This window comes from Paroedura picta, chromosome 9 (assembly GCF_049243985.1).
Source record: "Paroedura picta isolate Pp20150507F chromosome 9, Ppicta_v3.0, whole genome shotgun sequence".
Classification (NCBI taxonomy): Eukaryota; Metazoa; Chordata; class Lepidosauria; order Squamata; family Gekkonidae; genus Paroedura; species Paroedura picta.
The window spans coordinates 25918289-25982232 of NC_135377.1; the positions used below are offsets into that span (position 1 = coordinate 25918289).

Genomic DNA, 63944 nt, shown 5'->3' on the forward strand with positions numbered 1-63944 from the left:
GCTGTGAATCTCTCCTCTAAGAAAACCATCTATTTTCACAGACATCATTACCTCACTGGCTGTGTATTGCACAGTTCAATTACTTGTTGCATAAAGGAGTTCAATTACTTGTTGCATAAAGCTGCCTCAGGCCCTGCTCTGAAAGACCACTGACCACCCACAGTCCTGCCCCTAAAAGGAGGGGAAAGAGCACACCAACCCTCATCAGTCTACATTTATGATTTACAGATTTGTACCCTGCTTTTGCCCTGACCTGGATTACTCAGCCAATCTCAATCTTGTCAGATCTCAGAAGCAAAGCATGGTCACCTCTGGTTAGTATTGGATGGGAGACCACAAAGGAATAGAAGAAGAAGACGAGTTGGTTCTTATATGCCGCTTTTCTCTACGCGAAGGAGGCTCAAAGCGGCTTACAGTTCCCTTTCCTCTCCCCACGACAGACACCCTGTGAGGTGGGTGAGGCTGAGAGAGCCCTGATATCAGTGCCATGGCGAGCCCAAGGTCACCCAGCTGGCTGCATGTGGGGGAGTGCAGAATCGAACCCGGCATGCCAGATTCGAAGTCCGCACTCCTAAACACCACACCAAACTGGCTGCGTCAGGATCCAACGCAGAGGCACCTCTGAATGTCTCTTGCTATAAGTCAGTTGTCACTTGACAGCACTTTCCACCACTACCACCATCACCAATGAAGACCTTAGGAGTTCACAAGAAAGATTATGAAACAGGAATGTATTATCCTAGCAAAGCGAAACAGGTGGAGTGACCCCAAAAACCAGGTGATCTGGTTACAAGTCCACCAAGTGGCACAACTTTGAATTGATCCTCTACTGCGTTCATATTCTCCTCTGCAGCATTGCACTGAAGATGTTCCTCCCCACACTAAATAATGTATCCAGTCAGTTGTAGCTCCGCCATCTGGTTACGCTGTGTGCTGTGTTGAATTACAATAGGGAGCTGCCAAACTGTAAATTATAGGAGCTGACTTTCCACTTTTGTTAATGTTTCTTACACACAGGACAAGGAAGAGGTCAAATGAGTTCAGAGAGACCTCGAGGAAAACTCGTTTTTCCAGAAACTGACATTATGAAAAATTGGAAGAAATCAAGCGAATAGCACTGAGAAATCAGCCAAAAGAAGATTTTGGGTTCTGCTTACTGCAAAAGGAGCGGGGAGGGTGGGGGGAAGTCCCACTGCTTAGCAACTCAGAAGAACTTTGAGGAAATCCATCACGATTTGAGATAAACCAAAACACATTTTCTTGAAAAGCACGTTTTAATACGAATGAATAAGTGCTTTTTATCGTATTAGTTTAATCTTCTGGAAACCCTGGCATCAGGGTTACAAAAAGGAAAGGAAAAAAACCAACCCTGCCTCTGGGATTTCCTTTGTAAGGTTATCTGAGGCTATTTCATATTGTGAGAAAGACAAGTTCCCATTCTACCACGGGGTTGCCAACAACCTGGACAAAGAGTGCTCTGTCCCTTTAATAAAGACGTAATAGAGTGTTATTTACCAGATGATGTTACTGACCTCCATGCCATGAAAAGCTTCACCTGCTGATTTCCACAGATTAAGTCACTATTAAAGGGGCAGGACATTTTTTCTTCAGGTTGGTCACTGTGCAATTCTGTGGTGACCCATGAATGACTGGAGTGATCCAAACCAAATGCATTCCATCATCCTGCATTGCAGCCTGCCGCTTTGTCAACCAGAACACAAAATCTATCAAGAACTTGATGAACCTCTGTCCATGACCGGTAGGCTGAGTTTGACATGGTGGATCACACGCTGCAGAGGCTGCAGTAATGTTTGGGAGAGAGCTGTGCATCTCATAACCTATATCAAATATGAAGCCAGAAGCCTGCTGACTATCACATGTCTTCAGGTACATTACTTCCTGTTATTTGGTACTTTGGTTTCTATGGAGATACAGACTAGACCAATGGCAACTTCTTTCTCAAATGTGAAGCAGCCGTAATCAATATAAGCACTCCCTTGCGGTTATATAAGGGTGGTTTCTTAAACTTTTCTTTGGAAGACTGACAGCTTTGCCTTTCATCTCTGCACATCTTGGATTGTTTCGATCTATTTGGGCTGGCTGTAAGGATTCCTTAGATAAGCCACATATTTGTTGAAACAGGCTTAGAATTAGAAGGGGGTAGGATGCAATCAAAATTTAGCCTCAGAACCTGTTTCAATGTCAAGACTCTGCTGTAGGGTTTTCAACTTCCAGGTAGAGTCTGGATTAAAACTGACAAAGGGTTCTCTGGGGGTAGACTCTCTGGCATTATTGCTCATTAAGGACTCTCCCCTTAGCTAAACCTCCCCTTCTCCAGGCTCCCTCCCCAAATTCTCCAGGAATTTATCAACCTAGATCTGGCAACTTAATGTGCTGAAGGAAAATGTGAAGGAAAGTGTTTGAGAGACATCCACAGTGCATGAGCAGGCCTGACATATTTTGACCCACATCTGTGTTCTGCATATGAAGCTCCAAAAGATCTTCACTTCAGAAGTTCCAAGTCATGAAAATAGTTAGTTATTAGTACGCCAGTTGTTGTGACCTGCCTCTTTCATCTTATCAGTTTGTAAATAGTAAAATACTCTTTCTACATAACAGTCCCAGCTGAAGAGGTTGGCTGATTTATATGACCTGGTGCAGCCATTTCTGTATGAGTTGGAAATAATGTGGAAGGCAAGAAATAAGCTAGTTTGATCGCAACTTATTTCAACAGCTTTCGGGGTGTTTTAATAGCAGGAGATTCCCAACCTCCTCACCATTCTTTTTTTGTTGCCTGACAAAGGAACAAAACTGGACACAGTATTTGGTTTCCAAACCCATTGTTGAGAACCAGACCTTTCCCACACTTAGTGTTCACCGTGGCTTCATGAGCTATGGATATGGTCTGAGCCCACAGACTACAAGGCATAACAATCCTGGTTTCTCATAGTAGCAGGTTCATGTTGGTTACTGACTGTTCCTCTTGGTTAGCTGAGACAGACAGAGACAGACAGAGACAGACACAGAGACAGAGAGACTTTAAGAAGACTGAAGATTATCAGGTGATAATCAGGTGTGAAATTGCTATATGCTTGAAGAAAAGCATCCCACTTTCCATTCCGGACTGTTGTAATTATGTGCTGCAGACACGGATCTCTATTTGTGGCTTCCTGAACCATCTGTGTTGTCATGGCTGTGGAAATGACAAGAGATGTAGGAACAAAATACATGAGCTTCTGCAAATTCTGTGGCAGGTTAAATAGTCAAAACCTGAGTTCAAGGATGTCTTGAAATATAATATGCAGAATTGCCCTTGTCAGGATGATACATCAGTGGGAAATCATAACCCTGGAGTCACAGCATCCAGCTTTCAATACAAGGCACCAGTATCTATAAGGATCTCTGTTTCTTGTCCATGCAGGAGTATTTTGCATCATGGTTTCACTAGTTCCATTTGTTGTCTTGTGCTAAGGAGATGGTGAAAGTATAGAAGTCATCTTGTTTTTCTGTGTGGTAGTCTTCATCACATAGAAGTATGCATTCCCAATGGCCAATCAGAGACCCTTCTGGACTTTCTAAAAACACTTGGTGGGCAGCAGGTAAGGTGCTAGTAAGCGTTATGGTGCCATGGTGGATACTGGGGAACTCATGACACAGACATTGTAAGTTTTCAGTTTTCTTTCTACCTATAGGAACTTAATCTAGTAGTGCTAGCCTTGCAACTCTTCATTTCTTGCTATTAGTAACATTTTAAATGTTATCAACCACTTTGAAAATTTGAAGGTACAATATAAACATAATATGTAATTTTAAAATCCCTTATAGAAGGAATACGAATAAACTCTGGATCGTACAACCTTCGACTCTCCTTGTGAGTCATCCTATTCAAACACTAAGACTCCTGTATGAGTTTTTCAGTGTGTTCAGTGGTACCCCAAGGGATATCGTCTTCCCCACACCTCTGGTATCTTGCCAGAACTGCCATTTGTTTGCAATTTGCCCAGCACACAAACATTTAACATTATTACTTATTTATTGACTTCTTTTGGGCACACTTTGAAATATCGATACAGAGTTCTCGCATAGACATTAGGCATATTGCTGTTAATCTATTTTATCATCTCTCTTCAATATAAACAGATAGCCCAGTGACTTATAGTTTCATTCTAAGCTGTTTATGGAGATGAGTGACCAGGGACATGTGCTGATGCAGATGTTTGTTTTCTCCCCATCATCTCCATCCAAGTGGATTTGTTGCCAGCTGGATGTCTGTCAGAAACACATCTTGGTGTATATAATTTATTTCATGTTACTTGAATTCTTGTTTACAACTATATGGGTATGCTGTGACTCCATGAACTACCTTCCTGTACAGAGAATTTTCCCACTGTGCCTAGGACAAATTCTTAGTATCTGGAACTTAGCCTGGGATGCTAGAAGAAGTGTCACAGAGGTCAATATTACACTAGAACAAGTTTCTATTGCTTCTTCTATTTTATTAGTCATGGACTTAAGAACTCTCCCAGGACAAGATGTGTGTTTGTGTGTGTGTGTGTGGGGGGGGCTCAATTGTAATAAACTTTCCTAATGCAAGTTTTTAAAAGGTGAAAGTTTTCCATATCTTTACCCACTCTTTGGTAGCTACCTCAATCTTAATGTAGGTGGCATAACACTCTACCTAGAACAGTGGTCCACCTCACCCACATTTTTAATGGTTTTAATTTAATGTATCTAATTAATTAAGTCATGCATTTTAAATGGAACATTTTCTAGTAAAATAATTGACTGCCAACAAGTTTTCTATATGCATGCGAAAGGTTATATCCAGATTAAACTTTGTTGATCTTAAAGGTGCCCCCGGAATCAAATTTTGTTCTAATGCCAACTTAGTGACTTAGGAAGAATGACTTCTAGTTTGGCTGGATAATTCTTAACTCTAAAACCCAAAGTCTATCAGTTTTGAAATATGCACATTTTTGCTTCTTATATAATTGAATGAAAAGTGGTTGAGTCAATAGTCCCCCCCCACACACACACACACACTGACAACCCATCTCTGCACTGTAACAATCCCTTCTGTAAAGTGAGCGATTTTTCTCTACATTTAAATTTTTATGGGAAATGGTGACATTTTTATTTTGCCCGTGCCATCTGCGTAATTGTCCCAAGTGTTTGAATTAGTCAGCTTCGGCACACTGAACCACTTGCATTGCTTACATTTCAGTTTGGCATTCAAATGATAAGTAACTCCATTTGAGATGCCACGGAAAACAACTTGTAAGCCTAGCTTGGTCAGAGGTTTTCGCTAAATTAAGCATTATGTAGCTCCTAATTTATGCTGGTATTCTTCTTTTGAATAAGAGCTGGTAAACAGCACCGTGTCAGGGTTGGAGATGTGACGTTGGTACACAGATAGAATAACTGCTCAGCTAGGTGATTGGTGGATGCATTTCTCAGCCACAATGTACTCTTCATTCAACTCCATGTTGGGAAGTTCCTGGAGATTTGGTGCGGGAAGGGCACGATTTGTGGAGGGGAAGGGTCCTCAGTGGGATACAATACCAAAGGATACACCTACAAAACAGCCATTTTCTTTAGTTAAACCAATCTCTATATTCTAGAGATTAGTTGTAATTCTGGGAGGTATCCAGGCCCTACCTGGAGGTTGTCAACCCTATGCCTAGAATCATAGATTCATAGAGTTGGAAGGGATATTCAGGGTCATCTAGTCCAATCCCCCCTGCCTCAAAGAGATAACACATTAGTATGATTTCCAGTGCTCATACATTAAAGGCTGAAATCGGTGGAGTTATGAGGCTTTGCAACTAGGACTCACAAACATACCCACACATCTTTTTAAACTGGTTATGTGCTACAGCTTTATTTGAGTGAACATCTGGTAGAACTCAAAATTCATCTTTACCAGGCCTAAGACTTATAATCCTTGAGATAATAATAACAAGAAAAGTTTTTAATAACAAAGAGCCACGTGGCCTAGGCTCCCTCAAGACTAACAATCCTATTTGTGGTATAAGCTTCTGTGAGTTGGAACATACCTCATCCGATGCACGATGGTGCTATAAGACTATCCTGGAATTTATTTATAAAGCAATGGATTGCATGCATTGAGGAACAAGATTGTATGTATGTACTGAGCAAAACTCAGAAGTTGAGAACTTCAGTTCTTATACAAAAAAACCCCAAGAAATCCAAGGGAAATAAAATATCAAATTATTATTTTTGTTATTATTACTGTTGTTGTTATTATTAATTAAACGCCCTATCTCATGTAACTTACAATAGAATAAAACATAAAATTAGTATAAAAATATAAATTTGAATATATACTTTAAGTAATAGCATTACAGCAAATACAAAGAGTTGCCTGCTCTCCTATCATGGGTGAGGATGGGGGGGCTTACAAAGATGGTCCATTGCAGCATGGCCAGTGGGTTCCGACAGGGTGGCCAATAGTTCAGATGGTTTCCAACCACAACCAAGGGGTTGGTGGGAAAGTTCTGTCTTACGAACCCTGCACACTTGTCTGAGATCCTACAGGGCTCTAGTCTCAGTTGGAAGAGCAAATGCATATATCTTAATTCATTCCAGCTCCACAGTAATATGCTGAGCTGGGTCCTAATTTCAAATTTGAGATGTGTGGCATTGCAGTGTGTTTCAATGGATCCCAGTCGTCAATGGAAATTCATTGCTCCCATTATATTTAATAGGCCTTCAAAAAGCTCCTATTGTTTTCAGTGGGCCTTCTTGTCATTTCTTTACATATTTCTTAAAAATCTTAAAAATCTTTAAAAGTTGCTGGATTGCTTACTCTCAATTCAGTCATGGACACAGGCACCTATTGAAAGGGGCAGGTTCAGCATTTTCTCAGGCCATCAAGCCTCCTCTCCAAGTCAAAATCAGCAGCCAGAAGAGCTTAGCGTCTAACTGCATGACTCGGTCAGCTTTCAGTCAGGAAGCCAGGCTCATCCTTGCCTGCTAATTTGTGATCAGCCAACATTAACAAGATTTACACAAGCCAAAGGGCAGCAGTGGTAAGATCTCTTAAGAGGATGACTGTGGGCAAATTTCTTCTCCACTGAATGTCTGCAGAGCATTAAACTCCCAGAAAGAATGCTGGCTATTTCTTCTACAAAATAGATCAGCCATTAGAAGACATGGAATGTAAAGGTTCAACAAAGGATGTTCATTTACCTTTGATCTCTCAAGACAAAAGAGGTCCCAAACAAAAGAATGATTATTGATCAACTGAAATCACAGTTCATGGGACAGTCTTTCAGCAGGGCACGTCGACACAAGAGAGATCCCTATGTACGTGCTATCTCACCCAGCTCTGATGGCAACCTGAATGAGCTTGGATTTGCAGGTAGGTGGCGGCAGCTCAAGATCTCCTAGGATGAAGAAAACGGCTGCATTGGAAGGTGAACTCTATTGGCATTTTGTTAATATTTATTCTATTTTTTCTATTATATCCCACTGAAGTCCCAGTCCTTCCCCACCCCTGCCCTCTCGAGGCTCTACCCTCAAAATCTACAGGAATTTGCCAACATAGAGCAGGCAACCCTATGTGCAGGTGGCTCGTATATACATGAAGGTCTCCATCTTCCACTTCATGGTGTTATTGCAGCAATGTTGGTGCTGACTCTTGTAATTATTCTAATAAACCAAAGGCCTCTTAGGGGACTGACCATAATGGATCCCCATAAGACTAACCAGGTTGAATTTCTCTGTGGAACAGGATTGGTGTAATTGTGGTAATGACTTCTGGGACCTAGAAAGAGAGGCTGAGATAGGAGCTCATAAGGCCAGTGGTGGTGAGTGCCATTGAAAGTATGTTGTTAAAATATTAATTAGAAGCAGCTTGATTTAAATCTACTTTGCCATGTGTTAATCGGTTTGTAAGTCAGCACCGTGATGCCAATACATGGAAGGCTTTTCCAGATCACTGTTCCTAGTGTTGAAAATGTCACATTAATTGAAAAAAACTTGTTGGGGGTGGGGGAATCTGTCTGCATTTCATCCAGGAAGTGCTTTTGTCACAGAGATATTAGGTTGGAGCCAAACAAAATGTCTACATTCTTGCACAAGTGAAAATGGAAGTGCCTATCTGAGTCATTTCCCAGCACTCCATAAAACCTCTTACAACAAACCTTCTGGTTCCAATGCAGGAAGTGTTACTCTTTCATCCCACTGACATCAGTGACAATGTCTCCAGTTAATTCACTTCCCATTCATCAGCCAGTGGAGTTTCAGTTCCACTTACCTTTCTTTGGACTGGAGGGTTTGAATCCTGAAATATCCTCTTCTCTTGATGGTCCTCATTTAAACTCTTTTCTCCAATTTTCTCTCATGTAATGCATCATAATGCATGGCAGTTAAATGCCACATGACTCAGTAACTCATTTCTAACTATGGGCCAGGATATCAACAGAGCACATTTCTTCCACTGGTCATTCCTTTAAAAAACCCTGGGTTAAGCATAACCTCTGATGTCAATTTCATGCCATATGTTCAGATATGCTTAACGGGCAGCGACTCAGCATGTCATTTTGGAATGATATATTTTGCTTCATTGTTCTCTAATTTATTTTTTATCATCACAGCTTTGACTTCTGCTCTCTAGCATTCTTAGCTTTTCCAGGAGTTCTCTGGAATATATTTTACTGACCATTGCCAGAGAGAGGATACTGGGTTGACCAGTTGGGATGGTATCCTATAAGGAGGACTTTGTTTTTGTTCTCATACTTTCTCAAGGTTTTCAAAATTCCTCTTAGCTATGACATGCTTAATTCTAAAGTTTGTGCTTCCATTTAACACTATTTAAAGCCATATAAATAGACACATTGTCAATTTGATGTGGTTCTGAATAGTTCTATTAGCTGTCTTTAAGAAATGTATCAATGTGAAGGGACATTGCTCCAAGTTTTTAGAGGGCAAGTAAAACCTAAGCACTGAATTAATCATTAAAGATAACTGACCTTCGCAAAGCTTCACCAGAAATGTGTCCCCGAGAAAAGATACTGCATTTTCCTGTGGTTCTTTTTGAGTATTTTTTGCATCTGTTTTGATCCCTTTTGTTGTTTGCATGTCAGAAATTTACCTAGATATCTTTGCATGCAAGTATATGAGTAAGAAATTATGCTTAAATTTTAAGGTGACATTTTCACTCTTGATATGACTTTCAGATTAAAATAGAAGACTCCAGGGAAGCTGGAAATTAACCAGATTTAAGTGCCCTACATAATTTGGAGAGCTGGTGCTGATCTAGAAATGAACAGTTGCTCTTTCATGCATCCACATAAACACAGTGGTGAAGATTTAGAGTAGCATCTATTTTAGCTGTCTTCACTGTCTCATCATCATACATTCTTTAAAACAGTATAAATACAGTATATGTGTGTGTGTCTATATATCTATATCTCTATATCTATATCTATAATCTCTCTCTCTCTCTCTCTCTCTCTCTCTCTCTATATATATATATATATATATATATATATATATATAAAGAGAGAGAGAGAGAGAGAGAGAGAGAGAGAGAGAGAGAGAGAGACTCTTGTGGCGCAGAGTGGTAAGGCAGCAGACATGCAGTCTGAAAACTCTGCCCATGAGGCTGGGAGTTCAATCCCAGCAGCTAGCTCAAGGTTGACTGAGCCTCCCATCCTTCTGAGGTCGGTAAAATGAGTACCCAGCATGCTGGGGGGTAAACGGTAATGACTGGGGAAGGCACTGCCAAACCACCCCATATTGAGTCTGCCATGAAAATGCTAGAGGGCATCACCCCAAGGGTCAGACATGACCCAAAGCCATATTAGGTTTTGACTGGCCATGACATCAGCATTTTGGGGAGGTTTGTCAGGGCCATGACAATTTAGAAGGCCTGGTGGAACAGCTCAGCCTTGCAGACCCTGCAGAATTGATTGAGGTCCCTCAGGGCTCTGATCTCTCCTGCCAGAGCATTCCACCAGGCCACTGCCAAGGTTGAAAAGGCCCAGGCCCTGGTCAAGGCCAAATTCACCTCCTTCAGGCTGGGGAACATCAGCAAGTTTTGGTCCAATGATCATAATGACCTTTCAGAGTATCACTCCCTGCAGGACACTTCTGCTAGGAAGTGGATCTAAAGCTTGTGGTCAACCATGTTGAATGCCACTCTCAGATCTAACAGGAACAGCAATGCCAACCTTCCTAGATTCAGTTTCCTCCAGAGGTTGTCTGTCAAGGAGACTAGAGCCATCTCTTGAGTTTCCAAATGATACCTTGGCTGCTCATTTCATTAAGAGAAAACGTCTTCAAACTAAAGGCAACCTGAGCCTAATAAGCAACTTTTAGTTGCAGTTTTGAGTGATTCAGTGAATGGATATATTCAAACCGTCAACCTCTAAAACAGTGGTTCTCAACCTTGGGGTTGCCAGCTGCCTCGAGAAAAAGATGCCATGTCCCTTTCATGAAGGCTTAAGGGGATGTTATTTACCCTCATGAAAAACCAATAGTCACTAAAACTGCCTACATCAGTTTTGATTTTCTGTGTTGTTTTTATCATAAATTATGCAATGCTTCAGCCAGCATCAAACTCCCCACCCCCACCACCCAGCAGGGATACCTAAGCAAGTCTACTCAGAATCCTATCCATGTCTATTTAATGGACCTTGTTTCCATGGAAAGTATTTGTAATGTCTTGAGGGTCTCCAAACCCTTTTCTTCATTATCAAAGGGGTGAGCATGACCTAGTCCAAATAATATGCCATCTCATTACCTAAGGTGACCAGATGTTAACATTGGTAAAGCAGGAGCAACAAAAAGTTTCATAGAATGCATAGAACGCAAAAATAGTATTGTAATATATATATTTTAATTTCAACGTAAGTGCAATTTGCCAGGTACCCCCAAATGTCCCTCCAAAAGTGGGACAATCCGGCCACCTTATTATTACCCTATGTTGTGTTCCAGGCTGCAAGGAATTGATACCTGAGCTGAATTTCAATACAATCACTCAAGCCATAGTTTCCAAAATTTAATTTCAGAACAAGCTCATGCCAGAATAAAGAACTCATATTGATGTTCATGTACCTATAAATAAGAGATGGGTAATCTCCTTCACACACATTGATCACTAGTGCATATTTTACATTTAACCATATGTGAACTGGGCCTGTGTTACTGCCTTTCCCAATGTGTTGATAAACATGACCATCAAAGACCCCTAAATTGCCAAAGCAAACATTCAAAGGTTGTCAGCAAACAAATTTCCCAAGATAATGATCATTATTTTTTTTTAAAAAATGCACGCACACTTAAGGTTACCAGGTACTTAACTTTTGATGCTTTCATTGTGAATTATCAGGTTAAGAGGCAAACACAATTCCCAAAGGAAAACACTAGCCCCAGATCCTGGCTTCCCTCTATTTGACCTCCTCCTTTTAGTTATCACAAGCCAATTAAGTATAATTCTAGGGTTACTAGGTCCTCCCTGGACAACCGGGGATGGGGGGTAAGGTTACCACATCCAGGCTGGGAAACTCCTGGAGGTTTGGGGGTGGAGTCTGAGGAGGACAGGGACCTCAGTGGGGTACAGTTCCACAGAACCCATCCCCTAAACATCAATTTTCTCTAGGGCAGGGGTAGTCAAACTGCAGCCCTCCAGATGTCCATGGACTACAATTCCCAGGAGCCCCCTGCCAGCAAACGCTGGCAGGGGGCTCCTGGGAATTGTAGCCCATGGACATCTGGAGGGCCGCAGTTTGACTACCCCTGCTCTAGGGGCTCTGATCTCTGTAGTGTAGAGATGAGCTGCAATTCCGGGGATCCCCAGATCCTATCTGGAGGCTGACATCCCTCTTCAATTCTGGGAATGCTATGAGTCATGTTTATGAGAGTACACCAGCCTTTCTCAACTTTTTTTTTTACTGTTGAGAAACCCCTGAAACATTCTTCAGGATTCAAGAAATTCCAGAAGTGGTGCAATTATACAGAATATGGTTGGTTGGGAAGCAAAGGCTGATTCTGTGAAGGCTCAAGGAGATGGCAGGTTACAGTGGATGAGCGATAGGGTTGTAAGTGTCCTGCATAGTGCAGGGGGTTGGACTAGATGACCCAGGAGGTTCCTTCCAACCCTATTATTCTATGATTTTATGACATGAGGAGGCATGGTAAGGAGCTTGAGGATTTCAGGGATCAATTTCTTGAAATATGAATACAGCCAGGATTTCTCATGTAGGTTCTTTACAGGGTCCATGCTACTTAGCTTTGGAAGCGGATAGCACTATAAGCCCTCAAGTGACTTTTTAAAAATGTATATATATTTTCACATTTGCGTATTAATCTGCCTATAATGCATCCACCAACTGAAATTGAAAGGTTCTCTTGAAAACAACCACTTTGGTTAAGTTTGTCTTTCTTGGAATCAATTTACTACTCCCAATATTAAACTCAGTAAGGGGAATTTAGAGCCTTTTGTGGCCCAGAGTGGTAAGGCAGCAGACATGCAGTCTGAAAGCTCTGTCCATGAGGCTGGGAGTTCAGTCCCAGCAGCCGGCTGAAGGCTGACTGATCTTTCCATCCTTTTGAGGTTGGTAAAATGAGTACCAAGCTTGCTGGGGGGGTAAACAGTAATGACTGGGGAAGGCACTGGCAAACCACCCCACATTGAGTCTGCCATGAAAACGCTAGAGGGCGTCATCCCAAGGGTCAGACATGACTCAGTGCTTGCACAAGGAATACCTTTACCTTTACTAATGGGAATTTAGAGCAATCCAATTACTAGACACTTCTGATCATGCCGATGCAATCACTTACTCCAACGCAGAATCCCGAGAGCCATCCGCAGGGCACACCAGCATAGGTCCAGCATAGACAGGCTTCCTCATATACCTCAGTGAAGGGAACAACTCTTGACATGCATCTCTTTGCAGAGGCAAAGAAGGTAACTTCTCCTTGGCTCCGACCACAAAGTGATTGAAAATGAGTGCTGTACTGAGGCTGGTTTTGGATGGTTCAGCAGAATTCTTTTTTAATCTATTAGTTAAACTCATTTAACCCTTCCCTTCCCTTGTAGTTCAAAGTGGCTTACTCTTCTAAATTAAAAAATATAAAAACCCAATTAACTCCTCTTCTGAAGAAGAGTCCCATTATTTCAACTGCTACACGAATATGAGGGTTTTTAAAAGGCTTCCTGAAAATTCCATTAGATTATATCAGCGCAACAGGGAAGGACATCCTGAACATGGAAGGTCACCGGGGTTGTCATACATATTTAAAAAAAAAACATTTTAGAGATACATCAGACTGGAAATTTTACAACAAAATCCCTTTAGCTTTAAAGGAGAGAGATTTATTTGCATTCCCAGATACTCCCCTGGTTCCTAAGTGGCACCTTTCTCTGCAGGAAAATTCTATACACTTTGTAAATTAAAACTCTACGAAACAAGCCAAATGAACAGGTCAATACTCTGACAGTGTTGATTCTGTTGTTGAGTCAGTTAAGTTTCTGTGGAATTATTATTTACCAGTGGTAGATCTTGTCACAGATAAGTATCTGAGGCTTACTGAGTTACCATGGGAGTGTATAAACCATACAGTATTAGAGACAACCTATTGTAACATGCTAAGAGAGTGCATAACAGCATGATAGTTAAGAGAATGAGCTAAATATCATACTACTAGTTTAAATCTTGCCTCAGATGTAAATTGATTAGATGGCCTTAAGATGAACAATTATATCTCACCAAACTCAAAACACCTTAGGACAACTGGAACAAAAATATTGGCAACGCATGGGGTAAGTCAGCAGCAGATTTGGAAGTGAAAATTACCCTTCAGAATGAGTCCCATGATGCTACAAGCCTCAGAGTTTGCTCAGTTCAGTAGCATCAACTCATCCCTCGCTTCTTCCACCAAGCTTGACACCAAGTGTCATTGCTGATGAAAGGTCTGAGCCCATTGGACCCTGAGGCCTCGACAGAGGTCCTGCAACTTGACTGTGTGCTTGCTTCTGGCCACCAATGGCCCTCTAGGGCAGTGACCCATCGAGAAATTTCCCTGTAAGTGTAATGGCTAGTCTACCCAGTAAGGCAAATAGCATCTCTCATCAAGAGAATGATGTAGTGGCGGGAAGGGTTAAACCATTCTACAAATTGAGCTCAGCATGCTACTCCAACCATGGGCTTCCTGGTGGCTTGTCTGGTTTGACCATTGTTATCACTGTAGTTTCTAAAGTAGGCTGTTGCTTTTATCAGCTTGGTACCTCAGTTTCCTGCTTGACTTCACATGTACACCTAAGTAAATGTTGCCTGTGGGGAAAGGAATGTACGTTTAGAGAAAAGAGCAACACTGAACAAATCTAAGCATCGGAAGGGGTTCTTTTACTATTTATATTAGCACTGCTTTCCATGGATATAAATAGCCACTGAAGATGTGAGACAGGAAAGATTCCTCCTCGATCCATTTATTTTGGCTGACACCTGGGTCCCCTTAAGGAATTGCAACAGCATGTGAATGAAACAACATTCCCAAATAGATCTGGACAATCACAAGAATTCTAAAGGAATGTAGACCAACAAATGTGAATTTTTCCATCAGCAATTTTTCTTGGGGGCTCAGTGGTCTCTTCTCAGTAAAGACTTTCCCATTCAGATTCCTTTATTTATTTGTTTATTTGTTTATTTATTTTGCTTTCGACCCTCTCACATAGCGAACTTAGCCAATAGGCAACAGGGGCAGCTAATCTGGGCCCTGCTTTGGGATAGGTCCTGATCATCCACAGCCCCGCCCCTGAATAGGGTAGAAATAAAAGCAGATTCCTACTGCCATTCACACTCTAGATGAGGGCTCTGGGGCTCAAGCAGCTGGCTTTTCACACTGGCTCCCTGTACCAATCCTTATTTCCCTCCATTGTGAGAATTGTCCATTGACTCATACTCTTTGGTTCCTGTCATTTAACCAGTTTTTTTTATCCATGAGGGTACATATCATCTTATATTCCAGCTCTGGCCCAGCTGGGCCAGGGGGTGCATGTAGAAGATAAACAACGTGGGAGAGAGGACCACCACTTGTGGGACTCCACATGGGAGTAGGTAACTATGCAATTGCTCCTCTCCCTCTGCAACTCTTTGTGTGCAGTTCCAGAGGGAAGAGACCAGCCAGGGCAAGGCTAACCCTTGTATTCTGGCCTTGGCGAGGTGGTGAGCTAACAACTCATGGTCAATGATATCAAATGCCAGTGAATAGGTCTAGTTGCATGAAAAGCACTAACCTGCTTCTGTCCAGCTGGTGCCAGAGCTGGTGTCCAGCACTGTCTGCACTCCATGGCCAGGTTAGAAGCCTGACTGGTATGTGTCAAGCGCTGAAGTTTCCTCCAAGTATGCCAGGAGCTGATCTGTTGTGGCCTTTTCAACCACCTTCCCCAGAAATGCAAGATGAGAAATGGGGCAGTAGGTGGCTGGGTCCCATGGGTCAAGCTTTGTTTTTTTTCCACCACCATGAGGGAACTCACTATACTCTGGCCACCCCCCTTGAGCAGCCAAGAGGGAAAGGGGTCAACGGGACATGAGGTCACCCTCACCCATCCCAGCAACTTATCCACTTCAGTTAATGAGAATGTTTGTGAAGAGGACCAAATTATTGTAATAAAAGCATGCAATAGCACCTACAGTATACTAATCTGTTCTGTTTGGGGCAAGAACATGTCTATTCTTCAATAAAATCTATGGAGACATGGCCAAAGCAAGTTCACAGAATCACAGAATTATAGAGTTGGAAGGGGCCATACAGGCCATCTAGTCCAACCCCCTGCTCAACACAGGATCAGCCCAAAGCATCCTAAAGCATCCTAAAGTTAATTTCTTTGGTTAATGCATCCTATAGGCTTTGGCCAAGCTAAAGTATGTTTAAGAGTGTCTTTATCAGGCAGAGATGCAAAGAGTTTTGACAGGAATGCGTCTGCCAGCTAAACATAACAAAATCAAAATCTCTCATGTGCATGTAAGCTGCACTCCCTCCACGATCAATTCAATGTTTCAGTTCTAAATTCTTCTCATGTGCTGTGTGGAACAGATTTGCACGTGCACAATAGCCACTTCTGCTGCACAGTCAGGGCCAGGACATGTCTTGTTAAATAAACTATATTTGCTACAGCTTGGACTGTTTTTGTGCTTGCACTGTTGGGGAACTAAATCTTCTTAGTCACTGGAAGCGAAGGCACATATCCCCCAAAGTTCATGGCTGGGTCATTGACCTATTTGTCAAGCACAGAATCTTTGACACTTCACTCCTTCTTTGGACCTATACAGCCTCTTACTGTCAATCAAATGATCTGCAATGCAGGCAATTTAGGAACATAGAGACACAAAATTGTTATGTACAAGATGATCTGGCTACTTTCAGAATGTGGCTGTTGTACACCAAGAATTCAGGAATTGAAATATTGCTATTTTTTTCCTTTTAACCATGTGCCCTTTATCTCATTGCAGATACAGTGGGATGCAGGAGGCAACTGCAACAAAGCAATGTAATTGCACACGTGCAGTCACTTTTTCCAATTAAAGACGTTTGAAGTGTTTGACTACTCGTGGTATGTTGGATGTTTCACTCCAATGACAGTAACTTATGAGGAGATCATCTGCCAGGCTGGTTGCTGATTACTCCTGGCTATGTGCTGTTTTCGTGAATTATGAACAGCCTCAGAACTATGAACAAGTCATCAAGAGCGACATAATTTCATTCGCTATCCCATAATTTCATTCACTGCTATCACAGACCTGTTACCAGTCTTCTGCATCTGCTTCAGCAGTAGGCCTCTACAAAAATAAGCCATGACACATAGCGCTGGCATGGTTCCATGCCTTGGAAGAGCCGGTGCTTAAAATAACAAATTGTATATTTTGTTAGCACTCAGCACTTATGCTGACGGCCGTTTTGGAAGATGCGCTGTCAGAGGAGGATGACGGAGAGTTCTTCTCGACCAGTAAGACCTTTTGTTCTTGAACTCCTTTAAAACACCCAGTCCCACTCAGAACGTACAAATTAATTTCCTGAGGGCATATCTCCACATCTCATACAATGTGACCTTTGTCTTTAGTAGACTAATATTAATCTAAGGCAAAATGCTTTCTTCTAAAACTAGAAAACGGTGGCTGTAAAATTCTGTCTCTTCATTTTTGGCTATAAAACAAACACGAAAGAAAGAGAGGTCTTTAGTATTATGAAGACCGATAGATCATTGTGACAGAAGCCTGTTTGGACTGCTGCCCACTTCTTGATGAGAGATGCTCCTGAAGTGATGCATGAAGTGTATCCTTAGTTGGTTTAAAAATAGTGCAAAGAGTGGGATGCAAAAGGTCAGGAAATGCAAGAGGTACTGGGCCAAGCAAGAAAAGACACAAAGATTCATGATTAAGCTTCTTTAAATGCTAATTAGCTGCCCCTTACAACTGCGTTGAAGGAACAGGAAGAATGTAGGGGGGAAGGAAATCGAGGTAACTATTTTTGTCCCTTGCTTCTTGCACAAATCAGATATCCTACTGTAGCTGCATATAGCTCGGCAAGAAAGCAAAGGCATAAGCACTTCTGTGAGCCAAATTAGGATCTCAGGCTCACAGTAGCAAACTTGATGAGATGCCAGAAGATCCAGGATCAGTTCTTGCCATACATGTTTTAGTTAAATTGCATTGACCCAATGGCACCGCAAGAGGGAAGGATTTAGCCTTTCCGCTTCATGCTTTTCCCAATGAAGCCCATTCCATCAAACATGCTAGTTTACTGGCAGAGTAGTCTGGGATGTGCAGGGGGTTGGACTAGATGACCCATGAGGTCCCTTCCAACTCTATTATTCTATGATTCTAAGACTGCAGAAAGTTGATCTTATGCTGGCTGAAGCTTTATGTAGGGAATTTCTCTACAGGTGCTGCTGGTCTCCAAGTTAGGCTCTTCCCTGCAAATTGAGTCAGCTCCTCTACTCATTAGGGGTACTGAGGCCCAGATCTGGTGGTGACTTATTGGTTTCCGCCTGCTGCAGGCTTACAATCTTGTGCCTGATCCATGGGGCGCTAGCTCGTCACCTCCTCTGCTCTTGGGTGTTTCAGGAGACCATGGCAGATCTGATTATGGGCAGGTCCAAGCTGAGGCATCCGGGCCTAAGAGACTTGGGAGCTCAGAAAATTCTTAGATGCTGGCTCAGGGACCCTTTAGGCTAGGGTTGCCAGCTCCAGCATGGGCCATTCCTGGAGGATTTGAGGACGGGGTCTGGGGAGAGGTTTGGGGAGGGGAAGGAGCACACTGGTGTATAATGCCATAGAGTCCCCCTTCCATAGCAGCCATTTGCTTCAGTAGAACTGATCTCTGTCTCCTGGAGATCTAGGCAATCTCAAGCCATCACCTGGAATCTGGCAACCCTACTTTGTGAAGACCCTGAGAATCTGGCCTCAAGGAAGGGTCTGACAAGGCACGACTAAAGAACAAGTTCCCCTCCTCTTCCCCCAAAGAGGACTCATCCTCTCATGCTATGCCTGGGTAGCCCATGATGTATTTGTCATTTACAGATACTGATGAGTGCTTACAGAAACCCCTCCAGGATACATATTTCCTCTTGTTCATCTCTGAAGGAAGAGAATATTCTTGGGACACAAGTCTTTATAATGGTACTGCTTTCTTATCTGGATGTTTGTTTATCCATGTTGAAAATAAGGGAAAGATTTTCCTTTGAGATTTGTTTATTATTTACTCATCATATGGCAGAGTTACATACACAAAACATATAAGGATATCATATATGTAACCAAATAGGCACAACAGTTATGCAGACGGATTGGGCGATGCCCCTAAATACTAGTGTCTAAATTGTTAATTCACACAATCACAGCTAGGAAGAATTCAAAGAGCTCCATCACATCTCCAGGGAATTCTCAACACTTACCCTCTTGCGACAGGTGGAAAGTAGCTTGACAGGCTGCACCACAATTGCATTCAGGACCTGGGGTGCAATTCTAGAATCATGGACTCATAGATTTGGAAGGGGCTATAGAGGCCATCTAATCTAACCCCCTCCCAATGCAGGATCAGCCTAAATATCTATCCAGCCGCTGTTTAAGACTGCCAGTGAGGGTGGCTCACCACCTCCTGAGGCAGCCAATTTGACTGCTGAGCTACTATGTGTGAAAAAAAATTTTCCCTGATATCTAGCCAGTGTCATTCTACACATAATTTAAATCCATTACTGCAGTAAGAAAGTAAGTTCTTATGGAACTGCGGGCGGGGGGGGTTGTGTGTCCTCTCTGGCTATATGTGCAAATGTATTACTCATAGACCTAAGTATTTGCAGGAATGGTGCCATAAAGACCCTCGCTTCTTCTAAGTGTGCTATTCAAATTCAAAGAGACTCTTTGAGCTCATACTTACTTTGCATTTTTAAATGAGAAGAACAGCAAATACTTTATAGATACTTCATGTGTTTAATGATCTGCACATTTCATCATTTAAAAAAAAACCTCATCAAAGGAAAAGTAAAAAAAACAAAGTGTAGTTAGACTGCTTATTATCCAGTGTTCCATCCAGAAAGAAGGAATTGCTTTCTGGAGATTACGAAGACTCAGAATTAAGGGTTTATGGTGGAAATGGCCACCAAGATTAAATTTTAACAGGGCTATAGCGATACTGCTTTGTAGCTTTCATTAGGCTCTAGTTGCACTTCCATCGTGTTCTACTTTAGATGAGAAGCTGGAGAGGCTGAGTCTTTAAGCCCCGTGAGCTCAAACTCACAGACTCACATGCTTTTAATTGAGGCACACTGCAGTACAGAGTGCATCAGTGATTCTCCAAGATGGAGGCTGAGCCAGATGCAAAAGTGCCAGCCAGTGCTTGGGACCCTGGTGCTTCTGTGTGCTCAGCAACTTTGCCCATGTTTCAACTTGCCCAAGAGAAGGAATTAAGAAAAGTCAGCAAACCCCTCTACTAACTTCGTGAGATCAAGGACCCCTTGGATGTGTGTGTTGTGGACTTGTACAGTGAGTCACCGAGCTTGCAGAACAGAGTGTTGTGCTGGAAATAAAGGGTTTCTAGGCTCCAGAGTAACTCTGCTCATCAAGACCAGCCATTGCTCCCCCTGACCCACTATTTTAAAGACTTCCAGGTCAGGCTGGAACTTTTTTAGAATTTTGACTAATCCTACAGTGTTTAGTGACTCCTGGTTCATGATTCCTGGTTCTTACTTCCTGGCTGCCTATGGCCTAACACAGTACATTAGGAATGGGTTGCCAGTGAGGTTGGCTTTAAAATGACCCACTGCACGGTGCGTATGGTAGATGGTATAGATACGTGGCAGAGTTATTCTAATATTAGTAAATGGCAGCCATTTTCTCCCAGGGAACTGATCTCTGTCACCTGAAGATGAGCTGTAAAACCAAGGGAATCCCCAGATCCCATCTGGGGACTGGCACCCCTACCTCCCCCATTGGAAGGATTTCATTTTTTAAAAGACATCAGCAGAAGGTGCTTCAGAATATCTCAGTAATATTAACATTAGGCCTCCACAGAGTACCCCTTTGGAATATCTGCCTTCAGCATAGGACATCACTTGACTCGGAGTGTTGTAATTTCCCAATAGGAGCCATTTTGTGATTGGTCCCCAGCTCCCATGGCTGCCATTTTATGGTGGTACCTCTTGCGTAGTGGAGCAAATAAGGAGAGCCAGTTTGGTGTACTGGTTAGGAGTGCGGACTTCTAATCTGGCATGCCAGGTTCGATTCTGCGTTCCCCCACATGCAACCAGCTGGGTGACCTTGGGCTCACCACGGCACTGATAAAACTGTTATGACTGAGCATTGATATCAGGGCTCTCTCAGCCTCACCCACCCCACAGGGTGTCTGTTGGGGGGAGAGGAAAGGGAAGGCGACTGTAAGCCGCTTTGAGCCTCCTTCGGGTAATTCTGTTCCATTGGGCTAAAGGCGCCTTTATTAACAGTTACTGTAGGGCAGGTAACTTAGCTATCAGAATAAAGAATTACGACACTTAACTAAGCTGTTTCTAGAGTTCTGGCCCATAGCTGTCCTGGCTTGATTCTACAGGTTCTTAGTAAGCCTTAAATTCCTGCAGGCTGCTAGCAGGGAGATTGAGAAGCATTGAGTCCCACTTACTTTCCTGCTTGTTTTGGGGCCTACTGGGATAGCATCTTAAAGAGACATTACACAACAGTATCCACTAATCTTAGAATTCCAAACAAAGTTGGGTCACCCAATTTAGAAGATCATTTTTAGAATGGTAGGTGACGGATTTTGCAAGGTCCTGTGGTTAATGTGTGTACAGACTTGATACCTATTTCAAGTACACCTGTGATTAGGTTAATAAGACTGGCCTACTTGGAACTAAATATGTAATAAGGTCATGGCAACATTCTTGAAGTATTATTAAGGAGGCGTCTTTACATAGTCCTGTACATGTATTTTAAGATATCCCAGGACTGAGTCTGAGGATGGTTAAACAATGGTTTTATGTGCATTTTACCATATATCTCTACCTGAGGTATGATTTTAAAAAATCCTTACAAGATGACACAATTGACCCCGCTATTCTGAAGAGAGAAAGTTCACCCAGGAGTCATTTGGCTGTGTCCAGTGGCTCTGAATGTGACAAGGTTGTCAGCTCTGTTCCTGCAACTGCCCCTTCGCACTCACCTTCTACTATTATTACATTTGGCTCTCATCATGTTGGCAGTATCAACCTTCCTGTTGCTGGTTCCGCTGTCTTGCCCAATTAAAGCCTCAATCTGCAGCCTGGTTTCGCTAGAACTGCTGTAATTAATGTTGCAGTGAGTGAGACAGGAGATGCATCACACCATCTGATTCATCCCGGTGTAGATCTCTGGCACATGAAACGACCTGAATCCTTAATTCACCTCTAAACAAAGGCATATAGTTTGCACAGTAGGACTGGAGCCAAAGGCCTTGGTTTTGAGCAGGGGGATTATCAGGCTTTCTCCTTGCACCTTGAAAAGCCACTCCGGAGAGTTCTGATCCTCTGTTTTATTTCAACAACTGAGCAGAGTGGGTGGATTGGGAAATGAAACCAGCCCTGAAAGAAGGCCAAAGTGTAGACCAGGTGAAAGATCAATAAGTATTTTGTTACCAGAGCCCCTGGTGCTCAGGCTCAGGAGAGAGAGCTCCCCTCATGGCTTTTTGCTTGTACTTAGAAAAAAGACTTCCACTCTACGCCCTGCCTCATGATCCCAGAATGGGAGGTAAATTTCCACATGCCTCCTTGTGCCATTACCAAGCTGGAATTCAAACTGCCTTTTCCCCATTACCTACAATTTTGCAAGGAGGGTCCTGTCAAGGAACATTTCACTGGATAAAAAGGTGGGGGAGGGGAGTTATTGGTAGAAAGATGTTTGGTAGAAAGATGATTTGGTAGAAAGATGATTTTTAAAAAGGGGGAGAAATCTGAATCAATATAATAACTGTAATAAAGAATGTGAATACAAAATATGAGCACAAATGAGCTTGCTATGACTGTGTAAGTAAAATTTCTCTGTGTGTCACTTATTATTTTTTTTAAACATTCATTTATTCACCTTTCTCTTTTGTAGAACTCAAGGCAGCTTACAAATAAAACATGATATAAAGAACAAAAACAACAATTCTAAAAGCCTGTAGAATACAACATTTTAAAGACTCTAATTATGAGTGCCGATAAATTGAAACTTGTCAGTCAAATGCAGTTATAAAAAAAGAGTCTTTAGCTGTCTTTTGAAGATTGACAGTCAGGGGGCTAACCTCTTTGGGGGGATTGTTCCATAATAAATTGACCATGCAGCTGCTAACAGAGTTTTAAATGTTTATAGTGGATTGGTAGCCAGTGTAATTGTTGTAGTATCAGGATATATACTCCTGGTAACCAGCCCTGATCAACAGGCTAGCCCAGGGGCTGGCAGGGGCTCCTGGGAATTGTAGTCCACGGACATCTGGAGGGCCGCAGTTTGACTACCCCTGGGCTAGCCACAACATTCTGCACTAGTTATAGCTTCCAAATGCTCTTCAAGGGTAGCCCCAAGTAGGCAGTCCAATAGTCTGCAGTCTAGATGTAACTAAGGCCGGGATAGTCAAACTGTGGCCCTCCAGATGTCCACGGACTACAATTCCCATGAGCCCCTGCCAGCTCATGGGAATTGTAGTCCATGGACATCTGGAAGACCACAGTTTGACTACCCCTGAACTAAGGCATGGATCACTATGGCTAGATCTGACTCAACCACGAAGGTACAGCTGATAGAACAGCTAAAGCTGGGCCAACCCGCTCTTATTCACAGAAGCCATCTTGTTTTCTAGAGGACGGCTGCATCAAGCAGCATTCTCAAACTGTAAGTCTGGCTTTACATGGGGAGTATAACCACATCCAAGACAGGAGAGATCTTGAGACCCAGGTCTTCCTTTCTACTAATGCATAGAAACTGCCTTAGTCAGGATTAAGTTTCAGCTGGTTTACCCTCATCCAGCCCATTACTGACTCCAAGCACAGGTTCAGAACAACAACAGCATGTTTAGAATTAGGTGTAAAAGAAAGGAAGAGCTGGGTATCACCCGCATAGTCTCTCTCTCTTCCTCTCACTGGATCTGGTGAAGATAATAGAGCTGCTTCCTTAAGAATACACCTGCTCCTTTTTACTTGTAGATGTATGAACAAGTCAGATATTACAATTACTCACAACTTTCCACTGTTCTTGCACCTAAAGACAAAAGCTTTTTGTCAGTCAGGAAAGCACTGAGTACATAACATCATCCTAGTATTTTATCAGCTTGTATGTGATTGGCCAATAATTGCTTTGGAGCAGAATCCACTGGGAAGTTCATTTGTGTGTGACGTCCCATTCATTATCGTGAAACATGTGCAAGAGGACTTCCTGGAGGAACACCCTTTAAACTTTACTGTAGCTTGCATCATTTACATGGTAGGAAGATTGCCCTTCTTACCTAATAGGTTTTTGGATACCAGGACATTTTTAAAGTTTAATTTTACATGTCAGTCAGTATGGTGCAGTAGACTTTAATCTGGAGAACTGAGCTTGATTCCCCATTCCTCCATAGGAAGCCTCCTGGGAGACCTTGGGCCAGTCGCAGTTCTCTCAGAACTCTCTCAGCTCCACCTTCATCACAAGGTGCCTGTTGCAGGGAGGGGAAGGGAAAGGCGATTGTAATCCACTTTGAGACTCCTAATGATAGAGAAAATCCTTCTTCATATATGAGTAAGTCTAATATAAACAAAGTTCCTTAGCAGGATTCCTAGATTTGAGGTTGACAGCTGTCACAACCACACAGCAAGCTGATATGTTTAAAACACAAATCTCTAGTGAAACATTATTTATGCATTTCATTCCCTGTTTTCCTAGGTGTTTGGCTACCCAGGATATTTAATGGCTTCGTTATGGTTGATTATGTCATGAGATTTTTCCCCCTCCAAGGCCAAGTTATCCCTTGCTCAGTTTTGAAGCATAAGCACACCTCAGAATGTACAGGATACCAACCTACAGATAATATAAGCAAATTTAGTTCTGTTGACCCAAGTCATAATGTAACAATATAGCTATATCAGTCAATTGATGAACGGCCTGCATGCAGAAAGAGGTTTCTGCGAATTGGTTGCTTCTTCCCCAGGAACGCAAAGCTGTCAAAGAGAGTGAGATTTGAGAATCCCTTACATCTGTGCATGTGTGACCAATGGTAATGCATGTCCTGTGCAGGGCACTCTTGAAGACTAAAAGAAAAATGAAGTCGATAAAAAAGAATCTGGCATTATAAAAACAGTAAATGCTTATATATTTATGCCCTGACCCGGATAGCCTATTTCGATGGGAGACAGTAAGAAAGACCAGGCACCTGTGAACGTCTCCTGTCTTGAAAACCCTAAATAGTCACCATAAATCATCTGAGCCTTGACAGCATTTTCCACCACCGCCACCATCAAGGTATACATTATGGCATCATTTTATTAAAAAGTGAATGTTTTCTGTGCAGTCTAGAATCTGGAATTTCACAGCTTGTTGATGCAGTCTCTTGAACTAAAATGAAACTCTAGCTTGGTGGTCTTCAGTGTTCAGATGAAATCAGGATTTGTATTGCTTAGCTGGAATCCCATACCTGGCTTCCACATGTGCTCGTCTTTTTGGAGGCAGGCTTCCACTGTGGAGCATCTCCCCCTCGTGCTTCGCCCTTTTCAGTTCCTTGAAAGTCACGGTCTTGTGAGAACGGAAGATCTGTATGCCAAAGAACTGCACGCTATGCGGCAGAATGCCTTTGCAATGGAAAAAGGGGAACACAAGCAGAACCTAGACCAGGGGTAGTCAAACTGCGGCCCTCCAGATGTCCATGGACTACAATTCCCAGGAGCCCCTGCCAGCAAATTCGTGGGAATTGTAGTCCATGGACATCTGGAGGGCCGCAGTTTGACTACCCCTGACCTAGACCATGCTGTTTTTGCAAGCCCTGGGGGAGCAATTTGCTCTGCTGGGGAAACTCATGGAACATATGGAATTCCCAGCAGGGCCATAGCAGCTCCCTCACAGTATTTCAGGTTGTGCAAATGGCATGGGGGAAAGCATATGCTTGGTCTCCCCAGGCACTGTGGTCCATCATGGCCTCCTTCATGCTTGAAAAGTGAATGCTGACTTGCAGCACACATTCGATAGAACATCCCCATGACAGACCCAGACACAACACGAGGACTATTCAACACATGGTTAGCACTTAAGAAGAAGAAGAGTTGGTTCTTATATGCCACTTTTCCCTACCTGAAGGAGGCTCAAAACGGCTTACAGTTGCCTTTCCATTCCTCTCCCCACAACAGACACCCTGAGAGAGCCCTGATATCACTGCCCGGTCAGAGCAGTTTTATCAGTGCCGTGGCGAGCCCAAGGTCACCCAGCTGGTTGCATGTGGGAAATATCATATAGCATGTGCAAGTACCATATCCAGCTTGGTGCAGTGGTTAAGAGTGGTAGCTTCTAATCTGGAGAGCTGGGTTTGATTCCCTGCTCCTCCACACACAGCCAACTGGGTGACCTTGAGCACGGGTAGAGCTGACCACAGCACTGGTAGAGATGTTCTGACTGAGCAGACCTGTCAGAAGCTCTCTCAGCCTCACCTGCCTCATAGGTAGGTGTCTGTTGTGGGGAGAGGAAGGGAAGGCAGTTGTAAGCCCCTTTGAGACTCCTTTGGGCAGAAAAAAGGGGGATATAAAAACCAACTCTTCTTTTTCTTCATAGGCTACAAGAACAAACCTAGTTTTTTTTTTTCAAACCGAATGTCTATTGATAGATGTGCATTGGAAAGAGGCAGCCAAATTCAATTTTCAAGGATGAAAAATTATGCTAAAGCTTGAGAAACCTGCTCTGACAGGGTATGAGAGCCCTTTAATACATTTTTAAGTGGTCCTTTGGGGTGATAGGTTATGGTAGTGTTGGAATAAGCAAGATCTGCAGTGTACATGCCTGAACAGTGTATGAAGGTTTTCCTGCATGGGGCAATGGAGGAGATGTGAATTTAGCATATTTGGAATAGGCACTTCCTGATGATTTTCAATCTCCAGTGTCCTGATTGGCTTAATAGGAGACACCCTGTTTCCCCCTGCTTGCCTCCAGAACAGAATATTGACTTCAGACAACAGTTAGATAGTTAGGCATCTCCCTCTTCTCCTCTTTCTATACATAGTTGTTTCTCTTCACACACTAAAAATTATTTTATTATTTAAGCAAGCTAGTTCTTTGCACCTCTTTGCAAATTCAAACTCTGCCAGCAGGTAAGCTTGATTGGTTTACCCTTGAGATCTTAAAAACAAATATAATTGTGCGAATCTTTGAGGTCCTTCATTATTGTATATGCGCAGGAATGAATTTATCATCACCCTTGCCATACAACATGATGAGCTCCTGCAAGAACCTCTGGCAAGAAACTCTTCCTAAAACAATTTGCCATTCTTATTTTTGCATGTTGAGTGGCTGTGTGGAACCTGACTGTGAAATGCAGTCACAAATCCAAATACAGCTGATCACTCTAAGCTTTTATCATCAGTGCTGGCAAATTTGTGAGAAATGTTTGGGGGAATGAACAGAGTCTATGGGAAGGGGGGGGGGAATCCAGATCCTACAAACTGATTAATTAATTTTCATAAATACTATTGTGAATGTTTCTCTGGATTTGGAAGGCTTAATCTTTTCCCTCATTCACTTTTGGCTAAGTACCTGGCATTTCTCCAGATATAGATCTTGTTAGAAAACGAAGAGCAGAAAACATGTTCAAGCCAGACACACCCACCCACCCTGCCAGTGAATTTGCATTTTGCATCCATTTGTCACATTTACCGACAGCATTGTATTGTTACATTACCATAGTTCCCTTAATGGACTTCATACTCAAATAAAAATGTGTCATCATTTTCCATATGCACAGACCGTTTTATCATTGTGTAGATAAAGGGTTGGCAGACTTTTACCAGCAGCATGCTGTACTATTAAGAGACAATGCAAATAGAAGAATTGGTTTTTATACATCCCTTTTCACTACCCAAAGGAGCCTCAAAGAGGTTTACAATTGCTTTCCCTTCCTCTCCCCATAACAGACAGTCAGGTGGGGTAGGTGGAGCTGAGAAAGCTCTGACAGAACTGCTCTGTGAGAAGAGCCCTAAGAGAACTGTGATTAGCCCAAGGTCACCCAACAGGCTACATGTAGAGGATTGGGGAATTCAATTTGGCTCTCCATACTGGAGGCTACCACTCTTCATTACCTCACTGACCTTAACAAAAGGGCCAGTGTTGTGTTGGGCGGGGGGACGTCAGATATGTTTGTGCATGAGATCGTTTAGTGCCTTTGAAGTGCACTTTCGATTTGAAATGGCAACATTTTCTAAGACTCCTCATTGTTTAATGGTAATCTCTTAGTATTTGCCTAGCAGGACACAGAATGTTATCTATGGTCAAGGCAGACTTGGATTCCATCTTCACAAACTCCTGCATAAGTTCTGCATTGGGGTCCAATGGAGACCTACCTTGGCAAAATCCCAAGGTTCACCCATACAAAATATTCATATGCAACTGGAGCTTTATTCATGGCTTCCTGCAGAGAGGGAAGTATAGGTAATCATTGTCCTGACAGCTCTAAGCATGGGCCTTGCTGTAAAGCAGTGGTCCCCAACCCCCGGTCCGGGGACCGGTACCAATCCATGAATCAGTTGGTACCGGGCCGTGGGTCCTCCTTATCCTCTTCCCTGGCTGCTACTTGGGGGTTGCCCTGCCACTCTGCCGCCGGCTCACCTTTGGTGCTCTCTGGCGGCCGCCATGGCTGGGGCTCCCCCTCGGTGGGGCACTGCACAGCTGCTGCTGGCAGCACCCCCCAGTGGGTGGCAGAAAGTCAGGGGTGCCAGCAGGAAAGCAAGTGGAGCAGGGGCTCAGGTGGCGGAGGCAATGTCTCTTGGCAAAAGACTACCCCCCCCCCGGGCCTCAGTAAAATTGTCAAGCGTTGACCGGTCCCCAGTAATAAAAAGGTTGGGACCACTGCTGTAAAGGACTGGATAGAAGCATTCCTGCTGCCCATCACATGATTCCAACACAACTCTCCTAGTAACTGAACCCAGATGACTGTAAAGATCTGTGGAGGTTTTGAAACACTTACACAACCAAAAAGGGACTTACTCAGAGGTCAAGGAAGGTGACAATTAGGGATGTGTGCTGGGGGGGGGGTAGCTTTTTGATTTTGGTTTGGAGAAGGGCACAAATACTGGTACTCTTGGTTGTACAGGTCCCCCCCCCCAAAGTACAATTTCAGAATTTGCATCCAATGGGAATTTGGAATCACCAAAACTTTCAGATCTTTGATTCCTTATGGAAGTCTATTTCAGGAAGGATGTGTGTGAAGTGGCTGTTTTTCAAGCAAATGACACCATTATTTCAGGGACTCTAGCCCTGTCTGTCCACTAAAGACTCCCCAAGTGTCAAATGGACTGAATTAAGTGGTCCAGTTCTACAGGCTCCTGAACTATAGGATGCCCTGACCCATCCTACTGCTCTCCATTATTTCCTGTAAGGAAATGATGCCATGTTTTCTCCAGGACAAGGAAACCAGTAGAAAAACACAAGAATGTCCACTGGCCAGAAGCCTTTAAATGTAAACAGAACCAAAAAGCCTGACAGAATACCAAACCAGAGAGTCTCAGCAGAACCAAAGGCTGATGGGGCAAAAGCCAACAGATCAAACAAGGAATACAAACCAAACCAACTTAAGCAAGGAACACTGCTGGAAGCTCAACAGAACAAATGTCAAACCATGAAATCCAAGCCAAACTGACCAGGCAAACCAGTATAAGGACCTGGCAAGAAGACACTGACATAGACTGTCCCAGGAGTCTCAAAAAGTCCAGCTCTAAATATTCCTGAATGTTACCAAATATTTCCCAAAAATTTTGGAACCCATTTACCATCATCCAAAAAAATTCCAAAGACCATCTGGATGCCCATATATGAGTCAATGATATTTATTTGGACCACATATGGATCAGAAATATCTAGTGCTCATGCATACTACGGTTGCAGGAAGGATGTCTAATATCTCTTTCCATTGAGAAACAATAGCAATGTCCAATTTTTATGCAAGTATGGAATCATAAAAGAAACAAATATTTTAGAATTTAATACACCTTTATGAGTGGCATAAGTTTTAAAAGTGCCTTATAGGCGAATCTCTTGAGTAAAACAGAAATGCAGGGTTTCATTAATTTGTGGGATGGGGAAGGAGTTGGTAAACCAGAATAACAAGGCTACCTCTTTAGCAATATCTCTTGGATGTCATTCACATATGAAAATGTCTTAGGAAGTACCCCAGTTGGGTGTCTGTATCTTCTGCGCATTCAAATGTGAGACTTTGTAGCATAAGCCATAAAATTGTAAAATGCAGAACTCATTGATATGCTAAGAGTCTCTGAGATGTTTCTCAGTCTATCTACATTAAACTAACAATGCTTGGTTGTAGACCTATTCAATGCCAGCTGCTATTTTAGCCATTAGCAATCCATTCTCCACCACAGGAGAAAATGTTATTTTTGTACTGTCACGAAAAGGAAGCTGGACTTTCTTTCTGTTGAAGGAACACTTCAAAGTGTTTGTCCTGCCCTAATGCAACCACAGGGTGTTTCTGCATGGAGGTGTTTCTCCGCACAGAGCTGAGAAATGTGAAGTGTCATTGTGACCTCTTATATATTATAAACAAACAGGGAGGAAGAAAATGGTTCAAGAAGAATGTCCAGTGTTTCTCATTTCATTCTCTGTGGACAAACACAATAATGAAGATAACCTGTTCAAATAGTGAAAAGAATCTGAATTATTTTATGCCAGCTGTTTTTGTCTCTAATGTTGCTTCAGGCACAGGTTCTGCAGTCTGTATAGTTGAGTTTACCACTAATATGGACCAGGGCCTGGTTTTAGGAAGTTGAGGAAAGACCAGTGAGCAAAGGTAGTAACACAAGCTTACCTATCGGTAGGATACATGGATCTCAGTAATTCTGAGCATTAAAAAAAAAACCTTAATGTTGACTCTTAGCAATGTCTTTCCCTCTGATCTATTTCTGTCCTAGTAGGACATTGCAATTAAAACAGGATTTGCAGCATACTTTCTTTATTGCATGGTTCAAGCATGCAAATTTTGCCCAGGCTGACTCCTGACCTAGTTGTGTATTCCATTTGACATCATCAATAGCTTGTGATTGGAAACGACCCACTTCCTTCCTTTCCTATTTTAACATCACAGAGGTCACCTTGGGGATTAACTGCTGATGCTGTAGTTAGGCCACTATTTAAAAAGGCATTAATCTGCATGTTATAACATGCGGCATACTCATCCATTTGTCCAGTCTTTTTGCCCACAGTTTCCATGAATTTTCAGTTAGTGGGTTGTTACAGCATCCAGATGCTTCCCTCTTGAAAAAAATCTATTGTCTCTCTACCAAAAAATCAATAACAGTTGCTGCAAGATCAGCACTTTTGTAAAGGCACTTAAGGAAACCCATGAATGTCACCCCAATCTAACAAATATTATCTATGTGTGATAAGCAGATCATGGCTCCATCTTCTGTGGACAGTCCCACAAATGCCAGTGGGTGTTTGTCGGTAATGTTTGCAATGGTTCTGCTATGCCCTACAACAATGACCAAATTATTGGTGTTTGTTAGCCCTGAGAACACTACAATCACCTGTGAATTGTGTAGAAGAGAGACCTCACATGTTTCCACTTCAACAGGTAATCTAGGTGGTCAGTTGTTTAACTGTGGCAGTCATCTGTTTGACAGACAGGATTCTAATTATCAGCCCATTGTAGTAAGTTAGAATGATGTTTAACCATCCATTGATGGTTCGAACATCCATTTTAACCATTAACTCTTACACTCAATGCTCTTCATTCTTTACTTAGAAAAGAATGAGTTTGACAGGAATGCAGTCAATTCTGAATTGTATTCCTGAAGCAGAAAGCCTAGCTTTGTTAGAAGAGTGGCATTATGGACTGCTCAGCATTCTATTAATAGTAGCAGTACCAGATTATTGATTACAGATTTTAGTTAGTCTCTTAACAGCCAAAATAAGTTATCAGAATGGAGTGAAGGATATCGGTTTTCTTCACTTCACTGCTGCTATATACTGTGCAAGATGAAACTGGGTAACATGGATTTAAAATATCAACCCTGGCTATAAAAATATGTGGATTTTTTAATGTATAATCCTTCTGTTATCACTCAAGTTTATGTACAGTAACCAAGAAAGGGGAAAAAAATCTCCCATGGCTTTCCTCACCCAGCTTGGCCTTTAGGAGATGTGGAGGAGGAACAGGACGGAGGCAGTCCCTCTGTGGTCTTTCCTATTTGGCCCAATAGGCCAAAGGAGGCAATTCCCCCCTCCCACAGTCTTACCTGCCTGCCCTGCCCTTTGGGACATGGAAATGGGTGGGAAGGAGGCAACCCATTCCCCAAGGCCTCCCCCAAGCAGCCTTGTTTTTGGTAGATGTAGGGATAGGAGGGAAAGAGGCATCCTATCTCCCATGGCCTTCCCCACCCAGCTTGGCCTTTGGGAGATGTGGGGGTGGGGTGGGAAGGAGGCATCCTCCTTGTAGCCCTTCCTGCCTAGCATCGCCTTTTGGAAACATGGGAAGTAGGCAGGTCTCCCCCACATCCTTCCCTGCCTGCTCCGCTTTTTGGGAGATGGGGATGAGTGGAAAGGAGGCAGCCCATCCCCTATGGCCTTCCCCGAGCAGCTTGGCCTTTGGGAGATGTGGAGGAAGGGGCAGGAAGGAGGCAGCCCCCCTGCAGCTTTCCCTGCCTGGCACAGCTTTTGGGAAATGTGGAGGGTGGGAAGGTGGTGCCCACCCCTCCATAGGCTGCCTAGCCAGACCTTTGGAAGATGTGAGGTTTGATGGGAAGGTGTTGACACAGTGGTGGCCTGAGTAGATACTGAGTAGAGTAAGGGGGGTGAGGGTAAGTGAGTCAGTGCCCCTCCAAAACAGCTGTTTTCTCCAGGAGAACTGATGCCTTCCTTCCCTCCTCCCTTCCCACCCTGTTCTTTCTCTTTTTTTCTTTCTTTCTCTGCACCTTTCTCTCTCTTTCATCCTGTCTTCCTATCTTTCATTGTCCTGAATGTTTCCAGGCCCCCATCTGGAGGTTCACAGCCCAGCTGGCTGCATATAGAGGAGATTCAGGAATCAAACCCAGATTTTGAGATTAGAGTCTGCTACTCTTTAATCACTTCTCCACATTGGATCTCAAAATCGAGTGGGGGGGGGGGCAAGAACCAAGAAAGGTCACAGTGCGGGTATGTGTGTTAGCACCTGTTGTATTCCTGGGTGGAACCGCATCAGTTTCTAGTGCTACATAAAAACCTAGAGCCAGTATGATGTAGCAGTTGTAGTGATAGAGTAGGATTGTGGAGACCTAGGGTCAAAAACTCCAGACACTCAACTGTGGTCCTTCAAACCTGGAATTACTGCCATAATTTGATTAATACATATGTAAGAACAGCTCGAGCTACACTTTTGCCAGAGGGATGGGGTGATTTTGTCCAGTTCTAACTTTTCGTTGCAGTCCCCCTTTTTTTCTGTGGCGTATTGGCCTAGAGGGTCTTCAAATTTTCACAAACGGCTTTATAACAATCTGTTATTGCCTTTCTGAAACAGCTTGATTTAAATTATTTACACTGGGAACTGCTTCCATTAGACTCCATTAGGTGAGACAACTGAACTGAGTTCTATAATCCCTTCCCACCATGAAACAAATTTGAAGATTTTTTTCATTTCTAGCTGTAATAAATGATCCACACACATGGCCCCAAAGAATGTAGCCATGCAGGCAAAACAGATCTTTCTACAAATCTGAAAAAAACTCAAATTAGCAGAAAAACCTGAAATCTTAAAAAAAAGAGAGAGAGAGAGAGAGAACATAAGCCGTTAACTCCCCCCAAATAATAGAAACAGCACATTTACCTTTTAAGAAAAATCTCAAGGGCCACTGTGAGGGTTTCTAGACAACCATAACAATATTTCCAGCCTTCAAACTTTGGTTTCTTTCAGTAAAAGGCATAGCAGAGAGGGGCTTTCTGGGGCCATTTTAGCTTCTCAGTTCCTCTCCCTCCTGGAAGGAGGACTCATTAGGGCCAGGACTAGCAGCAATCATCAAGAAAATTGCTACCATGCTACTCACACAGTTGCTCTAGAGCAGGGGTTCTCAACCTGGGGGCCGAGACCCTTTTGGGGATCGAACGACCCTTTCACAGGGGTCGTGTCAGGCCAAGTAGCTTGGCCGGGGGGGGGGGGGGGACATCCACACAACAGCCTTGCGGGGTAGATTGAGATAGAGCATTCATCTGTCTGGAGCAGCAGAAAAGAGCGAGATCGGTATGGTGGGACAAGAGGCAGAACTGAACTGAGAAACCCCAGAAAACCATTTATATACAATCATGAACAATGGATCTTCATGCCATTAGTCAGTTTTGGTTTAATTTCTGTGAAAGAACATTTGCATTATTGTATGGTTGGGGGTCACCACAACATGAGGAACTGTATTAAAGGGTCGCGGCATTAGGAAAGTTGAGAACCACTGCTCTAGTGCAGGGGTAGTCAACCTGTGGTCCTCCAGATGTCCATGGACTACAATTCCCATGAGCCTCTGCCAGGAAATGCTGGCAGGGGCTCATGGGAATTGTAGTCCATGGACATCTGGAGGAACGCAGGTTGACTACCCCTGCTCTAACGGATGAATAAATAATAAATAAAACTGGAAACTGAGGGGGCAGACAGAAGAAAGCTTAGATGGCAAAGTAAGAAGAAGAAGTAGGGAAAGGAAAATATGGAGGATGCCAGGTGGAGAGAAAGAGGAAACAGTATGTGAAAGGGGGTAGAGGAGGGAATGAAGTGATACCTGAAAGTCCTTTTAAGATTCCCATTTCTAAAACTATAATTCTTGCCCAACTTCCATTTTCTTACATTGCAATAACAGACAAAAGCAGAAACATAAATATATATCTTCATTTATTTATTTAGAGAATGTATCTAAAATACAATATATTTCTTTAATTTAAATTATGACATTATTTTTAAATGGAAAGATTCTCTGTATCATATCTATGGAATCCACAGCCATTACACATAATCATACTTAATTTAGAACAGCTGACGCAAATTTTAAAAAATATATACTAACTTTAAGACATGGTTCAAATGTATGGCTAACAAGGGAAAAGATATTTACACATCAAACTTTTCAAAAGCTAAGACATTTAATGTTCAGTGTTACTTTTATATTTTAATGCCTGTGATGATATAAGGTTGATAGAAGGTAACGTCCCAAATCAGATGTAAAATATCTGTATTAGACTGCATTCCTGTGCTTTTACAAAAGATTCAAGTTACTGAGTACAAGTAACCTCATATGCTCTATGAGGTTATTTTCTTCAAAAAATAAATGGCTTTTTTAACGTTAATTTTCATCATGCCCCTTTACTAATGGCCACAAGAAGAATTCCTATCAGCAGCAATCACAGTAATTCTCATCAAGCATCATACCCTGTTTCTATTTGTACCCCGCACACACACTGCACACTACACACGTACCCACCCTGCAGCAAATATGTTTTCATCTAGGCCTGTGGCCTTTCACATTTCATTAGTTAGAACTACAGAGGATGATAGGAAGAAAAGAGAGCTCCGGGGGTGGGGGGGGGGAAGAGAGAGAGATGTTGCCGGTGTATGTATGGCAGTAGCTGGATTTGTGCTTAACAGAAAGAACTCATCCCTCAAGGACACGGCAACATTTAATGGGCACAGCTTACTGGAATGAGGCTCTAACTTCTCTGGCCTTCTGTGGCTGGCATGGGCGCCAGTTGTCCAACATGGGACAGGGTGGCTCATTCTCATCACAGAAGGAAAGGGAACGGAGTTTGTCCATCTAGAAGAGAGAGAAAAAAGAGCTGGGCATAAATCAGAATCTAAACAGTAACTTTCAGCAATGGAGTATCAGCTGGAAAGTCCTTCCTCTTTGTGTGCACATGGCAGATTTCCCAGATAAAATTTCTCTTTTGGCCTTTTGTTGGATGACGCAGCAGTTTAATTTTTAATTATGATGCCCTCAGTCACCTCCTTATCACAATGCTTTGTGAAGGAAGTGGTCTATGTGTTGTGAGAAAAGCATTTAAGAGAACAGACTAGAGCAGTCCTTGATCTCACCTGTTAAAAGACATCAGGGTTACCTACATAAGAGAATAAATGGCTGCTACAAGCCAGAGTTGAGAAAATGAGTTTAATGTACCATTTGTTTGAGTCAGTATAAGGCAGCTTCATATCTTCATATAAGTTAAATATATGTTTAGAATATGCTGTGACTATTGATTTGCTTGACACATAATCCAGGCTGGTTATAGCAGTTATGTATGCATTTAGAACAGCTTGGCAAATGTCAAAGTACTGGCAATATGTGCTTTTCAAAATAGCTGGATATTTTTGCTAAACATTCATAAGCATGGATTCATATATTCAGTTATAGCTGGGATGTCTCTCTGAGTCCCCTCTCTGAGATGCAGTCCCCAAGGTTCTCTCTGTGATATTAATTTATAAATTTATACATTTGTTCAGATCTAACTCTAAATTTCAGAACTGATGGGTTTTATTATGCAGAACTCATCCATACATGAAGCTGTCTTCTGTGTGACATGATTAACGCAGGTATAATTCAATGTGAGTGGCTTAATGGTTAGAAATGTCCTTCATTCATTTCACTCACTGACGGTAGTCATGTCTATGAACAACCTACACAAGTGAACTGAACCCATGTATGCAAAAACACTAAGAGCTATGCCATACAATAGCATGCCTCTCACTGTTGTCAAAATAGAAGGTAATTGGGCAATAATGTGTTTGTGTGTGTGACAGTGAGGTGTGCATCTCCTGTTCAGATGGTAGAGGGGATATTGGCTGTGTAGTTTTTATACTGACTACACTTTCTATACACCCTCAAATGTTTGCGTCAGTAGCCATCCCTGAATAACCTTAGCTGTGCACCTCTAAGCAGAATTATACCATTCTAAGCCCAATGACAGCAATGGATATTGAAGGGTGTAACTCTGCTTAGGTCTGTACTACCAAGCACACTGAGATCCCATGTGATCATGCTCACTTTTCGGTCTTCCTGTAAAAGCATCACCATGGACAGCCTGGACAGTTTAGTGACTAGAGAGTCTGACACCTAGGTTCATATCCCCACTCAGCCATGAAGCTCACTGAGTGATCCTGGACTGGTCTCTGTCAGCCGAGGTACTTCACAGAGCTGTTGTGAGTATAAAATGGAGGGGAAGGGAGAACCATGTATGCCAGCCTAATCGCCTTGGAAGAGCAATGTAAAAATATAGTATGTAGATATGCCTGGGATGAGATTGAAAGCATATGTTTCAGCACCCACATTGAATAGAACAGTCAAACCTGACACCTGGCAGTTTTCTTTGTAATATCTGAAATCCATCTTCCATGTGATTTCATCCATTCATATGTAAGTTTATGCTGAACAACATTGTGCAGTATTAGTGGTGATTGGACATTGTCTGTACAATTAAATTAAACCACATTAAAATTATCTGTTACTTCCATAAGTGGTTACATATTCAGCAAGGCAGCATGTGTGGGTTTGTTGGTAATAGTGTCCTGCCCGTTTGTTTGGCCACAGAAATATTTAGCATGTTGAGTTTTGCTGCGTCATTGTTTTTTGTGATTAATTTTTTAGTCTTAGACATTAATAGATAAATTACACATTGGGGTTGTGTGAGAAGTATGACATTCTGAGAAATGGAGAGTAGTAGAAATATTTATGAGATTGGTGTGGTGTTAGACTTATATCAACAGGTTGAATACTGCAAATAATTCTTGCAGAGAAAAAAGTGGGTGAACTTTGTCGGATTCTTTCCTCCTACTGGAGACCTCTGACTCCCGTCTGATGTTGTTCCTGGTGGGTTCCTGCCCTCAGGAGTAAATTTCTGAAGATCATTTTGAGTTGCGCTTTGATAGAGGAGGCAAAGAAGTCCCCTTCTCTTTCCTCTGTGGAGATTTACTGTGGTGTCCAACTGACTATTAATATTTGATTCTGAAAATATTTCAATTTTTAAAAAGTGGGAGAGAAACTGAAGTACCTGAATAACCTTTTCTCTGATTCATGTAGGCTTAGCCATAGTCCCACATATCCCAAGTTGGCCATTTTAACTAATGTTTTACAAATAATAATATCTTTAAATAGCCCCACGGCGTGGAGCGCCGCGGACTGAATAAAGCAGTAAGGGCAGTGTGGGAGGAGTTAGGGCGGGCCCTGTCCGGGATAAAAACTCGGAGGGGCCAATCAGAAGCTGCGAAGCGGGAGAAGGCTCGAGCCGGCCGGGAGAAGGCTCGAGAGAGCCTCGGGTGGGGGGTGGGCCTGCTCCTAGGCCATGTAGCACCCATTTCATTTCCAAGTGAAATGGGCTTTAGATCTAGTTTGTATAATATTAGTTAATATGGCTAACTTAATGTTTTACAAATACTAATGTTTCACAAATGTTTGGTGTGACAGTGATTTCTCATGGTTAACTGTAGATATCTCCAGCATGGTTGGAAGAAACAAATTAGTTTTCTGATGGACACAAAATCTGCAGCAAAAATATCTACCTGTTCCTTGCTGACGGTTACAGGCTGCTTCAGAACAATCCAGATGACGCATTCAAGCAGAGGAGGAGTAGTCAGAGATCCAAGGTAAGTCCAGAAATCATGGGAGGCAGGAAGTAGACATGTGGGATCAAAGCCTGTGAAGGCAGCCTGTTTGCCCTAGAGCAGATACAATAATTCAGTAAGACAACCAACTGTGTGATGAGATAATACATACAAACCTAGCTAGCAATTATGGAATTTGGAAGGGAGGCTCCTTAATTCTTGCCAAAAATAAAGTGTACTACTATTAGAAGGTGGAGGAAGAAGAAGGTAGAGGAAGAAGGGTAGGGGAACCAACTTTTATGCACTGAAGACCTGCATGACAAGGAGAGAATTGGCAGATGCAAAGTCTAAGGTCAAAGGCAAAAAGTCATGGGGAAAACTATACCTCCAGGTTTTTTCCAGAAGCTTCAAGCGCATGGCTATCTAGGGGCTATTGCCAATGACTGATTATAAAATCTATCCTAGTGAAGGTGCAGCCAACCTTCCTTGGGACTACTCACTATGAGGCCAATTAAAACCCTATGAGTAAGGGCAGGCTGGGTTTCTCTCTTTCAAATAATATTCATCAAGATGGCTGAAACAACAGAAACATGGTTGAAAGCACTGTTACAAGTTCCTGTTGCATGAACATAGTTTCTCCTATCTAGTGAAAGTATCCTTATCCTTATACAGACAGAAGCTGAAAGTCTTGCAGTTTAGTACTTGGGAAAAAGATCCCAAAATGCTATACCACTTAGCTACCTCGCAGACAGAAGCATTACCTTGTGTTTAATGGCGCTCAGGGAATCAACAACTTTCTGCATTCCAGGACAGGCATTTCCTACCTGTGACGTAAAAGATATGGAGAGAATGTTATATATGAGCACTTATATTTAAACTTTGTCTTCAGGCATGGTAAATCTTACCCATAACCATTTATCTCATTTCCATAGTAGTTAATCTGTGAATCGGATTTGAAAAACTAATTAAACATTTAAGCAAGATCATGAATACATTTAAATGGAAGTCTCATTGATTATACTGAGATATCATTCCAAGTAAGGGTTACTTGGTCTAACATTTCCTAATAAGGCACAGAATCATTATGTATACATGAATTATGAAATACATACAGACAATCTCAAGGCTAGAGTTATATGATATTTGTCATTTGTCTCTTGAAATATTTGAAAGCCTTCCTAGGTGTCACCTTTATATTTCATAAAAAGAAAAGCAGTATTATGCAGTTATTTTAAATTTTGTGCTCATCACACCTGGACACTTGAAAACAAACCTTAAAACAGGACACTGCTCAAACAGTGCAGTCCTAACCATTATACTCTTCTAAACCTATAGACTTAGAAGAACGTAGCTCCGTTTAGAATTGCATTTCAATCATCCTTAAGATCAGAGCCTCAATAATTAGATTTAGATTAGCATTTATGACAGCAACTGTGATATTATATGCACCTTCTGAAGTATGTGGTGTGGCTCAGTTGCATTAGTTATTGATCTATTTACTCTACAAATGTCTTTATAAAGTGCACGTGCTTGTATCCTGCTACTCCACTCAGCAAAGTGGGAGACCCTTCTCCAGTCGAAGTAGGCTTCCTTGGACACTCATCGGAGGAAGAGTCACTTCTATTAGTAGAAAGTCCACCAGGCTGAAGAAAGACTTTGGACATTTCTATGGAGTGCTAAGACAGAAGACACTATGTCTTTGCTAGGTTTCAGGGGGCAGCCAAGATGATCTTCAGTAGAAAAGCTAGATTTGGGTCCAGTAACACCCCCTAGACCAGGGGTAGTCAAATTGCGACCCTCCACATGTCCATGGACTACAATTCCCATGAGCTCATGGGAATTGTAGTACATGGACATCTGGAGGGCTGCAGTTTGAGTACCCTTGCCATAGACCAACAAGACTTTTGAGGTATGAGAAAGTCAAGCTACCTTTGTCAGCTGTGTCTTTGCTTCCGGCACATGTATTACACTGATTGGTTTGAGATGAGAGCTGTGATTACTATGATTTGAAATTCTGTTCTTAGAAGATAAAGAAGGATTAAAATAAAAGAAACACAATGAAGGCACACTTAATGGCTCTGGAAGAGTACATTCTCTTTGTAGACTAGGGATAAATCACCTTGGAGACAAAGTTCTGTGAAGTCAGCAAGGACGGCAATAGTGAAGATTAAGTAACTAACCTTCAAAAACACACCCAGAACAGCCAAGCCATCAGGATGCTTCACAGCTTCTGCAAATTTACCGTACTTTGTGTTCCAGTGAACCAAATGAAGCTGGGAAGGTGAAAGAAAGAAAGAAAGAAAGAAAGAAAGAAAGAAAGAAAGAAAGAAAGAAAGAAAGGAAGGAAGGAAGGAAGGAAGGAAGGAAGGAAGGAAGGAAGGAAGGAAGGAAGGAAGGAAGGAAGGAAGGAAGGAAGGAAGGAAGGAAGGAAGGAAGGAAGGAAGGAAGGAAGGAAGGAAGGAAGGAAGGAAGGAAGGAAGAAAGAAAGAAAGAAAGAAAGAAAGAAAGAAAGAAAGAAAGAAAGAAAGAAAGAAAGAAAGAAAGAAAGACTTTGTTAGAAAGGACTTCTTTCAGCTAGTAAGCCATTTCAGCTAGTAAATCATTTTACTGCAACATGTAAAAATAACCACTCAGAACTTGCTTGACCAATTATTTGTGTTTACCTGTAGTAGAAATGCAAATATTCAGATATTTGTGCTGTTCTCTCACACCATTTAGATGGTGTCTAAATCAACAAACTGACAAAAAGATAAAACACTTACTAGATGTAGCAGTTTAAAATATCATTTGGACCATGTCCCACCATATTCATGCCAGATCACACTTAATCCTTGTACTATTTTTTTTTAACCAAAACTTTATTTAAAATAAGAAGAAAATAAGAAGAGCCCTGCTGGATGAGAACAGCAACCATCTAGTTCATAGCAGCAAAGCAGTTGCCCTGGAGGTCCAAAAGTTGTAGTTTGGGGCCAAAGGATAAGAGAAACTGGTAATGCAACTTTATAAAAAAACAGGAAAAAAGAACAATGACCAGTTGTCCTGCAGGGCCAAATGTTGTGGGCTGTAGCCAAAGGACAAGAAAAACCAGTGCACAACTTTAAAGACCCTGCTCTAAGCCATAGTTGGTATTACTAGGATTGAAGATGGGGTGGGGCTGGCAGAGAGCACCACCACCCATTATTAACTTAATGCGCAAGAGAGCTCATATGCTATAATTTCTATTCCTACTATGTGTGTCTTAGGGCTGCCAATTTTGGTTTGGAAAAATTCGTGATTTGGCGTGGAGCCTAGGAAGAGCAGGCTATTGGAGGGGAGGGCTCTCAGCTGGGTTTAATGCCATAAGGTCCACCCTCCGAGGCAGTCATTTGCTCCAGGGTAATTGATCTCTGTAATCTGGAAATCACTCCTAATTCTGGGTGATTGCCAGGCCTCACCTGGAGGTTGGCAAACTCAGTGTGTGTGTGCTTTTAAAGTCCAATTGATGTGGACTCTTTCTAAAATATGATGTAGACATGGTCAGAAGGCTTCTCTCAGAAGATGAAAAACAGGTCTTACCTCTGCCTCACACTTCACTCCATCCACTGCGTGTTCAGATCCTTGACCCTCACAGGATCCCCAGTGAATGTGGAACTGAATCAGCCTGTAAGTTCCTTCAAGGGGGCCCCCCTTCAGCACTACGATTAAAAGAAACCACATATCTCCTGTTATAATGAAGAATAACTTCAAAACACAACTCAGGATTTCTTGTATTTAATATAAATGGTCGCCCATACATTTCTGCCTTAATTAGAGATGAGACTTGGAAAGATGCAAAAATTTAGACCCCTTCCCCAGCAACATGTTTTCCAAGACATTTTCATTATTTACTTGTGACTAAATTTGACCATAATCCATGTGCTATAACATGTATGATAACAGACTTTTGAAGCATTCCCTGTTTTTAATTGTAAACTTTCTCAATATCCAGACATGTGACTAATCCTCCTGTAATTATAATAATCTGCCCCAATAATACATGTTCTACTGTTTTCATTTTTTTAATTTCTCATTTGGGCTTTTATTCAGTTACTCTGGAGGGATAACAACAGAGCATAGAGTCCAAGGCCTTCCCCTGATATTGCTTGTTGGCACTGATATTCAGAAGTTTACTGCCTCTGAATGTGGCAGTTCTCTGTGATCTAGGGACTCTCGTCCCCTCTAGTTACAGTCCTTTTTAAAGTGCAAAACGGCTGCACTTAAAATGCACAGTACAGCTTTAAAATGGCAGTGGTCACAGATCAGACCCATGAACACCATAACATCTAGCTGTGTCCCAAATCAGTCTTTTCCAAGTCTGTGATTCGTAGCTTACTACCCAAATGCACATAAAGTCCCAACTGCAGGGAATGTACGTAGAGTTAATGTATGTGGAGAAACATAGCCACACTTAAATCCCATTGAAATTAATGGGTTTTAAGTGATTAACAACAAACATCCCATTGATTTTAGTGAAATGCACCTAACGTTTTTTCTGGCTCACAGCCAAAGAAGCTTACCTGTAGCTAGCCATGTATGCAGCATGAAATTCAACAGTGCAAACTGTACTGTTTTTTGTTATAGTATTTTAACTATACGTGTACATGTGTTTAAATGTTTGCTTTTTTAACATCAGATTTGTTTAGTTGCACAAATGTAGTATGCTGTATGTTTCAGGACTCATAAAGGTGTCCCCTGTACTATGTTTTCTTTCCTTCATTAGAGCAGTTATAAATATAATTCTGATTCAACTGAGGTCAGGGCCAAATTCCCACTTAATTTCACTCAGATTGTATGTTTAAAAGCCCTTATCCTATAATCTTGTTATGGCGTATTGAACTGTCTCAACCAATCAGAAAGGGAATAAGTAGAGAAGCATAACCAAACTGCTTAGCCACATTTATGCAGTTATAGCTTCTGAAAGAATCTTGCAAAGATTTCTTGCATACTGTGTTGTATTTGACAGAATGCACTTTCTCCAAAGAAAGCAATTAGATTAGCTCCGATGAACACCAATGAAATAGGAGTAATTACTCATCAGTTTCCATATAATTAATATTAATTAGCTTCCGATACTTGTGGCAATATCTCTGTAGTTGCCAATGAAATAGGCTTAAATTACTTGTTTCTTTCTTAACCATTAGTAGATATTGCTTTGCTGGCTACCATGTCTTAAGAACCACACATAAACCTCATTATCCTGTTTTATGCCATATTTTTAATTGCATATGTCACACAGAGAAAGTGTGAACCCTATACTGAGGAGGAAAATTCCAATATGCTTATTTATAGGCCTTCATGTTTTTCATATGGCCATTGAAGACTGCTCAACACATCCATACACATCATGTTCTCTCCTGATTTCGGGAGTGACACACAGCACATGCTGTGCATACTATTCCGTAGTATCTCCAGGTAAAGAATCTCAGGTAGCAGGTGCTGGTAAAGACCTTCCTCTACAGGAAACCTTGATGAACTGCTGCAATCTGAGATTCAGCGTGAAGAATCTCAGGTATGTCTTCAGTAACTCAGAGGATGTCGGGTTGAAGGAGATCACTTAAAGAGTATATTCATTACATCCTCACCATCTGCAGGAATTATCCAGTTAATGACAGTAGCCTTTTGTATATGCATGCAGGATTTGTTCTTCCTTTATTTTCTAGTGATGATGGAAGTAAGAATCCCAGAATTACATAACTGAGCAACAACCCCATGGATTTTTCATGCCACTTTGCTCTGTATAAAATTCTAGCCGGTGCTGAAGTCGTTAGCTCATCTGAAGAGTAACAATGTTAAGCCAAGACATGTGAGTACTGTCAAGCTGAGAACAAACCCTGTTGCCAACCTTCACCTTGACGAGAATGCTGATGAGTTCTGCCTGAATTCACTGAACTGTTTTTGTGACTTCTCAGAACAGGCCATGGCATAGGAATCCAAGCAAGGCAATACATGTGGCATCCATGAGTTCCCCAATGAACAGGAATAGTTCATTCAAGGCCAGTCATAATCTCTAGCAAACTGCCAAATGCAGTATGTGTAAAAAGGGGCATTTGAGGAGAGCTGAATAAGGGTGTTTTTTTCTTAATGTTATCTCCATTGAACATCCCTCCTTGCTGTCCTGACATCTCTCAGGCTGGTTATCAGAAGAAACTACTCAAAATGTTTTTTTTAAGATGAGTGGTATATCAGAACAGTTCATAGTAGCCTAACTTGTTCTGTTGGTTCTGAACCAGGGACTTTGGCTAAGTGAGGTCCTGCCTTTAATCATTTACAGCCAAATGGTTATCTGAACAAGGGCTGCGGGAGAAAGCCTATTTTTCAAGAAGAAATGTTCCCCAAAATATGCTATTCTGTACTGTATACAGGCTGCTGGATAGTGATTAGAATTCACCCTGATTGAACTCATCAATAATGGGTTAGTCAGGGACAACACAGCTTAATCCTTTAATATCCTTATTAGTCTGTCTCATCTCATCAGTAGAACAATACACTCAAGCTTGGGGTATTTGGGGAAAATAATGTATTCTGCTGTTCAGTTATATTTTCTAGCTATATGTGTATGTGTGTGTGCTTGCACACGTAAAAGAACTTATGTGCTTATATAATAAATGATGCACATCATGAGTATGCATTTAAATGAAAGCAAAATAATGACAAAATGACAGCATCAATCAAAGATCTTTTTCCCTCTCTCTCTCCTTGATATATACTAGTATGTGAAATGGAAGAAGAGCAATTTTTTTACCACATTTTTTAATACTCAGAGTCTCCAAACAGTTTACAATTGCTTATCCTTCATCTCCCCACACCAGACACCCTATGAGGAAGTTCTGAGTGAGAGAGCTCTGAGAGAAATGTGGGTGGCCCAAGGTCACCCAGCTGGCTGCATGTGGAGGAGCAGAGAATCAAATCCAGTTCTTGATTAGAGGCCACTGCTCTTAACCACTACACCAAGGAGGCTCTTTGCATGTCTGTTCAGTACAACATTTACAATGAAGAACAATCCAATAAAATCAAATATATAGGAGTAATTGGTTTAGCAAAGGCAAATTAGGACTAAAAAGCTAATGGGAAAAATGTCACGGATGAAATGTGCTCTTTTCTAAAAGGGTGAGTGGGTCCTCATCTCACTTTGTCTTTCCAGCCCCCACATAAGATACTGGTTTAGGCTTATGCATATTAGGCCACTTTTTAACAGGATGAGGAGAAATTTCAAAAACATATTGAAGGACAGAAGGATGGGCTATCCTCGGTTGACACCCAAATGCTATATCAAAGAGTTCAGACAGGGTGAGGCTTAACGCCTGGCAAACAGTCAATATTTAGCAGGCTCTAGCACTGAATGTTTGGGGAGTTGTTCCATAATTTTTGAGCTATCATCCAGAAACATAATTCTGCCTTATCAAGGTTTCCGCCAACAAGTTTAGAGCTAAAAGAATGATAATTTTTATTTCCCCCTTGCAATATTTAATCCTTGGCATTCTTAAGTTTACGAACATTAAATGTTAATAAATAATGTAGTATGAACTATTAACATAAATATGAACAAAGTGCATCTGTTTTAGTACATCTTGTAATCTTTTGCAGAATTCTGGATGTGTTTCCCCCTCTCCCCTGTTCCCCCCACTGAAAACTAAGGGAGGGGGGACACTGATAGAGAACTCTATGAAAAATTACAAGAAAGCTTGTGGAACACATTTCCCCTAACAGTAGACTGACAAACATATGGACAAAGGGGGAAACAAAGTTTGAGTCCACTGGTACCTTTAGACCAATTTGGCTACCCAACTGAATCTATCATAGCAAGGGGGAAATGCAGTCCTTTCAGTGCTGTATGACTTAGTGAATTAATGTGCTATACTGGTTTTATGGCATTTCTGTTGCTGTTCTAGAAATCATTAAGTGTTAAGCATTTGCTTTAAAATGCCAAATTCCAAAACATACCCACCATGAGTTTTAAGAAGAAGAGTGCAGAACAGATACATTCATGCATCAAGGTTCCTGTAATAACATTTTAATTTTCTTATGTTTTGTATTCTCAGCATTCTCTCAGCAAATGACATTTTCTAAAGCAAATGCTAAACTATTTTCTTTTAAAATGAGGATCAACATTTACTAGAATGTCTGTAAGAATCATGGTTCTGATAGACAAGAAACTTTGGAAGACTTTGAAATAATGGAAGCAGAGCCCACATCAGTAGCTGATAAATTTAAAACTGTGTCACAGGACAATATGTTTTCTAAAATGTTAAAGTGTCATTAAGATAAAGTAGTCACAGAATTTCACTTCTAATTAAAGGGAATTTTCTCTGTGATTTAATTTTACTATGACTGGATTTTTGAATGACTGATTTGGGGAAACTCAGCACTCTGAGTCAAAAGCTGTATAGGCCATTGTACTGTGCACGTCTCCTTTATTTTGAAATCCTCCTTTATTTTGAAATCCTTTATTTAAAACCTTTATGTCCAGCTTTATCTCGTTAGACTCAAGGCAGCTTTCAAAGCAGCTAGTTGTGAGAGCATAAAACACAGCAGAACAAGATAAAAGCAGCACAGGCTGATATGCAAAACCAATTTATCCTTCACCTAATGCCTTTGACCTAAAACCATTTCCTGTGCCTTCCTGGGAGTAAAGGTGCCCTCTGGACCCATTCTGGTAAGCCACCCCAAAGGACTAGGTCTGCCACAGGAAAAACCCACAATTTGTTGCCAAACAAGAGAATTCAGAGCGAGGACAACACAAGAAGGCTTTGCTTCTTGAAAGTTTATTCCCAAAACATCTTGTTGGTCTCCAAAGTGCTACTAGCTCCAATTTAGCTGTTCTACCACAGACCAATTCCAGTTGAACTATTCAAGAACTATTCAAAAACTATTCAAAATCTTAAAGGACGATGCAGTAAAAGTGCTACACTCAATATGCCAGCAAATTTGGAAAACTCAACAATGGCCACAGGATTGGAAAAGGTCAGTTTACATTCCAATCCCAAAGAAGGGCAATGCCAAAGAATGTTCAAACTACCGCACCATCGCACTAATTTCTCATGCTAGCAAAGTTATGCTCAAAATTTTACAAGCTAGGCTCCAGCAATATGTGGACCGAGAACTTCCAGAAGTACAGGCAGGATTTCGAAGAGGCAGAGGAACTAGAGATCAAATTGCCAACATACGCTGGATCATGGAGAAAGCTAGGGAGTACCAGAAGAACGTCTACTTCTGCTTCATTGACTATGCTAAAGCCTTTGATTGTGTGGAGCACAACAAATTGTGGCAAGTTCTTAAAGAGATGGGAATACCAGAGCATCTTATTTGTCTCTTGAGAAATTTATATGCAGGTCAAGAAGCAACAGTGAGAACTGAACATGGAATCACTGACTGGTTCAAAATTGAGAAAGGAGTTCGGCAAGGCTGTATACTGTCGCCTTGCCTATTTAACTTGTATGCAGAGCACATCATGAGAAATGCGGGATTAGAGGAGTCACAAATTGGGATCAAGATTGCAGGGAGAAATATCAACAACCTCAGATATGCAGATGATACCACTCTAATGGCAGAAAGTGAAGAGGAACTAAAGAGCCTGTTGATGCGGGTGAAGGAGGAGAGTGCCAAAGTTGGCTTGAAACTCAACATCAAGAAAACAAAGATCATGGCATCCGGCCCTCTCAATTCCTGGCAAATAGAAGGGGAAGAAATGGAGATAGTGACAGATTTTATTTTCCTGGGCTCCAAGATCACTGCAGATGGGGACTGCAGCAAAGAAATTAAAAGACGCTTGCTCCTGGGGAGGAAAGCTATGGCAAATCTAGACAGCATCCTAAAAAGCAGAGACATCACCCTGCCAACAAAAGTGCGTTTAGTCAAGGCTATGGTCTTCCCAGTTGCAATGTATGGCTGCGAAAGTTGGACCATAAGGAAGGCCGAGCGTCAAAGAATTGAGGCTTTTGAACTCTGGTGCTGGAGAAGACTCTTGCGAGTCCCTTGGACTGCAAGGCGAACAAACCAGTCAGTCCTAGAGGAGATCAGCCCTGACTGCTCTTTAGAAGGCCAGATCCTGAAGATGAAACTCAAATATTTTGGCCACCTCATGAGAAGGAAGGACTCCCTGGAGAAGAGCCTAATGCTGGGAGAGATCGAGGGCAAAAGAAGAAGGGGACGACAGAGAATGAGGTGGATGGATGGAGTCACTGAAGCAGTAGGTGCAAACTTAAATGGACTCCGGGGAATGGTAGAGGACAGGAAGGCCTGGAGGATCATTGTCCATGGGGTCGCGTTGGGTCGGACACGACTTCGCACATAACAACAATAACAACCACAGACCAACACAGCTGCCTTCGGAGGCTGGATTGAACTCCAGTCTGTTTACTCTCAGCTACTCACCACGTGCTCAAGTCAATGGCTTTAGATCTTCACATGGCCCTCTGTGGGCTCAGTGATAAAGTAGGCTGAGTGTCATCTGCATAATGGTTGCAAGGACCCACTCTAAAGCTCTGGATGATCTCAGCCGAAGGTGTAACATAAAGGTTAAAGAACTATCTTAATGGGACTCTTGATGATTAACAACTCTTTAAAAGACATCAAGCACAGTTTGGAGAAAACAAAAAGTGACTAATCAGGACCATCCCCCATGGATTTGGGTAATTCAACTTCTTCAAGTAAGAGTGGCATATAAATATGTTAAATATTTTTACCTTGCGTGTATTTTTTTCTAAAATTTATAGGTGGGATCCATTCTGTTAACAGTGACACTTGCCTCTGACATGCTGCTGCTGTAAGCAGAACGGATCCAAAAGATAAAACCTACACTTTTGCGATTAAATTATTCTCATAACTGTTTCCTGTTATGTGACACCCCTAAGAATTTATATAGCCATCTGGTGCATAATACGTTTATTTTGTTTCTTTATATAGCGTAAGGCGATGCTGGCAGCAGCAACTAGTATTTCTGCAGTTTGTGATACACAATAGTGTTGCACACCAATATTTCTTTATGACTTCTGTTTCAACTATGCAATTAAAAATGTAAACAGCTCGCTTTCACAAGAGCCTTGATGAGACCATGCTTTTAAAAATAACTCACACTAAAGCTTTTAATGAGATTAAACCAAACGTATATGTAGGTAAAAAGGTAAAGGTATCCCCTGTGCAAGCACCGAGTCATGTCTGACCCTTGGGGTGATGCCCTCCAGCGTTTTCATGGCAGACTCAATACGGGGTGGTTTGCCAGTGCCTTCCCCAGTCATTACCGTTTACCCCCCAGCAAGCAAGCTGGGTACTCATTTTACCAACCTCGGAAGGATGGAGTCAACCTTGAGCCGGCTGCTGGGATTGAACTCCCAACCTCATGGGCAAAGCTTTCAGACTTTTCCAGTATATGTAGGTACTGGAGGGCTATAAATAAAAAGCCCAGGAAATGGAGAAGCTGCATCTCTGCATCTCACTGCAGGAAAAATAGCTACCTTTTCACAGCAACTTAGGCACCGATGAAGCTGCATTAGACTGAGTCAGTCTACCGAGCCCAGTATGGCCTTGTCCATTTGGCAATGGCTGTACGGTCTCAAATAGAGTTCCCCCCCTCAATCTGCAACCTGAAACTTTTAAACTGAGAGCCAACTTAGTGTTGCGGTGAAGAGTGAGGCCCTCCAGTCTGGAGAACCAGATTTGATTCCCCGCTCCTCCACATGCAGCCAGCTGGGTGACCTTGGGACCAATCCCAGTTTTCTCAGAGCTCTCTCAGCCTCTCCTACCTCATAGGGTGTCTGTTGTGGGGGAGAGGAAGGGTAAGCTGCTTTGAGACTCCTTGGGGGGGTACAAAAACAGCTCTTCTTCTTTATAACTGCAAGAAACAGCAGATGAATCTGGCAAAGCATGCCAATATAAGTGCATGCAGGTAAAATTTCCTGTGTTGTGGTTTTGTAAATCCTGTCAACAATAAAAATGGTTTGTCGCTTTCGCTTCCCCCCTTGCTCAGTCTGCACGTGAGCTGCCGAGTTACCCTGGCTGCATTCACTCCCTTCCCCTCCTCCTCCGTTCTGTCCTCCCACACTCTGCATACTGAGACATGCTCACTGCTCAGAATGAAAATGACCCGTGCCTGTGCAGCAGTTTCTGACTGAGCCACTCTGCCACGTTTGAAAACTTCCACCCACCCCTCCCATTCACTATTTCTGAACATCGTTATATAGGACAAAGTCACACAACAAATCTTGCATAGGCAAGACATGTTGCTTTTCATGTTCCGAGGCGCTGTTTGTATACTCACAGTGCCCTCACCAGATGAGGACGGAAAGAGAGAGATGGAGGCACAGAGAGAAACTCTTCTGAGAAAATCCCAATCTTGAACAAAAAGCAACAGAGCCTAAAGAACTAGATGTATGGCACAGTCCCAGTCGTACTATCTATTGCAAAGTTTGCCTGCTTAATACAGGATCTAGTAATCCCTACAGAATCTTGACTCCATAGTTTTAAAAGCAGTTTCCAAGCCCACATAATTACAGAAGCGAAAAATACTAAGGTAACTCTATTGAAGCCAGGGTTGTTTGAAATGTTGGGTTGGATCCAATTTGCCCAATACAGTGCTATTGTGGAATCTGTATTTCAGAATTCTGAAGATGGTTTCAACTCATATGTGCGTGCCTACACAAATACAGCACAGGATAAATGAGGTCTGATTCCTGCAAAAAAGTCATTCATTTCAAAACTACATCTCTGCAATTAAAGCGTTGTAGATCTGCATGTCTTAATAACAGAATTCATCTTTATTAAGGGGTTGGATTGCATAGGGCAGGGTGCCCTTTTATGGCTTCACCTCCTGGGTATTGCCAGCCAAATGCGTACCCAAGACACTGTGAGTGAAAGAACTAAATAACTATCCCAGCTGGAAAAAGTTATTCTGCATTTAGCCCTATGCTCACTATGGCTCTATTTTCCCAGCAAAACCTGACAGCAAAATGGGGTATTGCTGCTTAAGCACACTTTGGCTGCAGGCCACCAAGCATCTCACCCTCAGAGCTGGAAAAGAAGTGAGTGTCAGACTGCAGGCTTTGACATGGCTGCGGTGCTGTTTGGGAAATTCGTAAGACAAAGCTGTTCCAGGCTCTTTGAATTTGCTTTCAGAACCATTCCTTCAATGGCACTGCCAACATGGAGAAAAATAGGGCATTTGCACAAGCAAGTCAAACCAGGCAGTGTCTTAGGAAGGCAGCCCATTCCTGATGGTTGTTGTTGGGTGTTTTTGGTGTTTGGTTTTTTAAACAAACCCAATGGCACCATTTCCTACATTTAAAGCTGATTTGCATTCATCGTAGCCGAGAGCTGTGGCACATGCAACCAGCTGAAAAGTTGCAACGAGATTAAAAGGCATGTCTCACTCACAGGAGCAGCCGCAAACAGCAGCTTTGCTTACAGTGTTCCACTGAACACAGAATCCTGATCGGAACAGGGGCTAATGAAATTAGGGTGTGTTTTTTTTTCCTTTGGGTTTTTTTCCATTTATCATGGCTCTGCAAAGCACAGGGTGCTGAAAAGGATGACTAACCAGGCCTTGATGAACTACGTGGGAATGGGGGAAGAATGTACTGCTGCCTGTATCAAAAAGCTCAGAAACTTATCAATGAAAAGCATTTCAACCTGCTAATAGGTCCCCTCCTCTAGGATAACCTTGGCACGACACATACTCTTGAATGCCAGAGGCTCCCTATCTCGAGGAACTACCCCTGATTACAGTTTGAAAGAACACAAGTAGCATTTTTATGCATCAGCACTCTTCAAGAGGAGTTCTCAGTCTTCCCAAATCTTTCACATTTTGACTTTTTGCTTGACTTAGATGGTTTATGTACTGGAGCAGTGGTCTGCAACCTTTTACAGGCTGTGGACCGGCGGCAGCAGCGAGGGTGATTGCCCGGCCGCATGTGCACGGCCGAAAACGCGCATGTGCGGCACTTCCCTCTCCCCCCTCCCACAGAAAGAAGCTTGCCGAGTTTGCAGCCTTGGAAGTTTCTTACTGCAGGCAGGGGTGGGGATAGGGAGCCGCGGCCCCGTGGTTGGGGACCACTGCACTGGAGGACTAAAACTTCAGGCTGGAGTTTTAGTCACGGCAGGTTGCCCCACCTCTTCCTGCACCCACAAGGGGGAGCTTTTGGCCGGGTGTGCCTCATCTGCCCCCGATTTGTGCTCCTGCATGGGAGCTGGGGCAGTGAAGTTCCCAGTGCGTAAACGGTCTTAGAGTCCTAAACAGCACCAAAATAATCAAACATATATACTGAATGCTACCAAACTGTTTTCTTCTTTAAAAAAATATCCTTAGTTTACCCCTGACCTGCCACAACTATTTTAAATGTTGTGGCATGTATCAGATATGGTAGTGTATTTTCCAGGGGGGGGAGGGGGATATAAAGCATATAGCTAGAAAGGCTCTGCTCATGCCCAAATCCATTGCATAATATCTGCAAAACAGAGATCATTCTGCAGTGAACACTCTTCTACACTGAACACTCTTCCTGAAGCCACATCAGTCAAATTCATTTGTGGTTGACTATGAAGAAATCAGAAAAGGTCAAAAACGAAGAAGTGGCATTAGATCTGTGCATACTATGGAAAGGCCCAGGGGGAGGCTGCATCTGATATATTTAGTCTGGCATTTGAAAAACTTGCATATAACATACAGTGAAGTCTATCCGGAACCTTCCACGTAGGTAAGGGGAAATTCACAAATCAATAATAATACCATTATTAGTATGCTTTTGGCTCATACCACTTTCTTGTGACAGGAAGGCAATACAAGACACCAAAATATCTGTAACACGAAGAACTTCCAGTAAGGTTTCTTTCCCGCGGCTTCCTGTCTCTCCACAAGGTATAAAACTCAAGTTTAAGGGAGGCAGAAGTGCCCAAAGACTTACCACACTTATCAGCTGAGTCCTCAAACTCCACGTTGAAAGAGTGCCCGTTGTTGACTATGTTCCTGGCTGTAGAGGAGTCATAAGTGATGCTCAGTGGCTTCAGTGAGGAGTCATACTTAACAGACTTGGTCAGAATGTCAATTGGTGACTGCCGGTCTCCCTTGGCAATGGGAAAAACCTCATGCCAGGTAGAAGGTCCTAAAGAAAGAGAGAAGGGGGGTGGGAGAGAAACGACAAGTGAAGCCCCAGCACAGACTGAAGAAAGACAGCGATTGATAACAAACTCAAAGGAGGCCTTTAATGCCTTAAGTGCAGCTGGGAGGTTTTAACATTCATCTCATCAATATTAAATCTGAGGATGAAGCAATCTTGGCCAGCTGGAATTAGACTCTCTGACTGCCAGGCTGAGAGGGCTGTTGTTGGGGGGCATGGACAGGAAAATTAGGATCTCTAAGCAGAGCAGAGGATCTGTTATTGTTTTGTTGGATTTAGGATGGGTTGGCATAATGAGAGAGATATCCCAGAGGAACACATTACCCTGTTACCTACCAAGTGACTGTGCAGACGGGTTTGTTGAATGCCTAAGATGCTTAGAAAAGTTTCACATGGACCGACTAGGAAACCCTTCTAAGATGCATGGGTGCATGAAGCTACTGAAGGAAAATTCATGGTTTCAACATTTCCATCACAATTAACATCTCCATTGCCTTGCCAAGCATGGCTCTAGATCAAAGGACTGTCGATTCTCACCTGGCAGCAGGGAAAGGACCCTGCAGAGGAATGTTTCCCATCTCCCATTTCTCAAAGATGGGGAAAATGGGAAGGAAGTAGCCTTTACCAATCACTCTCTCATACTCAATGGGCAGCTTTTCTCTTCTACTTCTACCTTCCCATCTAATACAATATCTGGTTTGGGGCTAGAAAAGGACCACTGTGTGTGGCTCCAGGACTGGGAGATAGGGACCTTGAGTGAACAGAAAAGGCACAAGACTTTTCTGGTTTGAGGCACTCCAGTAGACAAGAGGATTTGGAGGGAAGGTTCCCATGCATCTCAACGGAAAGGTGAATATAAAGACACTGTTGAAATATACAGCTTGGGAAGGGAATGATAGTGCAAGCCTGGAGAGTTGGGTCTATGGAGTTTGTCTCACAGACCCCAGGGGCAGGGATATGGAGACATGTTCCCTTTTCAGGTACACTGGAGCTCTCCGACAAGCAGCGGTCTGGGATGTTAAGATCGTTCTGGAGAAAGTTGAGGCAAATGGTTCCTGAGGTCCGAGCAGAACCACTGTGGCCAAGGGGTCATACCTTGGCAGCAATGTTGACAATGGATCACCCAACCACCGCCATCCATGGGCCATTCCTGCCACTACCCCAGGCTCCAAGATGAACGGCCTCTGCAGCTCCACCAGCATCCCTGTCTACTTCCCACTTGGTCACCCGGGAACTTTCCTAGTAAGTTGAAAGGGCCAGTGGGCCACCTCTGCCACCCACGGAGAAAGCGCCGGTCTCTGCATAGCCTGCGGCTAATTCGACGCACTTGGGAAATGCACTTGGAGCGCACTCCAGAAAGTGTTTGGAAGTCGACTTTCCTGTGGCAAAAGCACGCGCCAAGTGCCTGACCCAAGGCGTGCGAAATCGCCCAGCGCGCCTCAGTCCGGCGCCGCGCCTCCGAGCTCGCATCTCCGCTTCGCCGTCACGAATGCAGGAGCGGCTGGCCGTGGGATGCCGGGGCACGAACCCCAGCGCAGCGCGCCCTCCAACCGGCCCCCGCAGCAGCCGCAAGCGACGAAGCGCGCGCGCCCCTTCGGGAGCTCCGCCAGCAGCAGGTACCGCGTCGGGGGGGGGGGGGCTGAGGCACAGCAGCGGCGCAGGAGCGGCGCGGGCTCCTGTCAGGGCCGGACGGCCGGCGTGGGGAGCGAGGGAGGCAGGCAGGCAGGGAGGGAGGCACTCACCGTTGTCCTTGCCGTAGCCCCAGTGACGGGACATGGTGATGGCTCAGCGGGGCTGGTGCGGGCGGAGGTGGTGCTGCGCGCTCTCCGTTCTCGCCCGGTGGTGGCGGCGGCGCTCCGGCGCTCGTCAGGGGCTTTTATAGGTTGCCGCCAACTCCATGCCCCTCGCGGACATCGCCGACGGGAGGGGCAGCGGGGGGGTGGTGGGGGGGAGGCTCCCAGCGGAGCGCCGCGCTCCGGGCCGGCCGGGGGCGGGGAGAGGCGGGAGGCAGAGGGGAGGCAGCGGCGCGCGGGCAACTGGCTGTGCTCTGGGGAGCCGCTGCCGCTCTCGCCGCCTCGGTCTCCGGGGCTCCGTCTCCGTCACAGGCGCCGCCGCCGCTGCTGTTGCAAGAGCCGCCACAGCCTCGTCACGCGGAGCCGGAGGCTGGCACCGGCCGGAGCCCCAGCGAAGCGGAGCGAGGCGGCTGCCGTTTGGCCCGAACATCGAGCGGCGCAGGCCCGCCGGACCACGCAGGAAGCGGCTGGAGGAGTTGGGGGCCCGGCGGGTGCGTGGGGCCTCGCCTTGCCTCGCCTCCGTGCGGGGCCTTCGGCCGGGTCCCTGCGAAGCTGCCCATGGCCAGCCCCACGCGCCGGAGCTCGCCTGCCTGCCTGCCTGCCTGCTCCGGGGGCGGGAAAAGCCCTCCCGGCCGGGAGTGACCTTGGGACGCCTCGGCGGCGCGCAGGCCCCGGGCGGGGAGCGGCGCATGGGGAGGCCTGGCACGCGAGGGGCTCGCTGCGGCCGGGCGGGGGAGGACAGGGGGGGGGAGGCGGTCGCGGTCAGGCAAGGACGCTCTAGCAGCAGCCCGCCTTTGCCACGGAGTGGCCGCGGCCCGAGAGCGCGGAGCCCCCGCGAGCTATGCTGGCCGCGGCCCTTTCCCCCTTGCCCTCGGGCGGCCGCGATCCGCCAGGCGCCGTGCCTTCCAGCCTCGTCCACGTGTGGCGCGGGAGGCTTCGCAAGGATGAGGCTTGACCCCCCCCCCCCCGGGTCAGAATAGTGCCGGGAGTGTTTCTTTTCGCCGCGAATGTTTTGACATCCGTGACTTCTGGCGCGTTCTGTATTCTGCACGTCTCGGTGTGACCCCATCCCCTGCAGGGGTTCGTTGGGTCTGGTGTCCTTTCTGTTTTGTTTTAAGGACATTCAGGGGAATACTGCAGAAGCTCACAGGTGACTTGTTTCTGGTGCATCAAGATGCACATGACTGTAGGGTGTTATGAACAAGATGCAACCGGCATTTGCTAGGGATCTCTGCAGCCCTTTCCTTCTCAGGGGTACACCGGAAAATCTTCAATTCAAACTTGCAGCTTACTAAGAATGCAGATATACCCCACTACGAAGTGGAGAGCAACATTCGCATTGGCTGGTAATGGAGAAGGTTAGTAACCAGGAGTTTTGTGAGGCCACATGCACAATTGACAGCCATACTATCTTCCCTGAATGAAGGTATTCTCTGGTAAAAGAGCTGACTAGATGCAAGCAAACCTAGGCCAACTGTATGTAACATTATCCTGACAATGTCTTCTCTGCTCCGAAGTCTCCTTGGGTGACTCTCTCTCTCTCTCTCTCTCTCTCACACACACACACATTCCCTCCCTCCCTTCCTTACCAGGATGTGTCTCTAGGAAAAAAACAGTTGAAGGGAAGAGTTTTAGGGAGAGAAGCGGGTCAAAAAAATGAAGCTGTCTCTTCCACAGCCACTTATCAGCTGCAAATCACCCCTTCGCAAAAACACTTTGCGGTACATGCGTGGCAGTTGGAATAATGTATCATGTCTGGTAAAATACAGTTTGGTTCTTCAGTGCTGGAGGCCAGTAGAGAGCACTAATTAGTCTGGGCTGGAGAGATGCCCTTTAGGGATTAGCTTGGGGACTATTTGAATGTGGGAACAACAGTAAATTGCAAGGAGAAACCCTTCCCTATTCCCTGTATTGTCTAAGGCAGGGGTAGGCAACCTGTGGTCCTCCAGATGTGCATGGACTACAATTCCCATGAGCCGCTGCCAGCAACTGCTGGCAGGGGCTCATGGGAACTGTAGTCCATGCACATCTGGAGGACCACAGGTTGACCACCCCTGGTCTAAGGTTGGGTCATCTGCTACTGAGCAGTAACGTGCCATGATGAGGCTTATCCCACACCTTGCAGAAATGTTAAATACTTCTGTTATGTCTCTATAACTTTCTATGGTATCTATGAATCTCATTTCATCCTGCTTTAAATGCAGGCCGTCTGAACCGACAGGACAAAGTTTTGAGTCGCTGCACACTACGTCTCATATTGAGAATTAAACTTTGTTGGTCTTAAAAGTGCCACTGGACTCTGTTCTGTATTAGGTGTTACATTTTGCTGATCTAATACTGTTTGGAGGGTTTCACACCCATTCCTGTTTAATGGATTACTCTATGGCTTGGGTCTTGTTTCTTTTTCTTTAGGCTTGTCTTTGTAATATTCCCTACCCGTCTTGTGTTGTGCATACGGATTGCTCTCATATTTGCACTGCAGTCCATCTGACAAAGTGAGTATGGACTCCCAACAACACTTGCTGAACAATTTCTTTTAGTCTTAAGGTGCTACTGTACTCCCATTTTATATGTTCGAGCTCTGAGGTCTAACGGAGCATGCCACATGAATCCTTGTGATTGGCAGAGAGAGTTTCCTTACTGTGTGAAAGATGTTTCCAGGAATCCCCAACTCTAGGGTGGAAGCTCAGCACTCAGGCCAGGGGATCCACATGGTCAGCATCATTAGATCAGGGGGTTGAGAAATAAGGCTGCAAAGTAATTTTGTTTTCCCTTCTGTGTCCTGTTAGTGCTAAACATTATAAAGTACGCTCCCACAGAAAGGAATATCAGTCTTGAAAATGACAGGTGGTATTTGCATATAGTTTGCCCTTGGGGCAACCATTTCATCTTGGAAAATTTCTAATGCTGAGAGGTTTGCTGAAGAGAGGAAAATAAAATGCCGGAAGAATGAAAAAAGATGAGTTGCATCGTTCACCTTTGTACTTAATTACCGGAAAGAATAATAAAGATGGCAGGACAAAAGGTTCTGTAAACTCATTTGGGAGTCAATTTACTCTGGGAGCAGCATAAATTATAGGCACAAATGACTACTTGACCAAGTGAAACAACTCGTGGGCATGTGATATTTCATGATATCATGCGATACAGATTTATAGCCTTGGAAGGGGCCATACAAGCCTCCTAGTCCAACTCCCAACTCTGCAAGACCAGCTTAAAGTATCCCTGGCAAGTGTGCATAGAGCAGCTGTTTGAAGACTGCCAGTGCGGGGAAGCTCACCACTTTCCTAGGCAGCCAATTCCACTGCAGAACTACTCTGTAAAAAAAAAATGCAGAAGAGAAGTAGAATGCAAAATACAAAGGCAGCTAGCTACTAGACTGCTGCTGTGGGGCCTAACCTGCATTAGATAGAACATTGGCATAGCATCATGGTGTATACCCACCCTGCAAAACAGAATAAGAGGCCATGAGACCTCTATCTATTAAATAAAAGTGTGGTTATGTAATTTATTTATTGTCCCTAAAAGCCAAAATAATGAGCAAACTGAAAATAATTGAAAGGAAGGAAGGCATTTCTCAGAGCTCTTTGAAGATTATCAGAAATGCTTCACAGATTGTTACTGATTAACCATTTTCCTGGTTCCATTCAGGCTGTAGCAGTGACCTTAAATGTACAAATCAAGCAATGCTAACTCCCATACTTTCATGAAACATAGCTGGCTAATGGCAGGTCATACATCTCGTCACAGCCCTCTCTGCAACAAACAGTTCTTGTACGGAGGACCCAGTGGATAATGTAGCGATAACGTAGGATAACGTAGCGAGTTCATGAAGCACTCTCAACAGATAGCTTCCTTTCCTTCCTTTCCTTCAAAGGCAAGAACAGAGTAAGACTGTCATGTCCTGAGGGCAAAATGGAGGTAAGGAGATTAGTGTGTGCCATCCTGAGTTCCTGGACAAAAAGGTAGGATTTTAAAATGTACTAAACAAATACGTGAATAAGGCCAGTATTCAAACACAATCTTCTGAATAAATGGAGAAGAATGTTGGATTATCCTATTCTTTCATCTGACTGGCTGTATGTTTTACTAGAGTATATGCTGGATGTGTAAACATACACAACTATGTGTACGCATATAAAAAGAGGCACTGCCTTTAATATCTAATCTGTGTACTGTGATTGAAGCATAATGTTTAGCCTGTGATGGGATTGAGCCATGTCAAAGATGGGCAATTGTGTTTCGTTTAGAAGATCTCAACATGCACAGGAGTTAGTCTCGTTCCTTAGTTCTTACAGTAGATTCCTCGACCTTAGCCATTCTGCATAATTCTGATTTAATTAAACTTGAGAATACAGTTAAATTTCATTCCTGGCTGAGATGATGTATAGGCCTAATTGCCTTTCTGAAGTACTGGGCTGAAGCTACCAGTTACGAATCCCTTGATTCAACAGAAAGACAAGCAGAAGGGATTGGATCAGAAAGTCTGTGATTGATAATATTTTGCCAGTGAAAAGCTGATCAGCACAAGCTTGCACTGAACCTTAAAATCTCAGGAGGATATTAATTTACAGGTGGAAATATTTAGGATTTGGATTGCTCAGCTAAACTAATTGGACTTTTCTAGGTTGTTTCTCACTGTCTCTGATGTATAGTATTTCATGTTGTATATATTGTTTATGTAATACAGTTAAATATTTTTGTGTACATATATAAATGCCATAGTATTTTAATAAAGATTGTATACAAGCTTCTCTGTATTCTAATATTTTATTAGGAAAATGTGCAATTATAAATGCAGTCTCATAGATTTCACAGGAGTAATTAATCATGTCACCTCTTGCACAGAGGAATCTAACTTGTAATCAATAAATGCCGCTATATCCGCAGAGAAGTCCACCAAAATCCATATGCTACATTGCCACAAGCAGAAATAATCACTGGGCACTGCCATCTCACAGCCTGTTCATTGGAATGGAATTTATGGATTGGATCTAGGCAGCTTTTTTATTCAGTCTCCTCTATTTACGCCTTTTATTCTGGCCACTCATTGCACCTGGGCTGTGTACATGCAAGCACTGTGATCCCCAGGATAGTCAAAAAGGAGCCTCTTGACTCATTGGACTGTGTACCTGCACCATAGTGAACCTGACTGAAGATACTATTACCTTCAATAATGTTTATTGCACTCAGGCAGTTACTTGAGGGCAGGAAACAGTTGCCCAGGGGCAATTATATTATGTAAACAAAGATTTAGGAACCTGAATAACCACTGGGGGGGGTCTATGCCTGACTTTTCTAGCATTTCTGTGCTTACCTGATCAAAGAACTTTATCAGTAAGCAGTTTTCATTTTGATAGCATCTTTACACAATGTTATTTTAGTAAATATTTATGAACACAAATGCAGCCAGAGGCTCCCTCATGGATTGTACGCTGTTTTAATGGGTGCCTGGTGGTATGAGTGGTTGAAACAAGGAAAACACAAATTCAGCAGATTTATGAAAACAGCAATGGTATAACTACATGATCCCCTAACTCCATTATGCATTGTCTGGGTTACACTCCCTTTATGTGGCACTGCTGAAGACCACGTTGGCCAGCCACAACATGTTTATCTCCAATGAATTTATCCCTTTGGATCCCCTGGTTAGTTACCTGCTTTATGGCATTCAACTGTTAATCTCAACAGCAACATAATTATTGGTCTTTGGAACATTCAGATTTATTTCAGCCTTTCATTAGGCTCCTTGACAACTTTATTATGCTCAACAAATCATGCAAGAGGTTGATATCAGAAGAAAGATAATATTGACAATGCATGTGACAGTGAAATCTGCAATCCTCATTCTTTATGGCCTCATCTGCCTTGATCAGTCCTTTTCTCCTTGATGGATTTCCTTTCTTTCCCAGGAAATAAATGACCATTGCCCTTCACCTAGTGGCAGCCTAGAACTTGGAGATTTACACACAAGAGGAACTTGGACACATGCGTTGAAAAAGAGCTTGTGTGTCCTTTTTACTGGGTAAAAACTGGTAGTTGATTGATATGCCATATGCAGTCTCCTCTACATCCTACACAATCTGACATTATTTTGAAAAATCTGTTTCTGAAATGGCATCATTAGTTCATGCAACCTGCCCCCTTCAGGAAAAATGTGCTCTCCTTCCTGCCTCATGCTTGGGCCAGGCATGCTGGAAATTCTGGCCACTGGAATCTGCCCTTGAAGAATCTCAGTACGAGGGGGGCAGGGGGAGAGACTTTCTTTGCCTGAGAGCTGCCAGTAATCAGAATAAAGTAGGCAATACTGATCTAAATGAACTCTACTGACCTGGTATAAGGCAGCTTTATGTGATAATCTCTAACCCTGAGGCAACCTTTCTTTTTACCATTGGGAACCCCCTGAAACATTCTTCAGGCTTCAAGAAGCCCCAGAAGTAGTGTGACAGTATGGAATTTTGTAAGGAAACATAGCTGTGTACATTCCCACCTGTGGTCCCTCCCCTTCCCACCCCTCCCGACCCATCATTGGCCATGGGGGGGATTGATATGACCACATATGGTCATATCACCTAATAAATATTTAACAAATTAAAAATATATTAAAAATACCTTCCCACCCATTTGGGAAGCCCTTCCAGGACTGTCAAAAATCCCCTGGATTTCATGACATCCTGGTTGATAAACCCTGTCCTACTGGTTGGATCTAAACAAATGTATTTGCAGGCACAAGGGTTTCCATGCTGTTTTCCTGCCTAGAAGAGCCCTGAAATCCTGTTCCTGGGGACCAGGATAGGATTTTAGGTTGCTGCAGGAGGGAGAAGGCAGGAAAATATCCATCAGTAGAAGTCATTGCACCCATGGAAATGTTTAATCTGGATCCAAGCATAAGTGTTTACAATGCCCACTTAGTTTTACTGCAACATTTCCCCTCCTCTATTCCTTGGCACTTGCCTTTCAGCCTTAGCTTGAGAGCAATTCCAGCAACCCATGTCAGAACCATTGGTTCACCCTGGCCTACCCTGGTGTGTACTAGTGGTTGTGCAGGTCTCATGGCAACATGAATGGTTCAGTTGTGCTTGAGGGTTGTGCTGGGACTTAGCACATAAATGCAATTAAACAAGCTGAATTGAGCCTTTTTCATGGAAAGGAGGGTGAGAAATGCTTAAGATGTGTATGGCTGGAGGAGAGTCACAAATATAATGAGCAATGTGCAAATAATGTTAAGACTCTTCCTGAATCAGGTGAACAACAAGGTGTGCCAAGGTATAAACATGCTGATTTTCTGCAGTACTCTTTGGAATAGAGGTACTTGTGAAAGCTTAGCGTATAATAAAAAATCAGTGTTATAATGAAAGCCACCTTTAGTCTACTATTGAAAACACATGCTGCTCAAATCCACAAAGAATTATTCTGCCTTGCACAGCAACGAACACTCAAATCAATGCTTAAGTCCACTTACAGCACTGAGAGCTTATGCAGAGGGCGGGAGAATACCAGGGCCCATTCCACACCAGGATCAATGTGGCAAATTGATCACGGAAAGAAAAAACGCAATTTAAAATAGTGGAATTCGTCGTTATGCATACCTGCCTTTGTAGTGGAATCCAGTTGCATTTCAATAGTTTCCCACAGGTTTCCGGTCTCGGCAAAAATCGCTAGGAAGGAAGCGATATTTGCCGAGCTTTTTCCCGTCCCTGGCCATCAATCAAACGAGCAGCCAATGGGCGGCCATTATCATGCTCCCGTAAAGCCCCTTTCCCTTTAAGGCAGGTTTAAAAAGACACACGTTGCAACGAATCTGCGTTGATTCGTTGCAACACAGAGACCCATCTAGGTAGCAGGTGGTGTTTGAGCTGCCATTTCATCGTTGCCATGCAAAGGAGCCTGACATCATACAGCTGGGCCATAGTTTTCCTATGAAGAATGCTGCTGGGGGAGGGGGGTTGAGATTAAAATACAGTTGAAGGTAGGTTGGTGGTTGGGTGGGAAGAACAGGAGGAAGCAGGGGAAAGAGAGAAGCTATGAGGGGGATTCATGAAAGGGAAAGAGGAAATGGGGGGGAGGGAATAAAATGTCTCCTACAAGTCTTTGTGGGTTCCCACTTGTTCTCTTCGAATTTAGACTTAATTAATCACTGGTGAATCGTAAACTTCACAATGTAATATGTTTTATTTTTAGTCATATACATATCTCCTGAACATGTGTTCTTTAGATGCAAGGACCAAGCTCATCCTCCCTCTACCTAGGGCTACCCCCATCTATACCAAGGAAACCAAAATTTAAATTCTTCCTACGGAGACGAAAGGCCCCCATTGATCTTTTACTTTGTCTATCCTGTTCACAGGGAATGCCTGTATTTTTCTATTCTGCATTGTCAAACATCTTATCTGGCCAAAGTGTCGTATTAAATATCTCTCTGAAAACATACTGTCTAATTTTTTGTAAAGGTAAGTTTATTTCTAGAGCAATTGAATAGCTGGAGCAGAGGATTGTAAATAAAGGCAATTAAAACAGAAAATACATTTTTATGTACTTAAAAAAAAACCCTACATGGGTACCTAGTGTCTGTTGAACAAATGAAATTTTGCCTTACTTTCAAGGGGCAACATTCTCCCTTTTGTTGTGTTCTGTATGAAGAAAACATCTTTAATTCCATTGCCTGCAGTAGAGAAGACTGATGGTTGTGCTTCAGCAATCTATGAAGCAAGTGGTCCAGATGGTGCAACAACATAATCGATCCTAATGTTATAGCTGAAAAGAACCCAGCTTTTCTTGTCGGTTGTTTCCACTT

General features: G+C 43.1%; 2 protein-coding genes across 7 annotated transcripts; one reads left to right on the forward strand and one right to left on the reverse strand.

The window, feature by feature from the left end:
• Positions 1–34525: 34525 nt before the first annotated feature.
• Positions 34526–55251, reverse strand: LOC143844627 (carbonic anhydrase 2-like). The gene is made up of 7 exons (XM_077352000.1): positions 55100–55251; positions 53145–53342; positions 41791–41909; positions 40416–40508; positions 38997–39059; positions 38194–38349; positions 34526–35458 (listed from the first exon to the last, which is right to left on the reverse strand). Exons 1-7 carry the CDS (start codon positions 55131–55133, stop codon positions 35339–35341), a joined length of 783 nt encoding a protein of 260 aa, XP_077208115.1. The 5' UTR covers positions 55134–55251; the 3' UTR covers positions 34526–35338.
• LOC143844626 (uncharacterized) lies at positions 53326–59892 on the forward strand. Of its 6 annotated transcripts, none has more exons than XM_077351997.1 (3): positions 53326–57076; positions 57194–57645; positions 59028–59892. In XM_077351997.1, the coding sequence occupies exon 1, from the start codon at positions 54870–54872 to the stop codon at positions 55929–55931; it is 1062 nt and encodes a 353-aa protein (XP_077208112.1). In that variant the 5' UTR covers positions 53326–54869; the 3' UTR covers positions 55932–57076; positions 57194–57645; positions 59028–59892. The 6 variants fall into 6 exon arrangements, with proteins under 6 accessions (XP_077208112.1, XP_077208113.1, XP_077208110.1 ...); XM_077351998.1 differs by having other exon boundaries at positions 53326–56508; positions 57563–57645; XM_077351995.1 differs by having other exon boundaries at positions 53326–54206; positions 54338–57076; positions 57194–59891.
• Positions 59893–63944: the final 4052 nt, after the last annotated feature.

Bases quoted from the DNA above. Each gene is read 5' to 3' on its own strand.
- LOC143844626 (XM_077351997.1), top strand. From the start codon at position 54,870: ATGCCGGGGCACGAACCCCAGCGCAGCGCGCCCTCCAACCGGCCCCCG.
- LOC143844627 (XM_077352000.1), bottom strand. From the start codon at position 55,133: ATGTCCCGTCACTGGGGCTACGGCAAGGACAACG. The intron at 40,509-41,790 runs GTAAGACCTGTT...TCACCTTCCCAG, and splicing joins GAGTGAAGTGTGAGGCAGAG to CTTCATTTGGTTCACTGGAA. The intron at 38,350-38,996 runs GTAATGCTTCTG...TATCTGCTCTAG, and splicing joins TGAGCGCCATTAAACACAAG to GGCAAACAGGCTGCCTTCAC.